The sequence below is a fragment of the Akebia trifoliata genome, chromosome 6 (assembly GCF_017979445.1).
Source record: "Akebia trifoliata isolate Shusen 1 chromosome 6, ASM1797944v1, whole genome shotgun sequence".
Taxonomy (NCBI): domain Eukaryota; kingdom Viridiplantae; phylum Streptophyta; class Magnoliopsida; order Ranunculales; family Lardizabalaceae; genus Akebia; species Akebia trifoliata.
This window is the reverse complement of record NC_141380.1, coordinates 26,690,211-26,762,299: the sequence shown is the minus strand read 5'-3', so window position 1 is coordinate 26,762,299 and position 72,089 is coordinate 26,690,211. Positions and strand designations below refer to the sequence as shown.

Here is a 72,089-nt window from a genome sequence, read left to right as displayed (position 1 = left end):
TGGTACTAAAAAGCCGCACTCAAATCATTTGATCAAGTGTTAAGTACCAAATCAATTTTGGTATTGGTTTTGTTCTCATACGAAACTACCAGACTAGATCACAAAATGGTATGAAGCAAATCAGTTCGGGGTACAATTTGTTCCAAGTTGGTGGAATGTGGCGAACCATTTGATATTTACAAATAAAATCATTAGCGTTCGTTGAAACCATTTTCTTCTGGTTTGACAAACCAAAATGTGAAAGTAGAATGTAATTTGAAAAATTAGATATGTGATTGCAATTAGTGGAATGCACAATATACAACCAAAATGCACCAAGTTTCTTATTTAGGCTTGTTGAGTGTATATTTTCTTCTATTCTCAGATATGACATACCCCAGTTATGTCTTGTCAAAGAATAACATTGTGCATCACTAGATCACTTCAACTAGCAAAAGTTACCCAAACAGCCACAGGAAAAATTTTCCCATTCTGTCTTGGATATCACAACTAGCATAAAATCTTTCTCTACTAAGCTTACTTACTATTTGGCATTGGATAGCCCAACTGGCCTAGAATCCCTCTCATTTTGTATTACTTTCTATATTCATTATAATCTAGAGAATTCTCTATGTACTGTAATACTAATCAGCTCCTAAATATTAGCCATACATTAAGATGTATTTATACTATATATATTGGTGCTTCTCATGAAGAAACTGTAAGTGCTCTAGCTTGATAAAATACAATTCTTGAGTCACAACAGAATATTGTTTATCTTCTTTGTACCAGTTGTTTATACTAATTTTACATGGTATCAAATCACTACGATTCAATGGTTGGATCATCATCTTCCCCTGCAACCAACAATCAAACCTCACTCAGCCTTAACCTTTCTCATTTTCTTCCTATCAAACTCACTAAGTCTAACTACCTATTGTGGAGATCACAATTCATTCCTCTTCTCAAGAGCTATGATTGCTATGGACTTGTAACTAGCACGACTCCAACTCCACTTTAATTTGTCATTGAGAACTATATATTTATCATCAATCCTGAATTGTAACATGGCAGCGACAAGACCAGGTCTCAATGAGCTGGCTTATCTCCTTTTTGACTGAACATGTTCACGTTCAAATCATCGGCCTCTCAACTTCTCATGATGTTTGGACGGCTCTTGAATGATCCTTTGCGAGTTACTCCAAGGCGTGTATCATGCAACTGCGTATTCAACTTCAAAATATGAAGCGTGGCTCCTCTTCAAGTTTAAAATATTTTCTTAAAATCAAAGGGCTTTCCGATCAACTGGCTGTTGTTGGCAAACCAATCAGTGAAAATGATCTTATCCTCCATACTCTAAGTGGCATTTGTCTTGATTATGGGGCCTTTGTTACATTTATCACAACTCGTAGTGATCATGACTCGTTTATTGATCTTCATGGAATGTTTTTGAGTCAAGAAATTAGAAATAATGATGAGATTACAGTCTTTCTTAATCTCACTGCTACCACTGCCAACTTCGCTTCAAATGACACTTCAAGCAACAAACAACACTCTTCGGTTGAGGGCGTGGATCATACCGTAGATGAGGTCGTGGTTGTGGTAACTAACATGGTAATCGTAACCAACAACACCAACAACCAAGACACATGAATCCATCATAAGTTAGTTTATCTACACCTAAATCTATTTGCCAACTTTGCAATCGTGTTGGGCACTAAGTAGTCACATATCGGCATCGCTTCAACCATGTCTACCAAGGTGAAACTCCATCGCCATTTGCTGCTTATCAAGCCACGACTCCCAACATTGAAGAATGGTTTCCTGATATGGGTGCCACAAATCATCTCACTGTTGATTTGGCCAGTCTGTCATCTTCACATGAATATGTTGGATCATATCACGTAACTATTGGGAATGGTTCAAGTTTGCGCATAAATAACATTGGTGCTTTTTATATTTCTATACCTACATCCAATTTATTGCTTAAGGACATCTTACATGTATCAGTAATCATTCAAAATTTTCTTTCTGTTTCTCAATTAACTCGTAAGAATAATGTGATGTTTGAATTTCATCCGGATCATTTTTAAATTAAGGATCGCAACACGGGGAAACCTTTACTCTGAGGAACAACTAAGAATGGCTTGTACCAGTTGACTATCGATAGAAGTAGAAACAACAAAAGCTCTATTGCAGCTCTAGTTGGTGAACGAGTTTCTATCACTCAATGGCACAATCGTCTGGGTCATCCAGTTTTGCGCATAGTCAAACAAGTTCCCTCTAAATTTAGTCTTCCTGTTTTAAATAATGTTATAGATGGAATTTGTGATACATGTCAACAAGGAAAAAGTTACAAGCTTCCACTCAAATCAACAACTTCTAGAAGTTTTGGACCCTTAGATTTACTTTACTCAGATGTTTGGGGGCCCTCACTGATTTCCTCTTCCGATGGTCATCGATATTATGTTCATTTGTTGATGATTATAGCAAGTACATTTGAATTTTTCCAATGTATAACAAATCTAAAGTTCTTAAGATATTTAAGAAATTTAAATTGTTGGTAGAAAATTTGTTTGATCAACACATTAAACACTTTCATAGTGATTGGGTGGTGAGTTTCATAATGTTTCGACTTTTCTTTCACAGTGTGGAATTGAACATCGAGTTTCATGTCCCCACACACATGAACAAAATGGCTCCGCTGAGCGACGTCATCGTCATATTGTTGAAACGAGTCTTTCTCTTTCAGCCCATGCAATGGTACCTCAAGATTATTAGCATCATGCTTTTGCAACTGTGGTATTTCTAATCAACAGGTTGTCAACACCTTTGCTTCAAAATGATAAACCTTTTCACAAATTATTTTAGTTTAATCCAGATTACAGGCTCTTACATGTGTTTGGTTGTGCATCCTACGCATACTTAAGGCTATTCAATAAACATAAACTGGATTATCAATCTTCTCGACATGTATTCTTGAGATATAGTTCTCATCATCGGGATTACAACTGTTTAAATCCCTCTACGAGGAAATTAATTATTTCTTGTCATGTCGTCTTTGACGCACCTAATTTCCCATTCTCTGATCGTGGTACAACTCTCTCAATGCCAACATTGAAAAGTTCACCATGTATTGTGGATCCTCCAATTTTTGCTACAAGAACACAATTTCAAGTCAATCGGGTAGTACTCACACCTAATGTTGCACCATCACATCAACCACAAAACCCTATTATTTCACCCACACCACCAATTACTTCAGCTTTGCCTCCACATCCACTTCTTCTACCATCACAAAAACCTTCAACAAATCCTATCATCTTACCCACACCACCAACCACCTCTTTCACAAATACCCCTTGCATAACTATCAACAATTATGTCCCTATTGCACCATTCTCATTCAACCCAACTCCACAATATTCACCCTCAATAAATAATCAGACAGTTAAGTTTCCAAGGCTTACACAAGTCCACCCCATGGTCACACGTTCCAAAGTCGGCACTTATAAGAAGAAAATGTTTATTTCTACTAAACATCCATTGCCTCAAGCATTTATTATTGTTCGATCAACAAATGTTCTTGAACCTTCTTAATATACTCAAGCAAATCAATCACTTGAGTGACGAGAGGCCATGGCAGCGGAGTTCAATGCTTTTATTCAAAATGGCATGCCCTTGTACCATCAAAAGATTTCATGAACATTATGGATTGTAAGTGGATTTTCAAACTAAAAAGGAATATCGATGGATCTATCACTCGATATAAAGTCCACCTTGTTGCCAAGAGATTTAACCAACAAGAAGGTATAGATTATACTGAAACGTTCAATCCAATTGTGAAACATACGTCAATCTGTCTTGTACTGTCACTTGCGATTTCAAACGGGTGGACTATACAGCAACTCGATTTAAACAATGTTTTTCTTCACGGAAAGCTCAATGAAGAGGTCTATATGTCCTAACCACCATGGTTTGTTGATCCTAATCATCCGTCTTATGTTTGCCGACTTCACAAGTCCCTTTATGAACTCAAACAAACGCCATGAGCCTGGTTTGATTGGCTCAACTCTTTCTTTATTGAGCTTGGATTTATGGGATCTAAGACTGAGACATCTTTATTCATCTACAATAACAATGACAACACCTTGTATGTCCTTGTATATGTGGATGATATACTCATCACCAAAAACAACTAACATGTTATTTCTTTAGTTGATTCTGCAAGTGGCCAAGGAATTTGCTATTAAGTATCTTGGCTTTGCCCATTTCTTTCTTGAATTGAAGTGATTCATCATCCCGAAGGGCTATTCTTGTCACAACAACTATACATCTACAACCTTTTGGATCGTGTCAAGATGACTGATTGTAAATCCATTACCACACCAAAATCTCACTTACTTTATCTCGATTTGCTGGTGAACCATTAAAGGAGGCTTCTTCTTATCGTAGTATTGTTGGGGAATAACAATATGTTACATTAACTTTACTGGAAATCTCATTTACAGTCAACAAGGCTTGTCAATGTATGCATTGCCCAACCCCTTCTCATTGGTTCGCCATGAAGCGCTCCTTAGATATCTCAAAGTGACAATTACACATGGACTGAATATTTGCAAGTCACCATCTTGTCAATTGATTGCCTACTCCAATGCAGATTGGGTTGGCTGTTCGGATGATCAAAAGTCTATTGGGGGATATGCCATCTTCCTTGGCCCAAATCTAATTTTCTGGAGCTCTCACAAGCAAGCCACTATAGCTTAAGCACAGAGTTAGAATATTGGTCACTAGCAAATACTGTCGTAGAACTTACTTGGCTTCAATCATTACTCAATAAATTAAGTGTTTTCCTACCTAAGGCACATATCCTTTGGTGTGACAACATAGGTGCTACATACCTTATCGCCAACCCTATCTTTCATGAACGAACAAAACATGTTGAGATTGACTTCTACTTTGTTCATGACAAGGATGCTCGTCGTAACTTAGATGTTCGCTTTATATCAACTAAAGATCAAGTTGCAAATGTTTCACCAAGGGATTACCATCGTCACACTTTATGTTTCTCCGAGACAAGCTCTACTAAGCTTACTTCCTATTTGGCATTGGATAACCCAGTTGGCCTAGAATCCCTCTCATTTTGTATTACTTTCTATATTCATTATAATTTAGAGAATTCTCTATGTATTATAATACCAATCAACTCCTAAATATGAGAATACCAATCAACTCCTAAATATGAGCCATACATTAAGATGTATTTATACAATATATATTGTTGCCTCTCATGAAGAAGTTGTAAGTAAGAAAATTTGATAAAATACAATTATTAAGTCACAATAGAATATTATTTATCTTCTTTGTACCGATTGTTTATATTAATTTTACATGTCTCGTGACCCTTTTATTTTCTAGTTCTCCCCCTATCCAAAATATCGGTCTTTTGGAGTAATTGGTTGGTTAACATGGTATCAAAACAGTATGTTTGCTTAGATTATGGGTTTGATTCTTTCCACCCTTATGGGTGTGGGCAAGTGGTAAGTCATGAGTGTATATTTTCCTCCACTCTTAGGTGTGTCATACCCCAATTAAGCCCAGTGATCCTTTTATATTCATAATTCTCCCAACTCTTCAATAGATCGGTCTTTTGGAGTAGTTGGTTGGTTAACAATTTTCACTAGTGTCTTACCATAGACTACTCGATTATTGAGATGTTATACTTGTTGATTCATTGACACATATTATAACTCATTACAACCCGAGATGTTATATTTGTTGGTTCATTGACACATATTGTAACTCATTACAACCATTGATAGATCGAAAGCTCATGTTTGTGTTTAGGTTTTGGCATTTTTTGGGGGAAAATATTTTTGGTTCACTTGTGAGAAAATGAGTAACTATTGTGTTTTTATTAAAATTCTCAGTAATCTTGAATTTCCTTTGTAACACCATCAAGGGTAGACATTTCTTCTGCAAACCAAACTAAACTGCCATTTTCATCTTTAGGTATCACTAAAGCTCTATGTAAGGAAAGTTCAAGATCTTTAGAATCTCTGTTTTTCTTCCACACATGATAGAGAAATTATTGGTAGTCCCCCACACCTTGTTAGCAATCTCACGTCTAATTCTTGAAATTTTCATGAAATTTTCATTTTTTCAATGAAATAATTATTCTCGAAATTATTAAACTATTCTAAATAATTCATGGATTTTAAGTTTGAAAAGAATAAAACGTGGTTTCTACGAATTTTTATAAAATTTAGTGGGAAAAAAAATACTACCATAACTTGTTGCATGTTGCAAAGTGTAAACTTGTAAGTTGTGACATATAAAACAAGTCGACTTTGAAGCGGCCATACTTCAAAATTTTGGAGGAATCCACATTTTTACGTGACAAATTTCCCTTTTATCTTTAAAAAAATAATAACATGACCCTCTACATTTATTTGAGATTGCACCTTAATTTTTCAAATTGATAACTTGTCCCTTGACTTTGGTCTTTTAAAAATCAATAGAACAATAACCTCAATGTCCTCATTATCACCACCATCATTATTACCATCACCAGTTTCATCATCACCGTTACTATTAACATCATTCTCATATGGCCGAATTTTTTAAATGAAACAGATAATATACACATGAAGCATATGCCACATATTTTCCATTTATTGAATTTTTGGCCGAATTTTAACTTAGATTTTTGCAATCCAAAATCAAATAGAACTCAAATTTTCACCAATCATATTTTTACTGTATTCCAATTGTTAACAAGGGGCCCACACTACGCATGTGAGCATCTTTATCCCACTTGTTATTCTACAATTAATCATCCATTTTGATTTTCTATTACTATTCTAGAGACTGATGAACTAGGGTACTTCTCAAAGGATATATAGAAAATCAACCAAAATGAGATGCAAATTTTGATGAACACATCGGGCTTATTAGTCTCTATAAAATCTCTTTCACTCCTACCTAAGGATTCTAAGAATTGAGAGTGGATCCCAACTCGCCGATATCAAGTTATGAACCTATTAGACCTACTAGTTATTGAAGAAGACAACGATCTCTTCAAGTGTCATTTCCAAAGCAACTCAAGGATTTGGAGTGAATCGTAAGACGTTAAACAATGACATAAGGGTCAGCACTTTTTAATATTATTGACCTATGAATTCCCAAGGGAATTAGCTTGTATTATTAGGGAGGATGACAATGGCATAGTCTATGAAAGGATGTAATGTAATATCTTATCTTTTTCGTCGGTTGGGGGTCCACAATTACCCTCGATTACCTTAAAAAAATATTAATGGCTTTTTTGTAATCTAATTAATTTCTTTGATAAGGGGTACTTTAGTAATTTTGATATGTATAGGTTGAGTCGAATAATTTTACAAATTATTTGATGAAAATTCTTTAAGAATTTAGTAATCCATGCAAACTTTTAATAATGCAAATCATTTCCATTGTGTAACCAAGCACCCATAAAATTTTGAATTTTGAAAAAAAAAATTCAACTGATTTATAGCTACTAAGCAAGGCCTTATTATCAAATGGTTTCAATCTAAGCTACTAAATTTTTTTTTGCTATACCAAACCACAAACCCATATAAAGCAAACCAATTTGTGGTGATTCATATCGGATTAGTGAAATGGAACCACTTGACAGTACATTTGTGAATCAAATCATTGGGGTTATCTAAATTTTTTTGTTGGGTTTAGTGAGCTCAATATAATTCTTAAACTAATCAAAATGTAAAAAAAATACTATATATTTGTTCTAAAAATCCATTACGTCCTAGTGCAAAATTCATCATCGATGAAGATTTATTTGATATTTTTAGATGTGACCAAATGATTATTTAACATTTTCATATTTTTTGTGGGAATACTAGATGAAAAAAGTAAATAAAAACACTTTCCATTTCGTACTTATATTTTCTTTCTCAAAAATATCTTTAATCTCTCATAAACATTAATTAATTTTGTTTAGCACAAGAGCTGTCATTTTCTAATCACGAACAAATGAGCATCTACTTTTTCGCATGCTTTTTTAGAATATGAGTGTTTTGATAATTATATTTTGATAAATATAACTTTTAAACTCGATAAGACAATAAATTCTAGAATGGTGAATCACAAACCCAAATTCAAAAGAGTAAACCAAGTAATATAGGTTATGATTCTTATCAAATTATCATTTTAGTACTAAAAATATTGAGTGTGAGTGCGTAACCAAGTAGATAGTGGCATCAACACTCACAAGCTTTAACCAACTTAACAAGTTAGGTGCTTTTGAATATGTATTTAGAGAAAAACAGGGGCAGTTGAACCAAGAAATGAATCGAAATAAAACACAAATCACACACAAAAACGTATACTTTTACATGGTTCCATCAAGGTTGAAATACGTCCATGAATCATATTGATTCCACTATGAAGAGAAAACTCGTACTTACAAATGACAACCATTCACCCAAAAATGAGATATTTATCCCAAGAAACCTAATTAGGATTATACATAATATTAGTAAAATTACAAAAATACCTTTGGGTAGTAATACCTTTGTATTGACCAGTACTATCAGGCTCAATAAACCACAACAATGTACTGATTAAAGGGGGCCAAGCATTGGAAAGTGCACATAAGGCTAACATGAACTATCTCATATTACTTTAATTTTAGTTTTTACTATCTCAATTTGTCTAATCTCTTGAGTTGATCTTGTTTTTTTAATGAATGATCGTGTTGGACTGTCAAGTCTCATCTAAAGGATAGCTTTCGGTACTTAGTATAGCTTGTTACTAAATGGTAGTGAACTTAAAATTTTGGTTTTCATTTCTTTCTTATTTTTTTGTGCACATTACAGTCACTTGGAAATTATGGGTTTATATGCATTGACGACAAGATTGGTATCGTTGGTCAACATTTTGATTTGGAGCTTGAATAACATGTACACCTTGAAGTCATGAGTTAGTTTTTATCGTCTTGTTTGCTAGTTCTCAACAAGAAATGCTTACGAATAATTTTGGTTTTGGTTTTTTTGTTTTATTATTTTATTTTGACAATGCAATATGGATTCATGGTATCAAATGTGTTATTTTGAAGGGAAAATTACTAGAAGAGAGTTAAATATTTACAAAAAAATATTTATTTTTTCAAAAATTATCAAAAACAAATTAAGTTGTTGGACAATCCAACGTTTTATGGAGGCTAAGGGTCTGTTCTTTTCAAGTTCCAACTCTAGGAGTTATCTTTTAGAAGAAGTAGAAGCTCGAGCCTGGGAAGCTACTTCCAGCAGAAACTTGTTTGTTATAGAAGCTTAAAATTGATGTTCGTTTGACAGCTTTTTATTACTAAATTCTAACAAATTGATTAAATCTCCCTTACATATACAAAAACTATCAAATGACATTTTTTGACATATAAGGATCACAATATTCAAATAATATTAATTAATTATACAAATTTTAATAAAAAAAATTAATATAAAATAAATCATTACTTAACATAAATGTCTAAATATCATATTACCATCTACATTAACATTTAAACAAGCATATAATTCGTACATCAACTTGTTTAAAACAATTAGACTTATTCATCATCATTGAAAGAGAAATGCTACTACTAACACTGTAATCAAAACCAAAATGAACATGTTTAACATTCACCACATAACCTAATATGTCTCAATTCACACAAAACACAAAAAAATAAAATGCACATTGTCAATACTACCATATTGATGGCATATAGTCATAACCATCTATGAAAGATGGTAATAAACAAACATAGAGTAAGCACACACAACATTACATCGAATGAAGAACTCGAGCATCCTCCATCTCACCATCCAACCATCCAACACGACATTTATCTATACCCAACATACGTCAAATTTGCATGTTATACTAAATAATTTTAGTGCAAATTGATAACGATCACTATTAGGGATGATTTATGTTGTTGCATCCAACAAATCAATATATTCCTTAATGCTAGTGCATTACTAGCACTTGTCTTTGACAAAACTACTTCAATCGATTATCAAATTTGTCGTCTCAACATAATTGCATTCATCATTTTTGGTCATCTGGAATGGGGTTGGAAATCTGGGGTACCTCCAGATCTCTTGCGCTATGGTGCAATAAATGTAGGGATACCATCAATATCAAGATCAGGAGAAATATCGGCAGGTGGTTGGGAACCTAATTGTTGTGATTGGTGGTTGCGTTTTTGAACAAACTCAAGATTATCATCATCCTAAAACTCATACTCAATTGCTCTAGATAACTCAATAGATGGATGCGCGTTGGGCTTATAAGAACTAAAAATATACTCTCTAGTAGCATAGGTCTCTTCAAATAATGTGTCCAACTCATTAACATATTCTAGTCCTTTATAACGTCATTGTGTGTCAGTTTTATTTTTCTACAAAATAAATAATCTTGTTTTATAAGTTTGAATAGGTAAACATGACATTCCTATTTAGTAATCTAATAAAAAATTACCTCCAATCAAGAGTCACACTAGTTATTGCTCACCAATATCTTATTGTTAACGGCATCAAACCCACATCATTACTTGTTTTTAGCTTAATCCATCGAGTCCAAATACCTTTAGTTTTATCCTAGTGATTTTTGTATTGCTTTTTAGTTAACGAAACCTAGTTTTGTCTGGAATTGCTTTATTAGAAATGAATACACTGATACATTAAATGAAGTACCTGGTCTTTTTCCCTTCTTAACAAATTCCACGCATATATCAACCCAAATCTTATGAAGATGGAATGTCCATCTTGCAGAATTGATTTTTGACTCTGTTTCTTTTGGTCTGTTACTTTTTGTCTCGTCATCTGACAAAAAAAAATTCATAAACAAAATTTAGACATCAAACTTGTTTTATCCATCCAACTAATCTAACAACACCCTAATAACCTAATGGCAAATGTTATCCAATAAAAATTCCATTGTTTCTCAACTCTTTCCTTCATAGCAAACCATCTAATAAATTAACTTATAGTACTAATTTGATCATAAAGAATTCTTAGCTATATAAGAACAAAGGTACATCGTATCAAGAAATAGTTAAATAAATACATAGTTCTGTAATATACAAGATTAAAGCAAGAATAACCCACAAATATGTTTAAACAATCCACATAAACCCAATCAACAATGCAAACTAACCCCACTTTGGTGTCACTAGAGAGACACAATCAATGGTGAATCAATCTAGAACATGTGATTTTAGGGAGAAATTGTAATATAAACAGAAATTCAATTAATGTGCAAAGTTACATTTAAAAATGTGTTTTGTGATTTTATAAGCTAAACACGACTTCAAGTTTTTTGCTTTTATACATGACTTCAAAAGAGTTACTCTCTTTTGATTAGAAAAATATGACTTCAAATACAATTTTGATCTCTAAATATAGCTTTGGTGAGTGAGTGTGTTTCTGTTTGAGCAAGAAACGACAAGAAATCAAAGGAGAATCGATGAAAATAGGATCTTACCTCGGAAATCCTTTGCAGAATCCTAATGAACCAAAGTCATGATTCCCTAAATCGTTGAAAATTTGTCCACAACTATTGTGGAGTTGAGCTACAACAAAGACAATTTTTTCCCTTTTGCTTTAGATTAACTTTGGGTTGGAATACTCATTAAAGATGAAGAGTATTTTGGAAAATTCAATGGAGCCATTTTTCGGTCTTTTACTTTGCACAAAAGCTCTTTCAAGAAGCACCTCTTGGACAACTTCACTTGGGAGCTGTTTTAAATCTCAGGAGCAATAAAAGACCAAAGGAACAACAACCCATTGACTTTTTGGGTTTAAAAGCAAAAAAAACTCTCTGCATAAAGCCCAAATGAACATGCCCTAAATTGTTAGGGTGTTAAAGCAAGTTATTAAAACGTTGGACAATCCAACGTTTTAATCATTCGAAGGGCATTTTGGTAAAACAATGCATTTTAATACATTAAAATGCTGGACAATCCAACGAGTTACTAAAATGTTTGACAGTCCAACGGCTTAATGTTTTGTAATTTTTCGAATTTTTTTATTTGTAAACATTAAATATTTAACTCTCTTTTAGTAATTTCCCCTACGAATAATATTTAGGTGACCTCAGGATTGCACTCACATCACACACCCTGACATAAAAGTGTATGGGAACCATAGATACTTTCCTCGAGATATAAGTGAAAAATATCTATGATTCATATCCACTTTCACGTCAAGATGTGTGATATAAGGTACATTCTTGAAGTCACTCCAGCACAACTCTTTCCCTATTCTAAATAATTGTTGAAACTCTTAGACTCTTAAAGATCAGTGAGAGGAAAGTCTAAAAGGATGTGAATTAAGGTTACCAAAGATTCAAGTTGGAAAATAGCAAAAAAAATTTTTATTTATTTTACATCGGTTTGTATTGGGCAGTGGATGCGCCATTGTTGATCACCATAAGGTGGCCTAGCAGTAAGGAAGGCTTGATGTGAAGAGAGAATTCCCTTTAAATGATTTTTTTTAGCAATCAGAGAAATATCTGAAAATATTTCTCTGAAAACTATACCCTCTTTATTTTTTTTTTTTTTTTTTTTGAGAAGTCAAGGATCTTTATTTTAAAAAAACACTGTTGAGGTGACCATGCAACAAAACTACAAAAATGGGACAAAAGAAAAATATCAAACCCCTGACTACACATCAATACAACACACCCAAACTCATTTTGTTACAAAATTCACAAAGAAGATCCAATTCGATTCGAAAAACCTTGCTCCAAAGAAAAATAGAACCCAAAATTGAAAGAATGATTCCTTGAACCGAGGACTCTTTTCCATCGAAAGTCCTAAGGTTTATCTTTTTAAATGAAAATTCAATGTTGAGCATTGTATTACAAAGGCTAAAGAGTAGATGAATTTCATTCAAGCAACAAATATTTAGTAAATGTAACATTAGTTCACTGGTACATTCCAATAGAGCTCATAAGTATTCTAATAAAAAGATGGGGGCATTTATGACCACTCTTATTTAATTTGAATTTTTAGTAACTTGTAACATCAGTACTCTAAAACAACTATTGATCCAACATTCCAATGGGCAAAATATGAGTGGTCATAAATGCCCCCATCTTTTATATTTAAATTTTATATAATAAGGATCATTTTGGTATAAATTTTTTTTTTTTTTTGCAAACTACTACCATATAATCATGTTGCTTAGTTTTTAAAATTATTGAAGTAACCTTTTTACGGTGAAATCTTAAAAAAAAAAAACCCACAATCAATATTTTAAATTATAAATAAACCCTTTATATACATGTGCATTTGCACATGCCACCTTCTACAACAAATAAAAAAATCTGGATCTAAAGTAGAGCTCTGAAAGAAAGTTTGAAAACTCATGATAATTGTAAATATGTGAGATTCAATGGGTTTAGACCTCATCTACTTTGGTTTGGGAGTTGCCACCATTCAAAGAATTTAAGGTATGAATAGACACCATAAAACAAGTTCTAAAAACTGATTTTTTTTCAAGGAGTTGGTGACTCAAACTAGTCTTAACGTAAAGGTCAAGGATAAGGAAGTTAGATTGTAAGATAAGGAAGGTGTTAGGCACCTTGTCTCACTCACCAAGTTGGTGGTTACCATATTTGGCCAAGGGTAAAGTATAAAACTGATTTTTCTGAATTTTTTGAAGTAAAAATGTTAATAGATATGCATGGGTACATGAACGTATATGCATAACTCCTAATATACATGTGGGTGTAATGAGCAAGGTAAAAATGAAATGTTCTACTTGCTGACATTTTTTGTTTGTTTTGAATTTGAATGTAAATCTAAGTAGATTTCACTATGGAAAACTTAAAGCATTTTATAACATGGATTTGTACTCACATAGGAGCTTATTTTTGTGGGTAAAATTTTAAGAACGCATCCATGGGTTGGATACATCTTTTGGAACTTCTACCTTATGCATGGGTGAGTGTGTGCGCGAGTATTTAAGATATATCCTTAAGGGACTGTTATTTTGTTTGTCTAAAGTGTTAAGTGTAAATCTAGAGATATTTACCCTCTTTAACTCATAGACATTTTAGAATTAAAGATAAGAGTATAGTGTGTGCAAGAGTATATACATGCAATGTTCCATACGAAACTTATTTATGATCTTAGAAAAGGGCAAATCGCCTCACATTGTGAGGGATTACTCTCTTCCTCTGTAGGCCATAGAAATACTTAAACTACATGAATGCAAATAAATGAGGAAAGTAAATAACAAAGCAAAGGAAATCTAATGTTCCCTAACGAACTTATTATGGACTTAGAAAAGGGAAGATCACCTCACATTACAAGGGATTACTCTCTTCCTCCTTAAACTATTAAAAGAAAACTATATTACTTGCTTGGAAGTAAATAATTAAAAGATAATTGCTATTAAAATTAAATATTCCCTAAGGAATTTATTATGGACTTATAAAATGGAAAATTACCTCACAATTGAGGGATTACTCTCTTCCTCCTTAAGCCATTAAAAGTAAAAGAGAACTACATTACAATGCTTTGAAATTTAAAATGCTTGAAAATAAAGAAAAATGAGAGATAGAAGTGGGATTTGATGGATACAATTAATAAAAAAAATAGAATTTAAAGATTCCACCCCACCTTATTCTTCATATATTCTTCCTTCTTCTTCTTCTTGTTCTAGGCCTTCTAAAAGTGTGAGTGGGTATTTAAAAAGAATTTAAGAATGGTAGAAAGAGGCAAGAAGTGAATTGAGTTGAATTTTGGAAAGATAAACTTCTCCTCCCATTTGCCTTGGAAGGGTTTTTTATTTATAGGCCTTTGGGAGACCCTTGAGAATAAGGGTTCGAGTTCCATAAGTTCAAAATATTCCCAAGAAAACCTTTATAAATGACCTTGGTTACCCTCAATCAAATTGTCATTGATGATGATTATAACATCTTTAAGTCTTACCAATAATAATAATCAAAGGATAAAGAAGTAAAACTCACAAAGTTCTAAAAATTATCTTTGAAGTTTAAAAATGTTAAGGTCCTTTGAACTTGGTCAAATACTAGAAAACTTAAGAGCAATGACAATTGCATTTGATAAGTTATGACTTTTAAGTCAATTGCATTTGATAAGTTCCTGACAACTTGAGGGTAAAAGAGTAATTATTCTTGAGGCTCTAGAGAATTCTTGTGGATGAGAAAAAATGGTCAAGGTCCTTTAGACTTAATCAAATTGCATGGAACTTAAGAGGAACAACCTTGAATTAAAAGTAAGAGTGATGAACTTAATAGTTAATTACTTTAAAACAAATCTCAACTAACTAAGGGTATGAAAGTAATTGACACTTTATAGGGACTAAGGGTGGTCAAGGGTTAGGATTGAGAGAATTATTCAATTACTTAAAACCAAAGGAAAGTGCTTAGCATGCACTAATGGAAGATAAAGAGGTAAAATGACCTTGTGGTCCCAAGGAAAACGAGAGATTAGAGAGGGTTTAGAGGTAAATTCCTCTTAAGCACTCGAGTGCATAGGTCCCATACATAACTGTATGTCCTTAAGTGAGTTGGGGGCAAGGCAAAGCATTTTTGTCAGTAGGTGAGGCAGGGACAAGCCAAAACTGTGCATGTCTGTACAGGTTAGGGATTAAAAAAATTGAAAAACATCTAGGGCCTTAAACCTCTTCCTGATGGGCCTTTGAGCCCTCTTTGAAAACATTTTCAGATCGAGCCCTTTTTTGTAAGATTTTGGGAGCTCTTGGTCTCGATCCAGACAAAGTGGAGTGTACAATAACTGAACTGAAATATGCCTATATTATGACCAACAATCGATTGGAACATACTACAGCAGAGATAAAAATGTAGAACAACAATCATGAAAAACAACAAGATTTGTGGTAAACTTTGAGCCAATCAGCCTATAAATGGAGACCTTTATGAATCTTAGATTGCTTACTGCAAAGACTTCCTCTATCAATGCTTATAGTGGTTGCACAAGAAGTCAAACCAAGAATAATGCTAGAAGCCAACAAAAAAAAACAAAAAATTCCAAAAAAGGGTGGGATATCCAATGTTTTAGTTCACTCCAAATAGCTCTAACATATTGATTTCCTATCAGAAACCATGCTTAGTAGTTCCAGTTTTAATGTTGATGAGATTGACCAGCATGCTACATAACCTTTCTTGCATTATTATGGAATTAGAGTGTTGGCCACATCTTTTATTTTCTTGTCTACACCTGAACAGTAAGAACAGTTTTTATTGCTCATTAGCTCTGCTTGTGTCTATAAATAGCTTTTCAGAAATTGTTCATTTGTTAGTTGGAGATTAGTTTTTGTGTGGAGCGGAATTTGTCATCTGGTGCAACTCTCTCCATAATCTGGAAGCTAAACGTCACCCATGCGATTGCAGGACATTGAAAGTTCTTATGGCCACCTTGATTGATCAATCAGGTTTATAAGAAAATGCATGAATTCAAAGCAAGACCTCAAAATAATTGGAACCAACAAGGAATTAGTTCATCATTTAAAGCAATAAATAAGTATGATTGTAATACTGATAATAAACATTCAGAATATACCCATCTTTTTCTTGTCTTTTCTTTTGTGTGTGTGTGGGGGGGGGGGGGGGGGCCTCCATGACAACATTCCAAACTACACCTGTGGCATACAAATAAACCTACAATTGCTTTATTTATTTGGATGGCAAGCTAGGACAGCCCTTAGTAAATTTTAAGGAGAAGATATTATGGAGTTTGACCCCTTTTATGGTATGTTGGAATATTTGAAAAGAAAGGAATTGTCGAGCTTTTAAAGGATCGGATCATTCCATTCAGGAGATTATTGTTCCTATTTTGGGCTATATATAATTTGGGGCAAAGTCGTTCACGGAGTTCAGAGGTGTCTTCTTTGAGGACTTTTTGTTCAGATGGGAGTCCATCTGTAGTTGAGTTCTTATTCTTTGTCATTTTGCTTTTCGTTTATTTGCTTTGCTTGTTTGTTTTGTAGGCAGGTCTCTCGACCTCCTCCTTATATTTCTCATTTAATAAAATTTTATCTATCTGAATAAAAATAAAAAAAAAGGAATGCTCTACATGTAAATCTACATATTCATTAAACATTTAAGGTAACAATCATGGTCTTGTTAATCAAGAATCAATACAAAGATCAATGAATTTCACAAATTAAAATTACAGTTACAATTAGCATAACCAAGACAAGATAAGCGACTGAAGGTGATGAACAAAATTGGGTTTTTTTCTCGAAATTTAAAGATCATCTCCGTTCGGTCCTTATTAAAATCAGAAAATTACGATGGGATATTGCAAATAATGAAAATGATAATGGAAGAAGAAAAAAAATGATCCAATTCAACAGTAAAAGGTGAGAAAGTGAAAGTACACATACATCCAATACAAATAGCATACTTCTCTAGCTTTCTCAGTTGAAATCCTTTAGTCTTCTTTTCAACACGTCCAATGACTTCTTACGGGCATTTTGCTTTGGATTTCGGCTTGAAAGGCTTCCAAACAGCCTGTCCGGGGCATCCTTAAATTTCTCGCAAATACTAGCCACCTTTTTATGGTCCAAAGCACTATAGTTTTTCTGCCTTATTACAGGATTCAAGAAGTGCTCAGGTTGGCTACTCAATAGAAGATTGATTAATTGCCGGGCCTCTATCAAACAGTCTCTTAGGCTACCTTCCTTGTGAATCTCGCTCAAACCAGTACCATGGAACTTCTCATCTGCAAAGGACTCTAATGTCTTAAGATCATTATCAAGGCTCATGACTGCATTAACACTGAACCTCTTCATATTGTCATTGAGAAAAGCCGAAACGATCAAGTTAGAGATGTGTTCAAGAGCCCCACTCCCAACCTTGTACAACGCATCTAAAGGTAAGATTTGTTGAGCCGTAGACATCAAAGTGTCTAGATAGATAACCACCACATTTACATACTCATTCCCGTTCTGTGGGATCTCTTCTGCTGTCCAATTGACATTATCTGTAAGATCCATGTACTCATCCACCTTCGAGTTTACCAACCTCAGTAGGGTATGATAAGCAGCTTCTCTTGATGTCTTTAAAACAGCCTTAGCAGTTAAACTAGCATGAGATTTCTCAACCATTCGTACAGGGATTCCACAACGTTGGGCTGCTTGAAGAAGAAACATATCGCTAGCTTGTTCAAGAACGGTTATGTTGGCGGCAACCTGCATAGCTTGGGACACACCCGTGGCGGAACTATTGATTGCTTTCAATAGAGCCTCATTCAACACATCAATCAAGAGCTTGTCGAGATACTTCTTCACAACGTCATAGAAGTTCATGCGCCCACCATAAGATAAGTAACTTACAGAGTCCTCAATGAATGACCGAACAATACGGCAAGCATCAGGTACGGTGGAGGAGAAGGGTGCAACATACGGGAATGCTGGCATTATATCCGAAGTTTGAAGACTAAACGACAAAACGTTCATGTTGTACTCGTACTCTTTCTTCATCACCATTTGCTCGTAAGTGTCGTTGGCAAGGACATCAAGCATCTGTTGACGGCACTCTTCTAGAAGGAGTTCATGGTATTTGTCCCTACTATTATCAAGAACCTCAAGTAGGGGTCCCACTTGGTACCCATATCGTCTAAGAGTCGCACCAACAAGAGTGACATAGTCCTTGATCAAGAGTAGATGACTCGCAGTATCCATACGGGAAAATTGTTCCTCCAACACTGATGTCATCTTTGTAACGGCTGTTTCCCATACTGTCTCCACCTTGTTAGTTGACAATAACCCCCCGGCGGTCCGTAAAACCCGATCCTCCACTATGAAGTACCCAGCTATTTGAGCAAAAAAGGTTTGATGGGATTCGAGAAACGGTTGTACCGAAATTATTTGCAAGTCTGAATTAAGCTGCATCAACCGATTCTTATAGTAGTACTCGCTAAGCTGATCTTGGATCCCGAGACAAGTGTGGATGTGGTACGCCCGATAGACAGGTGTCAAGTCAAACTTCAAAACCGAGTCTTCATCAATCTCCTCGACATCTAAACTATACACACAATCACCTAACCCCGAGCGTATCTGTTCCTCAGCTTCCCTCTGTCGTGCATGCATTTCTTCATCCCTCTGACGGGCCGACGCAGCTTGTCCTATAGCCATCTGTCCAATCTCCCTAGCTTTGCTCCTTATGTGAACCAACCAATCATTAAACTCACTACATACTTTCTTCTCGATATGCAACTTTATTGCCGGTATTCGAAGCTCGATCACCTTTCTTAAGGCCTTAACAGGAACGTTGTGCAAGTAATTTTTCTCAATCAGGTCCAAAGTTTTCAAAGCAGGGTAAAACCGACCTTCTGAAGTGTGTTGGTTACACTTAACGCAAAGATCCAAAACTTGTACGCAAACCTTAGACATCTTTATAGCGTCAGTGACATTCTTCTTGATTGAATATGACTCAAGGAGCTCCTCAAGTTTCAATAGAAGAGAACTCCCAACTTCTTGGAGTCTAAAATTGTCGCTTGAGAGTTCACTCTTGAGATCCTCCGCATCAACCAAGACGCCACGTAGTTCATCGACGGCAAGAATGAATTCCTCGTAGTGGAGCTTACAAAGCTCCTCAATTTCAACTTCTTTCTTTTTTACAACATTCTTGAGTTGTATCAAGAGAGGCTCGGGCCTCCCCATTTCGAACGCGTGCCTGACAATGGGACCCAAATCCTCACCATTTCCAATACAAGTAACGAGGACCAAGTCTTCTCCCCCATCGCCGTTCTCTGTAATAGTTCTCCGCTTGGGTTTTGCATGCATGGTTCTGATCAAAGTGAAACCTAATCAATCAAAAAACATATGAATATGAATGTAATTTTAACCCAAACCAAACATGAAAAAAAAGGGGAAATTGTTACAGAAACTATCATCAAACATCATATGGGTTTCCTAAAATAAGACTGCCTATCACTAAATATCTAAGAATTATTAAGGAAGAATCAAGATTGGGCATTTATTTATAAACCGATAAAAGAAACATAAAAGACTCATCTCCATAAGAATTATGATTTGTGAACATGGTTGGATGACTTTTTTTCTTCTCAAATAAGAATCAAATCAACAACTATCATACCAATAACAACATTTAAAAAAAAAAAAAGGTTAAAAGAGAAAGAAATCAGTTTGATTTTAGATCCACTAATAGAGCAGATAAAACTAGTTTGGACGAAGAAGAAGAAAAAAAGGGTGATATTTCCTTTTAAAATACTGGAATTTTGATGAGATTTGGGCTCATAATCAAATGGGTTTTGCTCTATTAAACTACCCGTAAATTTAAATAATCAGAAACCCAAATATATTTCATTTAACAACACAAACCCATGTTTGATGTAGCTCAAGCAAGAAAACCAATGAATCAAAAACAGAAAAAGGATTGGAAATGAGATCAATCTCATATCCATGAAACCCATCAATCATTCAGAAAAAAAAAAAAAAAAAACCTTTGGATTTAAATAGGCCATTTAGCAAAAAAAAAAAAAAGCAAAAAAGAACAAGAACAACAATCAACAAAGACCAACCAAACCGTGGAGCCAAAAAAAAAAGAAACCCAAAAGGGACTCACAGGTGAACAAAGATGGGACCTTTCTTCCTCGTTAGCAATAGAACGCCGAGAAACCCAATGAACAAAACTATGTAAAAAGATCCCACCTGGGATGAATTACTTCTCTTTATCCATCAGAGAGAAAGTGTGAGTTTTTGTTTTTTTCCTCTAATTTTTGCTGTTTTTTTAATTTTATTTTTCACTTCTTAATATTATTTATGTGATCCCCTGGGTTGTCGAATCAGACTTCCTTTCCTGCAAACACAGGCATTTTTCACACGTGGCATTGAAAAAGACGATATATGGACACTCGTGGATCACTTGACCTCGTCAGTCTTACGAAGAAGGTTTCTAATTCCTATTTTCCAGATTAGAAGTGGAGAAATTTGAGGACTTTTGATGGGTAATATTGAGATACCATTCTAGTTTTTGTTTTTGTTGAAAATTAGAGATACTCGAATTGTGACAATACATGATATGTCCCTTGACTTTGGTCTTTCATGAGAGTAATAGAAAATGATTGACATACCCCTAAAATATTTGATTTTTCTTCAAAATGTGATGATTAAAGATTCTATCTCCTTTTATTTTCAAATCCCAAGAAAGAGATAGGATTCTTGGAGAGATTGACAACAATGAATTTTCGCAAAGAAAAGTAAAGTAATTTTAAACAAGTTGTTTGATACAACATCTAAGAGATAAGAGCTTAACTTTCCACATCACAAGCGCTAAAGTGAGGTTAGTGTATTGGTCAACTTCGTTACTGCTATTAGAGTTAACATCAAGTCCAAGTTCAAATATTAAAAATAAAGTCCTACGTAACTAAGCCGCTTCAAAATTTTGGAAGAACTCTCCTCATAACATGACATACGGATTTTTGTGTTTATTTCACGTCCCTACTTTTTTGTTAATGTTTGGCACACCTCCTTGGAGAGATCATGTGTAATCCAAAGAAGAGGGTTTTATCGAAATTTTGAAGCGAGATGGGCATTTCAAAGTTTTATCTTCAGAAATAAAGACATGGAAATGGTTATCTAGATATTAAAAACATAAAATTGCTATTGACATCCTTAACTTTTACTTATTACACACCAATTATTTATATTGTTTTAAAATTAATGGTTGAGAATAAATAAAAATTGGGGTGCCAATAGAAACTCTCTCTCTCTCTCTCTTTTAAGATTTCTGTTTGTTAGATTTAGGATTTTTTGTGGACCTAATCCTATGTGTAAACAACTATTGAAGTTGTTTGAATGCGTTGGCTCAATGGCAATTTCGGTCTGATAAACGATTAATGCCCGTAGGTCGTAAGTTTGATATCCAATATGAACTTTAATTACTTAGGAGACACCCGCGAGGGCGCGCCCTTATTTACCTGGTGCTTGTGATGTGTGGACATTGCATGTGTCCTAGGACTAGTCCTTAGACAAGACCATGTCTATGGACTGGGCAAAGCCCAAACGAGCCCAGTCTGTTGTCTATAGAGATACCTGGTTATCAAAAATTAAAATATTGAAGTGATACCTTGAACCAAACTTTTGTATTGTTTGAACGGCTTGTTTTAATCTACAATTATGATGTGGTAAATAGCTTATGAAATTTGAGTGTAATATGTAAAAGTAGGGGTGTCAATAGCAACTCTCTAAAAATTATCACAGAAAGGGCACAATTGTGAAGGTCCTCGCATAGCTCATCATTGTGAAGATCAACTTCAAAGCATGATAGTATACTAAAGAAATATGAGGATTAACTTTCTACTTCATTAACAATTGGGTGTTTTTCATGTTTAGGTTGGTCTATATCAAAGTTGAAGATTTCATTGAATGGATAAGAGGAAAAAAAAAAATAGGGCACTCTATCTTGCACCCACTTTTGTACTTGATCACCTACTTAAATGTTATTTTCTAATAAATAATGAAATTACTCATCACACTCACTTAAAAAAACACATTTTTTTTATTTGGTAGGAAGATTTTGTTCGGTAGGAAGTTATTGAAAATTTACGTTGAAAGGACTCAATAGGAACCTACCGATCAGAACACTATAGAAACATATTGAATCCTTTTAGGTAGAATCAATGGATTCCTATCGAATCTATGTTGGTGAATTCAATTTTGACCTACAAAAAAAGCTTCTTTTGAATTATTATTTTTTCAATACCGAGATTTTCTAATAATAACTAAATTAAGAGTTGAGGTTTCCACCATCATTGTTAATATATTTTACAAGTTTCAAAGGTATTGCTTCTTGTAACATGAAACCCTAACTGAAACTTATATTGGTTCAAAAAAAAATGAGAAAGAAGAAAATGCGAATGAGAGAAAAGGAGGAGGAGACCAAATAATTCAATATGGATGGTGGGTGAAAGTAGTAAAGTGGATGAGGCGAGCAATAAAGTGGGAGTAGATATCGTGCTCCAAAAATAAATCAATCTTATGACAAAAGGTTTTGGGGGCGAGGGGGCGGGAATGCTTGATTTTTTTAAGGAGTTGAAGACAAGGGCATTTTGATCATTTTCACTAGTCTCTCATGGAAGACCAACCCGGTTAGGGAGTTCGACATCAATTTTGAAAAGCTGAGGGACATCTCTTATGTTCATCAAAACTTGGAGGGTACCTCAAAAAATTACCCTTAAATTATTGGATTTGAGTTGACATCAGCAAAAGCACTAACCAAGGCAAATTGAGTCTAAAGAGGATTGAAGTTTGGACTGACAAACCATAGGAAATTTGTCTTTTAATAATATTAAATATTATTAAAATATATTTTAATTATTTAATTATTAAAACGACTTGAACGATGTTCTCGGTTTTGTTGGTTATCTGGTGCCACCTAAGTTAGACTATTTTAGGCCCAAACCCAAACATTCTCTAATCCTCTTTAATGCAATCACCATCTAATATATGTTTTTTAAAAGTGGGAAAAAAAACCCTTACATGTTGCTCACAAATACCTGCCTTCGATGCAGGTCATCTAAAATATTGCCACATGATTCTTTTGGCTGTCAGCTTTGATGCATAGCATAGTTTTTAAACTCGTCCAAGACCGAGACGTATCGCGAAGTCAACTCGGCATCGGAGCTGAACGAGACCAACTCACAAAGTCATTTTTTAACCGAGATGTATGACTCACGTTCATTTTTCTTATTTGACTCATGTCTCAAACATATTGAAAAACTCGTCCGAGACGACTAGATATCAGGCCTAGACGAGACAAAATACCGAGTTTAAAAACCATGATGCAGAGTGACCAAGTCGGGTTTCAAGCATAATTTGGCAAAGTCGGGTAAAAAGAGGGAAAAGAAAGTACTGTGGACCATGGGGTGCAACTTGGTCCCATTCAAATCGATAATCAAATTAAATCGGTAGCTTTGGGATGGTTTGGTTCGGTTTGAAATAAGTTACAGTTCGGTTCTCAAACCAAACATGTATATAACTAAGCCCTTATACAATAAAAATGTATATATATATATATATATATATAATAATAATTATTATGAATATTTTAGAAGTTAGGACATAGTTTAATGATCTTTTTATGGGTTAGCAAGACTGGAACCCATGACCTCAAACTTAGATGAATAGTAGAATAATGTTTTTTTTGGAGACCATTGTTTTGGAGATCGCAAGAGACCTCCCATTCTTATAAGTCCAAGTGTATTGCGGGCATCTTAAATTTACACACACAAACAATAAAAAAACATTAGGACATCTTCAATTTAAAAAATAGTACCGTTGACTCATTGAGGATAAAAGATCCATGCATCCTTGGGGGATCTTTTATTCCCCATTCTTAATGAATTTCAATGAAAAATAAATTATATCTTCTTTTGTCGTTTTAAATAAAAATGAAATATAACAAAGAGATTTTTGACCAACCATCGCTTATAGTGACGAAAGAAATCAAGATTACGGATCAATCATTGTTAGAACTTAGCTCCCACTGATTGAAAATTTTGGCTTCACCCTACTAAAGAGTAGCAAAAATCTTGTGAGCCAAAAATCACTCATTAAACTATGACCATATGTCAAACTTAGAATAGAAATAACCACACATCATATATTTCGTGAAAAAAAAAAAAGAAAGTAAATTTGGTGACCCTTTCAAACTCTATGTGAAAAAAGGAGTAACGCAGTGATACATATATAAAATCACGCTGTTGTGAGATGTCTAGTATTCTTATTGGACTTGGACTTCACGAGGTAAGGTAGTATCAAAAGGGACCTTTCCCGATGTATAGGATTTTATCTGTGAGATTCCTTGCAACTGTGGATGGAGAGTCCGTAATCCTTAATCCTCATCGTTTTCCTCCATGGAGGTAGGCAATTTGCCAAATCACGTAAATCTTGTGTGTTCGTTTTTATTCTTGTTACACTTCTGCACAACACACCATTACTAAATTTATTTTGAAAGGTTATACCAACAAACTGTTTACTAAAGTTTTGGTAAATTTGAAGAAATCCTCCAAGATTTGACAAATATTAGAGGAGTTTTGTTTTTCATTAAACATTAATGTTAAAATGACTGAAATACACAAAATCTGTCACCTTCGACCTTTTGGATGAGGATAATATCAATGAAGATAAACGAACGATGGTTTTACACAAATTTTTACTGAAATCTGAATAAAAATTCCTCCAAATAATTGATCGGAGATGGCCTTATATATAACTTCCCTAACTGACTGTTCACTTTGTTTATCTTGAGAATCTATTTAAAGGAAGAGAAACAAGAATGCTTGGAAAAACAAAGGATAGATTCACGGATTATCAACGCTACGTTAAATCATGAACCAATTTAACAAATGACAAAACTAAATTTAGCTATTACTAAAAATCAGAAAGCAAAATTTTCGCATCCAATTGATCCAGATTTCTAACACCCTGGATTGATTCAATAAGTGAGCCAAGTGGGGCACAAATTTTATGTCCATCATGATCGCGAAGCACCTTCAACCATATATCACAAAAAGATCAGACTACTTTAAGTCAGTAAAGGCTTCAAACACACATGTATTCTCTTCTGAGACAAACGAGGCGTACCTACATTCATATTCAGAAACTATAACATAACAGTCTTCAGCTTATCAGACTCGTTATATTTTTATTAAAACAAAGTTCAAGTATAATGTTTTTTTTTTAACTTACCGAATAGGTGAAAATAATAAATATATATCATGTCTACCTACTATAAACATCGAGTATGTTGAGAAAAAAATGCCTACCTACTACTACTATCAAACAATATGATTACATCTCCATCTACTCTGTAATTAGCATGGACATTTCCCTAGTAGAAGTTGGAACCTGCAAAAAATCCATGAAGCCAAGTTAAAAACATAAGGACACTGTGTCTCTAGCAGCATCTCTCTCTGTAATAAACATAGATGATGAAACTGACTTGAGTGCAGATAGGGATGTGTAAAGGAGGGCATGTTGAAAACCCAATAATGTAAATGAGTGTACGTGGAACTATAGCACAAGACATGGTTCAGGAATAATTCGGCAAGAGAAAGCTTCGGAAAATGTCGGTAAAGTCGGGAAAATGTTGGATAAATTAAAAAGTAAAAATAATTGTGTTCAAGTACAAAAAATTGTGAAAAAAAATGTATTGTGTATCAAAATGAAAAAAAAATACTAAAAACAAAAAAACAATCTGTGATTTAAAAAATATTCGTTGATTAAATCTCAATGAATCCTGATTTTTTCAATAACTTTGTGATTTTTTTCACTATGTGTGGAACTAGCAGGGAAAGTAACACAGGCAAATCTACGCCATCACCACAGGTTCTACTAATCTCTTCCTTTGAATATTGGACAGATATGGGCAAACCAACCAGTCTAGTGTAAGCAAAATATATATATATATATATATATATATATATATATATATATATATATATATATATATATATATATATGAACAGTATAAAAATTAGAAAATAATAAATACATAAAATGACTTTCTAACTTGTATTGCATCATCAATCATTCCTCAACAGTCTCATAAAGTCATTACTGCATGAATAAGCAGACTTATACATTGCTATTACAGAACGAGGACAGATTTATGTGTAACTATTATGGGACAAAATAAATATAGTTATATAGATAAGAGTCCTGCCTAGCCAACTGCTTTATTTGGAGGTGATCAAACAAAGGCTACTTCTTGGGGAAGTACACAACTGCTTTCAAAACTCAGACCTGGTCTTTCAAGAGAGCCATTAACAATGAGGCCAGAGCTTGCACCCGAATCTCTCAGTACAAACCAACACAGAAGGTATCAAACCCCTTAGAATCAGAAAGGGGGTGCCATTATGGTAGCAACATTCAATAGTGGCATAAATAGTCAAATGAATGGTGGGGGGGAGAGACTTTATGGGTGGAGTTCCATACATAGAGGGCTTTCACAATGAGACTCGCTTTATAATTATTAAAAGAAGGCTTTAATGTAATTGAGAACGAGATCAACAAATCCTGACTCGCGCCTAAGATCAATAAGACCACAACAAATAGCTACACTTGGAAACCCATAGCGAAACCTCGGCATACATAGCTACAACACAAATAAAACCCTATCTCTAAACTCTCAGCGGGATTTCCTTCTCAAACTAAGGTCAAGTTTTCCAATCAGGAGTATCCATCCTCAACAGATCACGTAAACCAAGTGAGGTCATGGACCACAATACTCTATGTGACCAAGAAAGTTATGAACGAGAAACTAAAACAGTTAAAAAGTGTGTAATTTTTTTAATTTTTTTTGGATAGGTATAGATGCTTTATTCAAGAAAAAGACTATAGACACTGTGCCAATATCGTTACAGATACCCCACTGTAAGTCAGAGGTGAAAATAGTCTCAGCAAGTATGGGCATGATATTGGATAGTTTAGGTGAAGAGTTGATACATCAATGGTGCTAAAATGCATAAAACATTAGGTGTTAATCTAAGAGAATGTCGATTGAGATAATTTGGTAATGTGTAACATAGATGTAGTAGTCTGAGTTAGAAGGAATGTGCAAGTTAAAGATTCTAAAAGATCAATAGGAAGACCAAAAAGGACATGAATTGAGTAATGAGATCCAATGTAAACACACTTGAAATAACAAAAAATGCACATCAATTGTGTGGCAAGTCTTGTCTATTACCAATTTAGACAAGTAGGCATGTGCATAAAACAATATTTACATTACATAGTATGTCTAGTACACAGAACTACTATTGACTGATCTTGATCAATGGTTCAGTCATCTAAAGAACTTGGCCTATGGATCCATCTTTGCATTTCAGATATATATGTGCTATGGCTGTATAAATGCTGTCAACAATTTAATATAGCGGAAAGTTACCCAAAAACATTTTCATATAGTTCAAATTTAGACACCCACTTGTGCAAAAGAATTTCACAAGCATTATTTACATATATGTCAGGGAGTCCTTGTCATTTTCCAACTGCAGCTTGGTGGGAAAACGAAAGAAAAAAAAAAGAGTCTATTCATGGATGACAATATCAAGCTGACATTAGGACAGAGTTTCCCTTCTCTTAGCTGGAAGAAAAAAATGAACCATCCAAGTATTTTGTTTGACGGAGTTTTGAGTGATTTTACTCAATTTTTAGAGTTAATATGGATTAGAAAATATTGAAGAAGTTGTAATTTTGATTATTTCATTTGTTTCAATTGTATAGGGGTTTTAGGTTGGTCAGTTGATTGTTTAGTTCAAATTAGTAAATCTACTAGGACACAGAGACAGCTGTGAGTTTCCAACACACCATGTAATGAAGCGTCTGACATTGTGTCATTTCAATTTTTAGGTATAATTAAATCAGAATTTTTTAAAGCAAAAGAAATATATGAAAATTAAAAGGAAACATTTCTATCGTAAATTACTAAAAATATTTCTGATAGCAAACCATGGTTGATGTTAACAACTTAATAAATTGGTGTATGGAGGATGAACTACATCACTTATCTTTCAGAAGTAATTTTGTTAGACAATAGTTAAAAATAAAGGGTGACACTATTTTGCATGTTCAATCTGTATGTCAATTCGTGTTCAAAAAGGCAAAAATCCTAAATGTGTCACGTCCTAGTTACACAAAGACCAATCAATGGTTGAAAACACTACAGGCAAGAGAGGAGGATGATGGCTTTGTTAGTAAAGCTATCCACTTTCATATCAAATAGAAGGTTATGGGGGCCTTCTTATGTTACCCGTTTTTACTAGTTATCGATATTATGTTATATTTATCGATGATTATTCCCGTTGTACTTGGGTCTATTTGATGCACTCTCGATCTGAAGTGCTTCCTATTTTTATTAACTTTCTTAAAATGATTCAGACCCAGTATAATATCATTGTTAAATCTCTTCGGTTTAATAATGGAAGTGAATATATCTCTGATGAGATTTGCTCTCACCTTCACGAGCATGGTATGCTCCCCAGTTGACTTGTCCCTACACTCCTGAACAGAATGGGGTGGCGGAACGCAAAAACCGCCACTCTTATAAACATTGTCCGATGTCTTCTCCGAAGCATGTATGTTCTTAAGTTATATTGGAACATGGCGGTCCTCACTACGGCTTTTCTTCTTACCGTGTTCCAAGTCGTACCTTAGGGGGACAGATGTCTCTCCATGTTTTTCGTCCTGATAGCACTCTCCTTACAATTACACCTAAAGTTTTTGGGTGCACCTGTTTTGTTTAAAACCGTACCCCTCATTACACGAAGTTAAATGACAAAGCCATTCAGTGTGTCTTCTTGGGCTGCTCATCTATGTTAAAGGAGTATCGGTGTTATGATCCTGTTTCTAATCGTGTCATACATTCTATGGATGTCACCTTTTTTTTTAAATGTTCCCTACTTTCATGTTATATCTTCTTTGGCTCTAACTTACCTATTGCATTTCGCAAAGGTAAACGGGGGTGTTTTACTAATCATCCTACTACCAAGTTTGTTTCCTATCAGGACTCTCTCCTTCTTATCAGGCCTACCTTGCCGCCATTACTTCTATTAGAGTTTCTCGGTCTATTTCAGAGGTCTTATGAGATTCTCAGTGGACTGCAACCATGATTATTGAGATGAATGCTTTGCAGAGCTTATTCTTTTTCTCTCTGGGGAGCGGATTGTTGGTTGCAAATGGGTTTTCACTGTTAAGTACCTTACAGATGGCACTATTGATCGATACAAAACACATCTTGTTGCTAAGGGATTTAAGTAGACTCTTAAAAGGATTTTGACGCTACATTTTCCCTTGTAGCTAAACTTACCACCGTTTGTCTCCTTATCTCTCTAACTGAATGCATTTTTGAATAATGATCTAATTAAAGTTATATATATGAACCCCCTCCTGAATTTCGTCTTTAAGGGAAGTATTATGGGAAGGTATGTCGCCTTCGTAAATCTCTGTATGGCCTGAAGCAGTCTCCGATTTCAACGTTTTTTTGAGGTCATTTTATCTATGGAGTTTTCTAGATGCCACTCAGATCATACTTGTTTTACACATCGAGGATTGGATGGCCGTTGCGCCATTATTCTGGTTTATGTGAATGATATTATCTTGATTGAATATGATACCTAGTGGATTGGCAGGGTAAATATACTGTTGGGTTGTGCCTTTGAAGTTAAGGACTTGGGTCCTCTCAAGTACTTCTTGAGGATAGAAGTGGCCCGCTCTCATCGTGGTATTTCGTTATCTCAATGCAAATCCACATTGGATTGTCTTCAAGACACTGGTATGATTGATTGTCGTCCTGCTTCCTCTCCTATGGATCAGAATCATCGCCTTCATGCAAAATCTGGTGATTTATTATTTGATCATTCTTCTAATCAAAGACTCGTAGGCTGTTTGATTTATTTGACTAACACTAGACCGGATTTGACCTTTGTAGTTAGTGTAGTCAGTTAGTTCATGCATATTCCGCGCACTTCTCATCTTGACGTTGTTTATCACATTCTTCTCTATTTAACTCTCGTCCTGGTCTTGGACTTTTCTACTCGTCCACTACTCAGTCTCATTTGTCCTGCTTCACTGATGCTGATTATACTAATTTTCTTACAGATAGGAGATCTACCTCTGATTTATGCAATTTTCATGATGGTAACCTAATCTCGTGGAAAAGTAAGATTAGGGTGTGGTTTCTCGTTTTTCTGCTGAAGTTAAGCATTTATCTATGGCCCTTGGCACATATGAGCTTATTTGGCTTCAGTCGTTGTTGACAGAGTTGGGATTTCCTATCTCTAGTTCTTTCATATTGTTCTGCAACAAGAAGTCTGCTATCATGCTTGCTTTTGACTCTATTCTTCATGAGAAAACTAAGCATATAGAGGTTGATGTCCACTTTCTCAGGGAGAAAATCCGATCTGGTGTTTTTCAGATAGTATTTGTGTCTTCTTCAAATCAACTTAACAGCATGCTTATGAAGTCTGTTGGTCCATCTATCACTAACTCTCACCTTGCCAAACTGGGTTTGATTGATATATTTGCCCTAGCTTGAGGGGGAGTATTAGAATAATGTTGTTTATTATTAGTTTTCTATTTATTTCTATGTAAGAGCATTTATGTCTATTCACACATTAATTAATATAAATATCTGCCAAGATCTCATTATGAGACTTGACAATTATCTTTTTACAATTCTTCTAAAATTAGCATGTCATAAGCGAGCATATTACAAATCTAAAACTGAAAAGAAAAAATATGACTCCTAAGAGAGGATAGCACAGAGGTTAGAGCAGCAATATGCGAAAATCCAAATAGGTACAGCCCATCCCTCTTATACCCCTTGCCAAGAATCTTCCTCGAAGTCCTGAAAAGTACAGTGATTAGAAAAAAAAGGTGACTGAGCAATTTAAAGATTGGTAAGACTACTCACAGACAAAAGATTAAGAGATAGGTGAGGAACATTGAGCACAGAGTCCAGAGAAATATCAGATGATAAGAGGATAGTACCCCTATTGTGAATATGTGTAAGGGACCCATCAGCAAAGCGAACCTCCCTATGAGTATCAGGAAAAATAGATGAAGTGAACTAGCTAGACTCATTAGTCATGTGATCAGAAGCACCAGAATCAATAACTCATGTTAGGGGAGTAAGACCATATTGGGTCACATGAAATGCAGAAGATATATCTGAAGCCACGGTCGAAAATTAGCGAGTACGGATCTGATCACGAACAGGAGTGGCAATTTGGGTCTGAAGCTACTATAAATCAATAGTGCTAGGAGAGACAATGGTGGGAAAAGTGAGGAATCCACAGTGGCAGCACGGGAAGTAGAATGCCCCAATAAAGGAGTAGCAATACAACTCAACAAATGAGAATAGAGCGAAAAGCATTGGATCTTCTCATCGATTGTCTACCCACAAAGACTGCAAATAAAACTACTCCCTCGACCATGACTATGGCCCCCTCAACCACAACGAGTAGTAACAGTACCCAAGAACCATCCATATTTGTCTCTACTTCCCAAATAGAGTCTCACAAATCGAGACCAAGACTGATGCGATATCATAACTTTTAATGACAAATGGATAAAAAGAAGACCAATAATCAAGTGTAGAAAGATTACAATTTGATGAGGAAGAATGTATGATCAAATTAACATACACTTACGGTGTGCGAACCCAAACTTGAGACTTTGGCTTGAAGGGAGATATCTCATAATCTCAACCCAATACCTAAAGAAGTGGCACCATAGCCTTATCGCAACACCCAGCAGCACCCCAATTGTTGTCGCAAGACTCTACAATGCCCCACAGTTGTTGTCACAGACCTGCACACAACTCACACAACATTGTTGCTGTTGTCGCAAGCCTCCATAGGGCTGTTTGTTGTTGTCGCAAACCTTCACACAACCGAAACAGCACAACTCTTAGTCCAAAACACACAGCAAGCCACTATTGTTTTGTTGTTGTAGGCCCCCAAGAAGCTCCCAATCTGGAGTCGAAGACCACCAAACAAGGCTGTAATGCTGTCGCAGGTCACCAATGATGCATCCCTTGCTGTTGCAGGTCACCCATCAGCAGTTCATTGCGGTCACAAGCCACCGCAGACCTGCCAACAGGTCTATGGTGCTGTCGCAGTACCCAAGCAACCGCCAGCACTGTCGCAGACCACCAAACAAGGCTGTGGTGCTGCACAGACCTGTTTATTGCTGTCAAACAGCAGTTTATTGCTGTCAAAAACGATCCTGCTGCTGTCACAGGTCACCAAGAAGGCCTCCCTTACTGTCGTAGGTCACCCGACAGCAGTTTATTGCTGTTACAAGCCACCACAGGCCTCCCAACAAGTCTGTGGTGCTGTTGCAGGTCCCCAAGCAGCCACCAACACTATCGTAGACCACCAAACTGCTGTTGCAGGCCACTGTAGGCACAAAACAAATCAGTGAACCCTAGAAAAGACACTAAATTGTTGTCGCAGGCCAGGGATAGACCAAAAAAGTCTATCAAAAGGCAGAAAATCCTATTATAGGGTATAAACACAGTGCAGAAAATCGCAACATGTGAAAACGGGAACAATCTTTATCGCAACATGCAATTAAGGGATCATGAATCACCAAAAAAACAAAAAAACCCGAAGGGGAGACCTCCTAACGAAGCTCTTATTAGGTTATTAGGTCTTCAAGATCTGAAGTGTTGATAAGGGAAGAAGAGGAAAAATGAGAGAAGAAAAGATTCAAGGTCCTAAGAATCGAAGAAGAACAAAAAACACCCCAAGGAGAGGTCAATGGGTCCTCTAAGAAGCTCTGATACCAAGAAGAATTGTGAAGAGTATTGTCAAGTCTCATAATGAGAGCTTGGTAGATATTTATAATAACTAACGTGTGAATGGACATAAATTCCCTTACATAGAAATAAATAAAACTCATAATAAACTACATTATTTCCAATAGAGGGAGTTTATTGGTTTTTCACCATCCATGCATCCTAATTCAAAGAATATCCAGAATTTTTCCAAATCAACATCTTGGATTTTGTTTGGAATCTCTTTGTTTCTCGTTTCCTTAAGATCCATCTTTGAATCTTGGCTAGAATTGGGTAACTCTTTTTCAGGGATTAAAAGGATGCCATGGAGCATCACCCCCTTTGCAATATGTTGGGGTCTATGGAAGGGGCACAATTGCAGAATTTTCAAGAGAAGATTATGGAAACCCAAGACCTTATCATTTCAATCCCTGGGTTGCTATTCTTGTGGTCCAAAACTTGTAAGGAGCTTAGAGGTATTTTTCTTTGAGGATTTTGTAGGGAGGTGGGATGTGGTGTGTCATATTGTGTGAGAGAGAGTAATGCCTTTGTACTGGTTCTTCGCTGGTGAGCCACCTCATCCAGCCGTGCTTCCTTTCTTATTAATATGTTATGCTTTTTTGCTTATAAAAAAAATAAACCAAAGTACACAAACAAATCAAATTTCAGTGATACTAATATCGAGCGTGGAAAGCTAGGTACATTGGTAGCTCATGAAACATAAGTTGTTAGTAGACACCATCTAAACCAGGTTTTGAAAGTTAACAGAGATTTTTTGAATTTTGCTCACTAAGGAAAATAAAAATTAAGGGTTTGTTTGATTGTGCATGGGAAACGGACCAGAAGATGAATCCACTTGGAAAATCAGAATTTTAGGCATAAGATTACATGTTTTCTATAGAAATCAATTTCCCGCCCAAAGTGATTTCCTAACCTAGGAGTGAAAATGTATTCCCTTCCACCCCATGGGAAAATGATTTTCCCTAATTTATTCTCTCACGATTATTACCACTCCAAAAACTAAAAACCATAGTTCTAAAACTCGACTCATATGTCTATCAAATCGACAACTTGAAAGTCAACTCAAATGAACCAAATAAAATCATATTAAATTTACAAATACTTTAAAAATAAACTTTAATATTTAAAAAAAAAAAAAAAAAATGGTACCCACAAAAACAAAAACAAAAATTATATAGCCAAATAACTTAGTCAAGTTTCTTACCTGACTTGAGCATTTTCAAGCTGACTCGGCCAAATAGACGAGTTGACTTGATTGTTTGCCAAGTAGGTTCCTTCAAGTTTTGGGCTTTGTCACCTCTAAATCCAATCAACTAACTCGACTCAACAAAACGAGTTTTAAAACTATGCTATAAAGTATAAACCAACTCTCTTTTTGATATTTTCCTGGGTGCAAAAACGAATGGAATTAATTTTCCTATGACCCATTTTACCAAGGACTGAGTATTCCCTTAAAAACAAATTCCCTGCAATCATAATCATACAAAACCCTCATTTTCAAAGATAATACAAGAATCAAGGTATGCTTGTCCTTGATATCCCTTCAAGCTAAACAATCTACAATTCGTATCCTGATTTAATTTATTTAGGACAGTCTAAACCCTCAACCCAAACAATTTCTCTATATTTTGAGTAATTCCTGAAAAGGAGTTTCAAAAGCATGTTTTCAAATCTTGTCACCGAGATGACCCGTCGGAGTCAACTCGGGAATTGTACCACGGTGAATTGTCTCACATGTTGTCTCATTTGATAACCGAGACGACTTGGACAATATTTTTGAAAATCTCACCTAAACCAGTAAAACTTGGCCGAGTCAACTGGGATTTTGTTCTTTTTAATAATCAATTATTTATAATTTAGATATCTATATCTAAATAAAAACATGATAGTGTGACTATTCATATTCTAATCTACCTTATTTTACAACAAGAAAAAAATGGAATAATTTAAAATAAATCTATGTTAATAAATAATTGTGCAAATAAACCGATCAAAAATATAACAAAATTGTGCAAATAGCTAAATGGTTTATCTCGTCCGAGATAACTCGGTCTTGTCCATGATTAGATGTCAGAAGTGGGTTCTCTCTACTTAACCTAATTGTAAAAGAACAATAGACAACTCCAATTCAGGTTTAGTCTATTCAGGGCCAACCAATTCCTATAACCAACCACTTCTCTAATTTCCACAATTGGGTTTCTAGGTTTTCATTTATAAACTTTAAACCTTAAATCTAAAACCCAAAACAATAAAACAATAAAACAAAAAATTATACCTTTACGAGATCAGACCAAGAAGCTGGACATGAAAACCCAATCTCATTGTCGTTGCAAGAACGTACAGTCTCAAACTGCTTAAAATCAAGCTTCTTGTTAATCAATCCAACCTGAAAGTAGATATAATCCGACGGTGGAGAATCCACCTTGATTTTATCGACATTAAGCCATAAGAAGAACTTCTTCACCTCAATCCCCTTGAGATTAGTAATCGATCCATGTTTGAGAGTGCCTGTGATTTTGCGATCATAGTAAACCAAATAATCGAAATGTAAGTAGCAAGGGTTCTCTAATTCGACAATGAATCGTCCGTCCTCGGCGAGTGAGAAATCTTTGACTGAACCAGGTAAGAGTCCACTCGGGAGTCCGAACTCGGAGAGGACTTGGTAGACTGTGAAACCGCCATTGTTGTGGGTTGTGGAAAGCGAACAAGCAGAGATTGAGATGATGAGAGAGAATAAGAAGATCGTTGGATACAGAAACTGACGACTACGATGCATCGTAGTATTGTTTGTTACGGAGAAGAAGAGAGAGATTTTACAGAGAGGGTTTAATCTGAGAATTGTTGAATTAAGAAGAGGAGAGTCGGGTAGAGTGGAAATACTAAATGTCCAATGAGCCAATGAGATAGTGACATGTGGAAGGTTAAGTTGGAAACTGGTTTCCTTCTTCGATCTTTACGAAGTTAAGGGGCTGTTCGTTTCAACTTTAGAAGCTAGCTCTTGTTGCTTTTTTGGCTTAAAAGCCAAATAAGCCATATAAGACGCATTCGTTTTGGTTTTTTCGGCTCAAATGAAAATAAAAAAAAGCTCAAAACGAGCTCTTTTCAATAGTCGTCTAAACAAGGCTTCGTTGTTTTGCTTCTGCACGAAGTCGATCACCGAAAACAGTTTACATTGAATGATCGAAATACCCTAAACCCCTTTTGTTCTCAACCTTCAACGATGCATCTCGTCTCTGTCTAAACCTTTTTTGTTCTCTTCAACGAACTGTTGCAGCTCATCTCAATCTAAACCCTCTTTCGTTCTCAACCTTCAACCTATTTCGTTCTCAACCTTCAACGCTCCCAGTCGAATCCCTTCCTCGTCTTTGTCCTCACAGCAGATCTGTGATTTTTTTTCTACCTATTTCTTTTCACCAACGCAGAGATCGATTAAGGAAAAATAAAAAGAGGGGAAAAAAAATAAATCAAAAAAAAAAAAGAGTAGCAGATCTAGGGTTTCTAGATCAGTTTTTTCGAAACGATTCTCAGTCGCTACTGTCGCAGAAACATGTTGAAGGTTGGGAAAGGTAATTGTTTTTGAAACCCTAGTTTATTTCTTGATTTTTTTTGCTTGTAATTGCTTCATTTTTTTTGCTTCTATAATTGTTTGGATCTTATTATAATTTTTTTTTTTAATTTTGTTTACTAGTATCTTTGATTCTTGGATCATGTAAATTTTTCTTTTGAAATCAGAATTTGATTGCTAGGAAGAGTAGAAATATTTTTTACGTTATTTTTGTTCGAATTTTTTGGCTAAAGTTTCGAGTGAAATACATGTATAGGTAGGATTCTTATGACATTGGTGTTATGAGATTCTCCAAAATAATTTTTCAATAAGAGAGAACAAGAACATACATGAAAAACACTAACACCAACATGATTTTGGGTAAATGGGTATCATTGACACCCCTAATGAAGCTCAAAAGAAATTGTTTATTGAAATACAATCTTGAATCTGAATTTTTCGGTGAAACTAAATAGGACTATAGTATTAGATTGCTGCTTAGATAATTCATTTGAGAAAATTGACTCATAGTAAGACAATTTGAGTTGTTTTTTTATTTATTATTTTAACTTGATTTTAATTGGGTTTCCTTAGAATATTTTCTCCGCCTCCAATAATACCCCTATACCGTACTGCGGGGGATTAATTGTTCCTAGCAATAAAACCTCTCCAAGTATACATTGGTGGGCATTATCATCATATGAGCTAATGTTCTAGATTTTTTTAAAGAAAAATATTTTGATTTAAAAAAATCTAGAACATTAGCTCATATGATGATAATGCCCACCAATGTATACTTGGAGAGGTTTTATTGCCGCACCAACTTTCTAATGAAATAACCCAATCAACAGAAATGCATAGAGTGTTGTATGCAAATAGCAATTATACATTTCTAATCCCTACATAACCATGTGGTTTGTTGATAAGGATGAGCTCTTATAGTAGTTATATGAGAGATAATTTGGGTTCTTGGGCAATTAAGGCATTGATGATTCTTCTTTGTAATTTTGAATTATTTTGACTTCTTTTTAAAAAAAAATGAATTTAAAAATAACAATAAAGATTGAAGTAAACAAATTTTTGTTGCCTAATTAAATTCTCATAAATTTTGTTTGCTTCAAAGCAATAAATGTTGTGATTAAGGATAGCTCAATAAGATCTGAGTAGTGTTCTCGCTCCTTGATATTATTTTTAGTGATAGCATATAAAGATGAACTATTTATTTTTAGCAATTATGCAACTTTCTTTTAAGAACTTTTGAATTTTAATTGATCTTGGAGATGTAAGTTGAAATGAAATGCATCTCGATTCATTTGATTTGTTTAAATTGTCAGATGCCGAGACAAAAAGTAACAGAACCAAAAGAAACAGAGTCAAAAATTGATTCCGCAAGATGGACACCCTATCTTCATAAGATTTGGGTTGATATCTGCGTGGAATTGGTTAAAAAGGGAAAAAGACCTGGTACTTCATTGAATGTATCAGGATATTCATCTCTAATGAAGCAATTCCAAATAACGACGAGGCTCAGTTACACTAAGAAGCAACATAAGAATCATTGGGATAAAAGTAAAGCTATGTGGGCTAGATGGATTAAGCTAAAAACATGTAGTGGTGTGGGTTACGACGCTGTTAACAATAAGGTATTAGCGAGCAATGACTGGTGGAACTCTTGGTTGGAGGTAATTTTCGATTAGTTTATCAAAAAGAAAAGTCACATTTACCTATTCAAATCCATTAAAGAAATTTATTTATTTTGTAGAAAAATAAAATTGATACACAATGGCGTTATGAGGGACTGGAACATGTTGAAGAGTTGAACATACTATTCGGAGGGACTTATACTACTGGAGAGTATGTCGTAAGCTCTTCTAATCCTAGTATACGTCCATCCATTGGGTCATCTAGAGTTGGAGAGCATGAGCTTCATGATAATGATGATGATAGTGGTGGTGATGATGATGATCTTGCATTTGTTCAAGAAACGCAACCACCAGAGTCCCAACCATTAGGTCATCATCCACCTGTTGATATTTCTCCTAATACTGATGTTGATGGTGATGGTGTCCCTACATTTACTGTAATATCACACAAGAAATCTGGAGATTTTCAATCTCATTCCAAACGATAAAAGATGACGAATGCAACTATGTTGGGACAACAGATTGATCCTTTGATTAAAGTAGTTTCGTCAAAGACAAGCGCGAGTAGTGCACCACCACCTACACAACCTGGTAGCATTAGGGAGTGTATTGATCTGTTGGATGCAACAATAGAGATCATCCCTAATAGTGATCGTTATCGATTTGCACTGAAATTATTTAGTATGAAGAAGGAGTACAGACAAATTTGGTGCATGTTGCGAACCGATGAACTCCGCATTGGGTGGTTGGATGGTGAAATGGAGGATGATCGAATTAATCGTTCTAAATAGTATTTGTGTAATTTTTGATATGTATGTTTATTACCATCTTTCATTGATGGTTATGACTATAAATATAAGGACTGTGTTAGGGCGATTGATGGGACACACATTAGTGCACATATTTCGTTCGTGCATCAGAATAGATTTCGAGGACACAAAGGCATAACACAAAATGTTATGGCTACTTGTGCTTTTGATATGACATTTACACATGTCGTAGCTGGATGGGAGGGATCAACTAATGATTCTCGCGTGTTCCTCGACACTATTACGAAGTCATCGTTACAATTTTCACATCCTCCTCCAGGTTAGTTATTTTAAAGTTAAGTTAAAATGCAATATTAAAATGCAATTTCCACATCTTCGTTCTCAATATATTATTTTCTTTTTTTAAGACAAATATTATTTGGTCGACTCTGGATATCCATTGATGGAATGCTACCTTGCACCTTATCGGGGTGTAACATATCATTTACAAGATTTTAAAAGAGAGTCGAGGTTAAGAACAGATAAAGAATTCTTTAATTATATGCATTCTTCACTTAGAAATGTCATAAAGTGATGTTTTTGAGTTTTAAAGGTAAAATGACCAATTTTGAAACAAATGCCACGTTACAAATTCGAAACACGATAAGATATTACATTGGCTTATATGACACTCCATAATTTCATAAGGAAGCATGCAATTGCAGATGAAGAATTCTTACGTTTCGAAGAAGAACAAATTGTGAAAGATAAAGGAGGTACAGTTGAACATAATAATAATGGTGAGCCTGTAGATCATCAATCTCGTGTTATCATGGATAGGACAATGACTAGAATAACTAATGCATTATATGTTGTTTATAATAGAACTTAAGAGCTTTGATCTATTTTAGATTTGTTCTTAATGAAAATTATATTTATCTTTTTGTATGACATTGTAATACTTTTTATTTGATAAAATGTGATTTGTGTATGAGATGTTATGCGGAGTTTGGATTGTGTATGTGATGTTATGTAGATATTGGATTATGTATTATGCAGGTATTTTCTTTTTCAGGAAAATCTCTTATGTTCATTTTTAAGAGGAGATGATGTCGAAATTTCGATAAAATTATAAAATTATAAAATAATTAATTTTATAATTTTATAATATAAATTTATTATACATATATAGTGTAATTATATATTTATTAACAGATTCTGGTTAATTTTTGTTATAATGTTAATAATAACATTTCTTTTAAAACAATGATGAACTATAATGACTTAAAACATATTGATGTACATATTATGTATTTTTTTTAATGTTAATATGTATTAGATATTGTGTGGATTATGTATTATGCAGTGCATTATGCATGTATTTTTTTTTATCAGAAAAATTTCATATGTTCATTTTTAAGAGGAGATGCTGTCGAAATTCGATAGAATTATAAACTTTATAAATATATTTAAATTAAAAATAATTATTTTTATAATTTTTTAATATAAATTTATTATATTTATATATGTATTTAGTATAATTATATATTTATTAAGGTATTCTGATAATTTTTTATGTATTCTAGGTGTATTATCAACATTAAGGGTATTTTGATCATTTTATCAGAATCCAGTAATAAAAAGCTGTCAAACGAACATGATTTTCTGACTTCTGTGCTTATGTAACGAACAAGCTTCTGCTAGATATGACTTTTCAGGCTCCAGGCTTCTGGAGCTGAAGCTAGCTTCTGTAAAAAACAGACCCTAAGACTCTGTTTAACAAATAATAGGGCTCGTCAGGTGGCATACTCAATCGACTCCCTAATGTGGAAAAGCTTGGGAACCTATAACTATATACCTCGAGATACACTACTTTTCGGGATATATTTTTTTATGAGAAAATGTAATCGTGTGTCTCAAGGCGTATTATTTTTACAACTCTTGCAAAATAGGTTAAAAAAATGAATTGTGATAATCTAACTACCCCACGTGGCAAACTCAATCGACTCTCTTGATATGACAAGTTCAGGAATTGTAGATCTATATGCCTAGGAATACAAAATTACATTTCCCTATAAAAAAGGGGTATTCTGAGGGAGTCATGTATACCAAACACATTTATAATTCCCAAACTTGTCACGTCGGGAGAGTCGATTGAGTGTGCCATGTGGGGTAGTTAGATTATCACAACTTAAAAAAAAATAGTTTTTCGTATAAATTAATTACTTGGTGATAGACAGATTTTTTGGGAGAATAATCAATGAGTTTTCACTGGTGATTGAAAAAAGGTATTTAAGTCATTTAACGATGGTCTTTCCTACAAAACTAAAGCATGTCATAAAATTGAAAATAAATGGTATCTCTAATATCATATATGAAAAATTATTTAGAAATAATTATTTAATTATTATTTATTAAAAATTAATATTTTTTTTTAATTTAAAAAAAAAAAAATACTAACTAGGTCATTTGATCGTCTTTGTTAGAGTTTTCGTGTTTACCCTTGATAGACAATGTCTTTTGACCGCCTTTGTTAGAGATCTCGAATTCACTCTTATCAAAGGAAGTCATTTGATCACCTGATTTTAATTTTTTTTTTATATAAAAATTTAAAATAGGACGGTCAAACAATGTAGTTTCATTTTTAAAAATAAAAATTGAAGCAAAGTGATCAAAAGACCTAATTTCATTTTTTTTTTTTTTTTTTTTAAGGATAAGTTACACTTTCACCCCTTGTAGCATGGCATAATTCTATGTCGACTCCTTAACATTTTGACAATTACACTTCTTATAGTTATCTAAGGGGTTCACTTACCCTCGATCAGTCTAATTGAGGTCAACTAAATGGTTAAATTACTTTTATAGAGACCATTTTACCTTTTTTTTTTTAAAACAAAAATATACTTGTGAAAAATGGATTCAGTGAATACTAGACGGGCATTTTAATTATTGTTTAAAATTTTATTTTTTAATAAAAAATAATATAAAATTAGAAAGTAAAATAAAGGGAAGGTAAGTGTAATTATCAAAATGTTAGGGGGTCAAAATGGCATTGTTCCAATTTATATGGGTCAAAGTGTAATTGATTTATTTTTAAATAAAAAATTGCACAAGTTTGTCAAACGACTTAGTTTTGTGTTTTTCTTATAAAAAATTGAAACAAGACGGTTAACACAACCTAGTTTGAAAAAATCTAAATGCAAACAAGTCATTAAATCGCTTCTTTTCAATTTTAAATTCAAATTCCAATAACAAATAGAAATTTGAATGAAAACAAATAATTCAATGTCCAATTTTCATTTAAAAGGCCTATTTTTGACTTATAAATACTAGTGGGCCTTGCACGTGCGATGTATGTGTGGGCTACATGAGTCATAACATATTTTGAATCATAATATTTGAACGCAAGATATGTACTAAATATTTTAATGGAGTTAGAATTGTATATCTAAATAGTTAAAAAAAAACATAACTCTTGGTATTGTAACTGAAATACTCCTATTCATTATACTCTTGGCATAGCATTAGTTCTATAGGTGTCGTTTGTTAAAACTGAACAAATAAGTGCTGAATGATTATAATTGCTGAAATTGTTGTTTGTTTACCGATCTAAATTGCACTGAACTAATTCAAATTAAGCGCTGTGATCACATAAAACTGTTTGTTACTTAATGCTGAAAATTGATAAATTGACTATATTGCCCTTTCAACCGTTGTAATTACATAATACTGTCTGTTTGACTATTTTAACTGCTACTTTATATCACACATAATAAAAATCATATATATAAAAGATAATCTAATAAGTTATTTTAAATTAAAAACACATTCATTGTACCCAAATTTTAAATTACATACAATTCTATTCATCTTTTTTTAGATCTAATTTTTTTTTCAAATTCTTGTATAATTGTATAATATTTGTCCAAATTTCCTCAATCTCTCTATTTTTGCATTCAGTTTTTGTTTCATCTTCCTTCACGTTTGTTGATAAAATAATATTCGATTCCTCGTTCCACGTGAATAAGCCACAACCATTGTGCACTACCTATAGTAAAAATAACATAAAAATTAAATATATTAATTCATTATATGACATTGAATTATATTATTTTTGTGTTATACTACATTAACTAATATCTTACCATTGATTTAGGATAACAATAAAATCTTCGTCCTTTGTTACCATTTTTGTTAGATGTAGTTGTTAATAGTTTGCATGATCCACGTCTACATTTGCACCATCTCACTTCATCCAACCAAATCCAAAAGCTACATCCCTTGTTATTTTCAATCTAAAATAGACAAACAAATAAATATTATATTTTAGATAATGACATGTGATTTCAAATCAAATGTCATATAAAAAAATTATAAAATTATCGCATTTGGACATTTTATATACAAACGATCTGAATTTCTTGAAGTTCCTGATATACAAACTTGGCAATGGCCTTCACCACATGTACATGAGATTTTTACATCCATCTAAATAGATAATACAATATTATAAATAAAACAAGTAATAAGCATAGAAACAAACACGAAAATAAACATACATTGACATAAATTCAAATGTTTGCAAAGACTTGTATTCTAATAACAAACAAACGAGAAAATAAAGATACATTCACATCATATAAAATGTCTAAACATAAATTCAAATAACATAATTCACTTAAAATACAAATTCACATAACATCACATAAGTTGATTTGTAATTTGGTCGCGTAAACCAATCATGAACGCCCGTTTATTTTGTTCATATAAATGATTGATCTCGTGAAGCTCATCTCCATCGTTAGTCATATTTAGAGGAACGTCATCATTTTCAAATTGTCTGAATAGTTCATCCGTCATTGAAATCCTACAAAAAAAATTGTGAATTGCCATGGATGCAATCACTATATTCTTTTTGTGTTGGAAAAGTATATGGCGCCATCCTTTTTAAAATTAGAAAACACGTTTTTAGAACTCTGAAAGACTTCTCTATTACATTCCTCAACTTGGCATGTGAATGATTGAATATCTCTTCTTTACCTATAGCTCTCCCACGATGAAAATCAGGCAACCAATATCAAACGTTACGATATGGTACCATGAACCCACGTGTGTGCGTATAGGCAGCATCAACAAGATAATATTTATCTACATCAAAACAAAAATAATATCACATTAAGCTTATAAAATGTAATGATTAATTCCTAATATATAAAAAAATAAAGATTATTTTTACCAGGTGGAGGTATTGGAAATCTATTTACAGGGTCAGAAATAGTCTCCATTAAGATCCGTGAATCATGTGCCACTCCTTCCCAGTCGACTTAGATGTACGTGAAAATCATATCAAAATTATAAATAGCCATAATATTTTGATAGCATTCGAATTTTCCTCTTCCTATATAAGGTGTTTGTTTATCTGCTGGAATACACACGTGGATGAGTGTTCCATCTAACGCACCAATTGCCCCCTTCACAATTTAATTACACCAATGTTAGTTATTTAATGATATATATATATATATATATATATAATTATTATGTAATCCCTTATGTAAAATATACCTTGAATAATTGTCTAAGATGTCTGTGACTTCTAATTTCCTATGTGGATCCGTCAAGAGATGGAACAATAATCATTTCTTTTAAAAAGTGTAACATTGCAATTAACATTTTATGAAAGTATTTGTGGATGGTTTGCAATGAATGCTATAATCAATTTTTAACCAATCAATACCTACAATTATGACCTATTACAATAAGAAACATTGCAATATCTCTGATACTCTAACATGTCGACTATCTTGAAGCAATCCTCGATTTTCAAATAAATGACAAAGACTAATGAATGCACTCTTTTCCATCCTCAATAATTCATAACAATTTGAAGAAGGTCCATCTACAAGTTCCTTCATAAATTCTGCATCGGATAGTGATGATACATTCACAGGTTCACGTGTGATAGATAATCGTTTCAGACTTTTCAATAATAATATAATTATTACTAATAATACTTTACTTCCTTGTAGTGTTATAAGCATTGAATGCATAGCTGTTTCCAAATAAAAATACAAACTATAATAAGAACACAACCATTAACAAAATTTTATGATAAAAATATATCCATCTACCAACAAAATATTTTCATCAATCAACAAAATATTATATAAGTAAAAGCATCCATCACAAAGTTTAGTACATAACTCATACTCATAAAAAATATTGTACCACATAATAATATTCATACAGAGTTCATTCATAATAGTAACATAGTTCACTTAAACAAAACCCTTTAACCAAGACAACCGCTCATCTTCATCATCTAACACCATCCATGTTTCACGATGTTTTTCGATTTGACAAACATATTGAGCGCAAGATTATAAAGATGACTCCCCTTCTCCAAATTAGTCATTTGTTTCAATATCTTAATACAATCAAGAACAAACGGGCTATTGTCAAGTTCTTTTTCAAGTACAGTGATAAGGGACTATACAGTACTTTGAAGTTCAGAAAAATCATTATTTTTGCGACGCTTAATAGTTGAAGAACCACGAACAAGTTTTTGACGATCTTGACTTGCATCTTGGGTATTTGGAGCGGTGGATATAGTGATTTCCTCGTCCTCGTTAAATACATCCAAATTTGGTGTACTATCATCATCTAAATTTGTGGATGCAACAGAATCTATAGGTAATCATGTTCAATGTGGACCCCATCCGTTGTTTCCTTCTACCAAGGTGGACTCAAATAAAATAACCAATTTCTTTACATCCTTCAATGAATTCGTACAGAATTATTTCGCAATAGGGTATTTCTGTGACATGAAATGTATTTTGCCTAATTAGAATGTTTCATCAACATTTTGAAAGAATAGTAGAAAAAAAATAGTTTTGAAATTTGCCTTAATGAAGTCGTCCTATTTATCATCCGACCAATCGAAGGTATCTGTCTCAGCGTTGTATCCATGACCAGTGGTGGTTGTAAGTTTCACCCAAACACCGTATAACTTTTTGAGATAATCCCATTTATTCTTTAGTTGTCGTTGAGTCAATTCTTCTTTAGTAATATTTTTTATCTCAGTAATTATCCTTGTAGACACATCAATTTGAACGGGCCACTTCTCGAAAGAGCCTAAAAATATCGATTTTCCAAATAAATGGGATAACGGGCCTTAAGGGCCCAAGTCATTGAAAAGTGACATTTTTACCAAACCGATGCCCCTAAGACCTCTCAATGGTTTAGGAGGCCCACCAAAAGGACTCGGTCTACCAAAGAGAGTTTTCAATTTCCTTTGCGATGAGAACTTTAGAAGTAAGTAGGACATTATTTTTAATGGCGGTGCTGTTCAAGAAATAACACATATTGCTAAATGGTAGAGATCTTGGTAATTGTGTCTCTCTACTGCAAATTAATACTCCAAATACTAGTCAGAGCAACATGTTGATATTACAAGAGAGTAGCACCGATACAACGGGTTCTTTTGTAATCTATGCTCCTGTTGATATTGTTGCAATGAACGTGGTTCTAAATGGGGGAGACCCAGACTGTGTAGCACTCCTTCTCCTTGGTTTTGCTATACTCCCCGATAGGCTAACAGTAAATAGAGCTGTTAACAACCATATTGCGAGTGCTCCAACAGCAAAACTCTCTCTTGGATCAGTGACAGCTGTTAACAACCATATTGCGAGTGCTCCAACAGCAAAACTCTCTCTTGGATCAGTGACAGCTGTTAACAACCATATTACTTGTGCTCCAACTGCAAAACTCTCTCTTGGATTTGTGGCGACTGCTAACAACCTCAGTGCTTGCACCGTTGAAAGGATCAAAGGTATCAAGGGACAATGCATGAATTGAGAGGGTTAGCTTATGATAGAAACAAAGCAAGATCAACAAAAGAAGGCAATGAAGAGGAAATTAAAAAAAAAAAAACCAAAAAAATCAAAAGAATTTCAAAAATCTTTCGAGTTGCACTCAATTCTGATTTGTCAAAACATGATCGAAGAAATAGTCGGATTTCAAAACTCATCAAATTTTCATCAAATCCAAGATCTCACACGAGCTCCGCGCCATCGAGATCAAGGAATTAATAAGGCAAAACTCTGTCAGACCCCGTGCTTGAATAGTCATTTTCCACAAAAATCTTTAATACAATCGATAATTCGAGATCGTGTTTTTACAGAATTTTTCTGGTCCTTACAAATAGGGGTTTAGTCTATTATTTGCAGTTCTTTACATGCAATTCCTGCAAAGAATGACAGTTGTAGACACCTCGATTTGAACGGGCCACTTCTCGAAAGGGCCCAAAAATATCGATTTTCCAAATAGATGGGCCAACGGGCCTTAAGGGCCCAAGTCATTGAAAAGTGACATTTTTACCAAACCGAGGCCCCTAAGACCTCTCAATGGTTTAGGAGGCCCACCAAAAGGACTCGGCCTACCTTACGCTTTCCCAATATTCACCGCTCCACTTCCAAAATAAAAAACGCCAAATTTTCGATAAATTTCACCAACGCATGGCATTTTTGATCAAACTAATGATTGTAAAAATCTAAAAAAATTAAAAAATTAAAAAATTAAAAATGTGAGACTTGGGATGCCTACCCCTTCTCTACTACCACCGCTCCGCCTCCGAATCCGTAAAAATCATAGGCCCATCTAAGGCCCACAAGCCCTCAACACTTTTCTAAATCGATTTCTCACCTTACCCTTAGCCTAAAATCAATCCCACATCACCTAAAATCTAAAACCAACTTATACCCTCAACATCCATTCCAAAATAACCCTCAACTAATCCTTAAAACCCAAAATCATTTCTAAAACCCAAGCCCAACACTACAAAGCCCACAAATCATTAACCATATCCAATTCATTATCCAACCCACAACCCAAACCCATAAACCACAACCCACATCAACCAATCACTCTTTTATCATCAAAAGATGACACATGTCATCACCCCATCTCACCTCCCTCATCTAACCACCTACCCCATTAATTCTCTTTAAACCTCATCTACCCACACATCAACCCACACCCCTAACTTATACCTCCCATAATCTACCCTCATCATTCTCTACAAAACCCACATCTACAACCTAAACCTACACCATCCTCTCAAGTCAAACACTCAACCTTTCCCATCAACCTATCTCAACCCTTCATTTCCATCCACTTTGACACATGGCATCATCTCCCTCACCCTCCAAAAATATCATCAACCACCTCTTTAAATCTTCCATTCTCTTAAATCAAATACCATTTAATCACAACCACCATCTTAAACTCACCTCACCAAACACTCCACCCAAATGGGTTGGGTAGGATCCAAACCATTTGGGTCAAAACTCACCCATTTAACCCCTCTTCCCTAAATACCCTCCAATCTCCTCTAAATTACACCCACTTCTCTCTCAAACTAATAACAATTCTATCCTTTTTTCTTCACTTCACCCTATTATATCCCTAAAATAATTCTTCAGCATCTATAAATACCCTCCTCCTCTTCCCAAAAAGGGCCCCCCAACTTTCACTACAAAAATTCTCCCCTCCCACTCTTACAAAAAAAAAAATACTACCAATTCTCTCCCCCAAGTCTCACAAAAAAAATTATTATTATACTCCACTCATCTCTCTCATCATCTCTTCTCTACTCCTTCAACCATACAAGAATTGTATTTTCATAAAATACTAAGAACTCAAGAAGAAGAAAAGAAGAAGGAAAATACAAGGTGGGTTCAAGGCAATCTCCCCCTCTCTTTTACACCCTCTCCTCCTCCCTCTTCTATCACCCCTCTCCCTTTCATTTTATTTTTTAGGATGAATGGACCCCAAGGCTAAAGGTCTATAAGGGTCATTTCCATCAATGGAATGACCCTATGATCAAGCCGAAAATGAACCCCTATCTAGGGTACAAATGCACCCACGTGACACATTATTTTTCACATCTTTTTAAATAAAAAAGGACCGAGTTGAGTTGAGATTACCACTATTTAGTGGGGAGAAAAGGGTGCCTAACACCTTTCCTTTTCTCCAACCGAGTCGCTTACCTCGTATCTCAAAGATTTGATCCGTACCTTATCCATCGAGAGTCATTAAACGCCAAAATGTCACTTTTTCAAAAAATGTACATCAGGTGACCATTCACACCCACTTACAAAAATGAATGGTGGCGACTCCAAACCATCGTAGATGTGGCCGTCGTAATGACGAAATCACGTGTCCACAATCCTTATCCAGCAATGGGATTTCAAACTCCCTCCTGACCTCCTACCTTGATTGACTTCCTCAATACATAGGTTGATAAACAAATTTTTAAGCTTAGTTGTCCAATTTGCTCTTTTTTCTTTAGGAGGCATATCTAATCAATAACAAACATTTCAAATGTTTGATTAAAATTAAAATTATCACCCTAGTAACTAAGGCACAAATAATTACAGAACACTACATATCTAATCATTATTTCTTAACACTACATACCAGAAACAAATATAAAAAGCATAGAAGATATGAAACAAATATATCCTGATAAAGAATATTATATATCCAATATATGAGTTTTAAAACTGTGATTCTAATAATTTGAAACAACATGTAGAGTACAGATGTAAAGACAATCTCAGTTCACTTTATAATAGTCTTAAATGGTCATTATTAGAGAGGGAAGTAATTGAGATATGAAATCAAGACTATGAAAGAGAATGTGTTCACATATAGAAAATGATACAATTTCTCAGAATCTCAAGCATAACATTGGATTTTGAATCCTACAATTTTCATGATTGATTTTTCCCAAAGATCGGAAAGATTGATTTCCAAGATTGATTTTGCCCAAATATTGGATAGAGGCCATGCAAGTGTGTCATATTGTTCTAGTCAGAGTGTGAAGTGTAGATCAAACATAATTACATATAAAGCATGTAACAGCATCAATTGTTGTTTAGACTCAAAAACCTCACTACAAATTGTGCACGTGGCTAACAATTCAATCTAAAATACTATGAAAAACAATTATACTTTATAGATGAATTCTATTTAATTTGTACAAGTGCACCAAATTGAACTAGTAAACTCAAGGGCTGTTTGTTAAATTGTAAAAATATGGTAGTTTACAAGCATGTATTTCTTTTCTTAAGTAGCAAGCATTTCTTTTATGTCATTTCTTCTCTCTTTGATGCTGTTAAGTGCTACACTTTTGTATAATTTTAGCCACTGGTAGTTAAGGATGATGATATAATCATCATAATCTTCATAGTAAGCTTCACAACGTAATGGTTGATAGCATAATTGCCTTTGTGCACCGATAACATGTCTTATTTTAATTATTCATGTCTGGTGCTTCATGGTTCAATGGCTAGTACCAATAGAAAAAAATGCACCCAGGGATTTGTTGTATCACAACTAGATTTGATCTCTTGATCCTTACCTTACAAAGTCAATGTTCCTAGTCTAGCAGTCCAATGTGTGTTTAATGACATATGAGTTAAAAACCAAAAGTGAAGGTTTGAATCGAATGAGATGATAGATCTATAGTTACAGAAGGGATAGAATTGGGATGTAATTTGACTTAAATTAGACTGAAGTTGTGATTATTATTCAACAGAATTCAGATGTAACAAGACCGATGATAGGGAGTGAAATCTCTATTACCTAGAGGCATCAACTTTACACCAAAAAATGGCACAAATACAACGTTTACACTTACATTGAAGTATTCCACACTGATAGTACACCCATTTTAAAGTTTTTGTTTAACGTAAACTGAAGTTAGGGTTAAGGAAGATTATAGAACTGCTGAGTTTTAAGGTTTATTACAGTATTTGCAAAAAAAGGTTTAATTAAAGTTTATTGAATTTTTTGCCAGATTGGTTAGGGGAGTGCCCTAGGATTGTTAGTGAGCACAAAATTAGGTCAAACTTGGATTGCAAGGGGTGGAGAGTAGGATTGAAATGGAAGTATGAAAAAAGAGAGCACAAATCGAGTAGGGTAAGCTGAAAGTAGATTGGTGGGTTTTAAAGCAGGGCAAAAAAAAATAATAAATAAATAAAAAATAAAGTAGTAGTAGAACTCCTAGTGGTGTAGTTTCATATTTTCTTACAAGAGGCTACATATCCTCTGTATGAATATTTGAATATATTGGTTCATAGTCATCTCATCTGCGTTCTGGTGTTGGTGCATGAAGGCCCAAGAATATCTTATCCATTACTATATTGAATTTTTAATTTGAACTCTAAATTTAAGGTCTATTTGCTTTAATTGAAAGGGATTTTGTACCGCAGGTTCCTTCTTATGTCTTGATGGGTATACCATATGGTGCCACCTTCTCACCTTCTCACCTTCTCACCTTCATCCCCTCTTGTTGAAGCTTGCTCAAGAATGGATTTGAATGCCATACATGAGATATTGGAAAATATTGGGTACAAAGATGATGAAGGAACACCAAAAGAGATTTGTGTTGAATGTTTCTGTCCTTAATAGAATATTAGAGTTACTGGCTTTTACTAACAATAACATCCCATCTAACAAACTGTTCATTGGATGAGACACAAAAATACTATTTTTGGATAGTATTGAGCCCACCCTTCAATAACTAGATTATCTCATAAGCCAAATCTTGGGAAAACTCTGCTTACACAACACTTTGTTATGACACATACCACCAGCACACCACTCCACTAAGCTAACCATAACTATTTTCCACCAACTAGTACTTGTCACACATAATATCTAATAAACCCAGCTAATTTCATTTTAATCTCTTTCAAATTCGACACATGCACCACCCAACAAAACTAACCACCCCTTAATTAAAAGTACAAAATTACTAGCATTGGGTCCTCATCCCAACGGTGGTTTCCAGCATCTTGCAAGACCCATCTATCAGCACACCATACCCCATTATAAACAGTCCATCTGTAGGGACCAGGTCTCCTATAAAAAGATGAACCATTGGGCCAACGTTGTGAACAATACTACTGGAGTTAATACAGATGTAAACATCTATCATCTCTCCGTCTGGCCATCAAATTTAAGTCATGAGAAGAAGTAATGGGTGGTTCCAGCTCAAGTTTTTAATTCTTGATTAAGTTAAGATGGTTTTATTTCTTAATTATTTTGTCTTTTTATTACATTTCGCTTAACATGACTTTGACCATATATTGAGATCTTCTTGTTTTTACCCTTTTTCAGCTACTGAGAACATAAAGCAAACAAATTAAAGAAATAAATGCTCTAAGAAGCATTTTTACAAACACATGGTGAGCTTTCATTGTCGAAGGAGAGAGGATTTTAATGTTGAAGTCTTGAAGATGATGGGATCATCCTCCAGAGTTTGTGGAGGAGAAAATTAAGGATTCGAAGTTACGCTCAGCTCATGCATGCCCTCCATAAGGGTAACTTAAATATTTAGAAGTGTGGAAGGGTATGGAGAGAAATTTTAAAAATAAGAGAGACGATACGAAACTGTAAAAAATTTATAGTAGAGAGAGAAAGAAATGGAGGTAGAGAGAGAGAAAGAGAGAGAGAGAGATGGTGTTCAATGGTGTTCTTGTGGTGAATGTGGCGAACATATCAATGAATTTGTGGCAATATTTTGGTAAAAAATAACAGTAGAGAGAAGTTAAACCTGGATTCAGCAATGATTTTTGATGAAGCTCGTTCCACGATGAAGCTCTTTCAAGATGAAGCTCGTTTGACAATGAAGTTCATTCGAAGATAAAGCTCGTTCAGGTTGCTCTTCTTCGGAGATCTGTATTTCAGCGAAGAACTCTCACAGAATCGGAGATCTATATTTGAGGGTTTAGGTTAAAAGGATATTGGATGTAATATTTGTGATTTGAAAAGGCATACTTGTTCGCCCATAGTTTTAACGGTGCTGAACGCAAATCATGAATCAACAATAAGTGATAAAATATCGCTGAAAATTTTCGCACATTTTTTAGCAATTATCACTAAAATTTTGTTAAAAACAAATGCACTAATCACTGAAACTGAATTGCGTTTAGCGTTAAGTGCTGAATTAAGCGGTAAACAAACGGCACCTTTGTGTTTTTCTTATAAAAAATTGAAACAAGGCGGTTAACACAACCTAGTTTGAAAAAATCTGAATGCAAACAAGTCATTAAATCGCCTCTTTTCAATTTTAAATTCAAATTCCAATAACAAATAGAAATTTGAATGAAAACAAATAATTCAATGGCCAATTTTCATTTACAAGACCTATTTTTGACTTATAAATACTAGTGGGTCTTGCACATGCGATGCATGTGTGGGCTATATGAGTCATAACATATTTTGAATCATAATATTCGAACGCAAGATATGTACTAAATATTTTAATGGAGTTAGAATTGTATATCTAAATAGTTAAAAAAAACATAACTCTTGGCATTGTAGCTGAAATACTCCTATTCATTATACTCCTGGCATGGCATTAGTTCTATATAATTGACTCCAAGTTCTTGCACAGTGCATGAAATAACACTGAGGAAACACTAAGGAGAGAAATGAATGATGCAAATATAATTAATTGGTGAATCATCATCCTCTATGAGTGAGTTGATCCCTACTCAAGACGATATATAAGTCAAAAAATTCTGAAGACTTGATAAATCTAATATCTTCAGTTTAAAGATGTACAGGTGAACCATTCTAAAAATTTTGCTCTTAATAATAGACACATAATAATGGTTAGAGATACACAGTTAAAAGAAAACAAATAAAAGAATAATAGGTAACAAACAAGAAGAGGGCGAATACCCTAACTTAATATGAAGCCTCAGATGGTACTAAATTAGTAGATGTACCTAGGGGTACAACTTGGTTTGGGTTAGAGAAAAATCAGAACTGGACCGATCAAGATCAGTTCCATCATATGATAACCAGAATCGAACCGAATTGTTTTAAAATTGAACCAACCCAAATCGATCTTAATTCGATTTGGTTTGATTCGGTTCCCTGGGTTGCCAAGAGAATCCCTCATTTCTACCAAGCGATTTAGGGTTTGGTTGTAAATCACAGTCGTAAGGTGAGGAGATCATCCTCACCAAACATTTTGGCCAACATTTTAGCCAACCATTTTTGTCCTACATGGGTTAGAAGTTTTGGAATGGGCTGATTTTTGGTGATGATGATCTCCTCACCGTAGAGATCATCCTCACCAAAAATCAGCCCATTCCAAAACATCTAACCCATGTTTTGAAAAATGTTTTGCCAAAATGTTTGGTGCTGAACATTTCCCAATATATATGGGTCCCGTTCAGCAACAAACAATTTGACAAACATTTTGGCAAAACATTTTTCAAAACATGGGTTAGATGTTTTGGAATGGGCTGATTTTTGGTGAGGATGATCTCTACGGTGAGGAGATCATCCTCACCAAAAATCAGACCATTCCAAAACTTCTAGCCCCAGTTTACAAGTTGAAAAATTGTGGACCGTTCATTTTTTGTAAACCATTTTTGATAGGGTTAGAAGTTTTGGAATGGGCTGATTTTTGGTGATGAGGATCTCCTCACCGTAGAGATCATCCTCACAAAAAATCAGCCCATTCCAAAACCTCTAACCTGTGTTTTGAAAAATGTTTTGCCAAAATGTTTGTCAAAATGTTTGTTGCTGATATATATATAGGGTCCTGTTGAGTACTAAACATTTTAGCCAGCCATTTTTGTCCTACATGGGTTAGAAGTTTTGGAATGGGCTGATTTTTGGTGAGGATGATCTCTACGGTGAAGATATCATCATCACCAATAATCAACCCATTCCAAAACTTCTAGCCCCATGTTTACAAGTTGAAAAATCGTGGACCATCCATTTTTTGTAAACCATTTTTGATGGGGTTAGATATTTTGGAATTGGCTGATTTTTGGTGATGATGATCTCCTCACTGTAGAGATCATCCTCACCAAAAATCAGCCAATTCCAAAGCTTCTAACCCATGTTATGAAAAATGTTTTGCCAAAATGTTTGGTGCTGAACATTTCCAATATATATATATTTGGAAATGTTCGGCACTCTACTATTTACCCTACGTTTTGGAATAGGCTGATTTTTGGTGAGGATGATCTCTACGATTAGAAGATCATCATCACCAAAAATCAGCCCATTCCGAATTTTCTAATCCCTTGTTTACAAGTTGAAAAATCGTGGACCATCCAGTTTTTGTAAACCATTTTTGATGGGGATAGAAGTTTTGGAATGGGCTGATTTTTGATGAGGATGATCTCCTTATCATAGAGATCATCCTCACCAAAAATCAGCCCATTCCAAAACTTCTAACCCATGTAGGACAAAACACGTTGGGCAAAGCATAGGGTAAACAGTGAAGTGCCGAACGGGACCCATATATATACGTATATCCTTGGTCTTTGAAAAAACATGAAGAAAAGTCTAGGAATGTCTTGGTATTGTACAAGTTCATTTCCCAGTATGTAATGGTGATAGTCACATAGTTGATTAACATATAATCGAAAAGACATTCATGAAGACAAATAAATGACAAATAAGGGAATTGAAAATACATTGACAAAATGTTGAATTATAACCTACCACGTAACATACATTTAAAATTTTCTACCAGTAATATTTATGCTTCAAATTATATTAATATATTAATATAAATTAAATAAATTTATCATTTCATATATGATGTGTTTACCTATATATACTTAAAAGATCTAGAACAAATGAGAGCATAATCATTGACCACAAATATATAAGAGAATGACATATCCAAAAAGTATACATCAATAATGATATGTTATATTAATCAAGCCAAATAAAGAGGTCTTCAAAAGAACAATGTGATATTATCTCTATATCGAAATAAAATAATCATTTGTCAAGATTTTTTATTCTCATATAAGTATATGACAGGTTTAAACGACTATCGTTTTGATATTACTGAACTTTAATGTTAAAAAGATAATTTTTGAATAGACAATTATCTAAAATATTATTGAATTTTTTAAAATCTTCTTCCTTAAAATGTAGATGCATATATAAAATTTGTAAGTTAAAATCAATATTTAATAGTAATATTATTAATAATAATAATTTTAATAAATATTATCATATTAATAATGATATTAATAATAATAATTGATTTTTAAAATTGGCATTGTAGTTTAAATATTTATTACCTTCAATTTTCGAAGAACATCAACGTTACATTTGAATAATTTTTCTACCTTAGTATGAAATATTGTCACCTAAATTTTATTAGTATTATCTACAACATATAAACGTAACATATACTTGTTAAAATAATAAGATTAAAATTTTATTTTTGAATAATTAAAAATATAAATAATTATATTAAATAAGAATTTTATTATTGTCTTATTAAATTTTATAAAATTTATTATTATTGTACTTTTTCATTAAAAAATGTATCTCGAGGCGTATAGATCTACTATTTCCAAACTTGTTAACGTCATAGGGTCCTTTGAGTATGCCACCTGGCGAGTGGCCAAGGCTTTTTCTATTGTTTAGTTTAGTGGGCTCCGAAGCATTCAAACTTCGAAGCCCCTAACTCTCTAGAGGCCAGAGGTTAATCACAGAGGTTTTTACCTTCAAAGGTCAAACCCCAGCATACATACATGTATAGATGTCGACCGATTCCTTCAAAACCAGAATCACCAGCGATTCGTACACTGTTTTGCGAGTTGCGATTGCCTCAAGAATCATCCTTCTAGCCCTAATCATCTTCTGGAGATCTCTCCTCAGTCCTTACGATACCTCCGCCATCTTAAACCCTAATTGTCTCTCTTCAGATGCCAAAACCAGCTCACAACCTCCCCAATCTGTTCTCTTTCCTTCGATTGGATCCGCAATCGAAGGCAGCATTGTATGGGATGGAGTGTATTTCGTCAGGATCGCACAATGTGGATACGAATACGAGCAGACTTACGCCTTCTTGCCTCTCTTACCAATCTTAATTTACGTATTATCTCGAACAGGTATGTAGAAATTTATATTTAGTGAAGTTTGATTATTGTGTTTGTGAGAATTATGGGTCTTTTATCTGTTTTTGTTTCAGTTTTGGCGCCATTGATTCCGATTATTGGATATCGAGCGGTGTTGGGTTTATCGGGTTATGTGATTAATAACATTGCGTTCTTGTTTGCAGCTATATATTTTTACAGGCAAGTTGTTGAAATTTGATTCAATATTTGCTTAAAAATCAAAATTTTTTTAGTAGAAAACCTTGTCAGAATCAAAGTTACTTGAATATCAGATGCCACAAATGGAGAATGCACTCGTGAAAGTAAAGTGATCAAGCAATTACAAATCGTAATGCAATCCTTATACAATTCCTCCCAATTAGATACAAAATCCTGAAATGCAGCACCTTTAGATTCCTCACATCGAATATACACTTGTGTTTGTTCAATATTGGAAGATTTACATTTTTCACATATTTGGAACCTTTGAACAACCATAATAATCATGTTGTCTATTTTGCGATCTTTGTATAAATTCAGTATTTTTCCTAGAGTTACTTTGCTAGTTGCTTAATGTTATTTGCAGTTTTCAATGGTTTAGTTTTATAAAAGGATACTTTAGTATGATTTACCAAAACATTGCATTGTAAATTGAAAAATTGCCAAAATGATACATTGTTCATTTTAATTCTGAAATCGGCAATTTACCATTTTCGTAATTAAAATATTTTCGTTAAAAGTGGGGGAAAAATTCACCGTTTTATAGAACAGTTTATTTATTTATTTATTTTTAAACTGTTTTACTGAAACTAAAACAGGGAAAGTATCTACTATTTATAGAATAGGAATTTTTTTAATGTTCGTTTAAAAATTTACCTTTTTGGTAAAAATTTTAATCCTAAAAATGTTAATTTACCGGTTTTGGAATTAAAATGAATAGTGTACCATTTTGGTAATTTTCAATTTTACTGTGCTGTTTTGGTAATTCTCCCTTAGTATAATTCTGTCGGTGGATGGAGGATTGTTGCTTCTGATTTTGTTCATGTATTTATTTTCTCTTTTAACTTTCAATATGCAATTTCTTTATTTGGAATTCGATGGATTCAATTATTGAGTTATCGCTCTTTGAGTGCCTGTTTCATAATTGCATTCATTTCTACCTCAATTTAGAATTAATAATTTTTTGCTAGCCTTATTGCTTTTACAGGCTTTCACTTATTATTTTAAAGGATACAAGGGCTGCATTACGAGCATCTATATTGTTTTGCTTCAACCCAGCTTCCATATTCTATTCATCAGTGTAATCTCCCACTTCCCTTTCTTTTAAGCTGAACAATAAAGGATAGTTGCGAGGGCAGTAATAGTCAAACTGAGTTGCTAGCTCGTCCTCATGATTCCACAGATATGCAGAAAGTTTGTATTCCTTATTTTCACTTGGAGGTTTATACTACTTACTATCTGGTGGAGATACTATGGCCATGCTTCTGCTTTCTCTCTCCGGTTGTGCAAGGTCAAATGGGGTGCTTAATGCTGGCTATTTCTGTTTTCGAGCAATGCATCAGGCTTATGATGCTATCGTCCAAAAAAATCGTGGTTGGGTAAGTTTTTATTTATTTAGTACTTTGCTTGTAGTATTCAGAAATTAGTATATATGATACTTGTTTTATGGAAAATCAATAGGGATTCATGGCAGGAAAACATCAAGTATTTTTTTTAATGATTTCTATCTCGATGCATTTCTTCATTTGCATTTTTGCAATTTGTTGAAAATGCTTATATTTGGGTGGCACACTTTTCTTATGGAGTGAAGGAGCAAAAGCTGTCCCTGAATTCTATAGAACACCTACTGAGGAAGAGGGTTTGTCCTGCCCAAATCTTTGTGATAGGGCTTCATGGTGGCGACCTATGGACCTGGATGATGGTTGAGTGTCATTCGGTTAATGGTATGGGTACGAGACCTTTCTTGTTCGGGTCTTCAAGTATATCAACTTTCTTATAAAGAAATAGAAGCTCCCAAGAACTTAAAACTTTAAATTCTTGGAACTTACTAAATCAAGCAACTTCTCTCTAATATAGAAACTCACAATTACTAATTTGCTATTATTTTTTGCAATGTTTATAACTTTTATAAAAACATTCCTTTGAAAATAGTTTTTACCTGTTTGTATTGCTTTTTAGCAATGAAAGTTCGTTTGGTAATGTTTATTATAGAAGTACTTTACTAACCAAAAGTGCTTTAGATAAAATAAAAGGCATTTGGTAATGGTAAGAAAGTAACTTTTTAAAGATTAACTACTTGTAACTCACATTTCAGTGATGCGATATCTCATATAATTACAATGTGAGGTCCATAAATATATGTATTATGCTCCTTCCATGACATGATTGGAGTTATATACGATTAGTAAGTCCACTAGCTATAGCTCATCCACCACTTACACATGTGGGATAGTTTAAAAATCTTGCATGAATTACTCACATTTGAGGTATATTATTCGATTGACAAAAGCTTAAAATACATAAAAATGAAATGCAAGGATGTCCCAATTAAAAAAAGAATAAAATGTTTATAAGTTAATATCATTGAATGAATCCAACGAGGGAGATGTTGTCAAAATCAGATTTGAATGGTCAAAGTGGAGGTATGCTTCTGGAGTACTATGTGACATACGCATATTGATCAAACTAAAAGGAAAATTAAACGTTGATGCAGGATGGTGATGCCTAACCTAAAATGATGAATCTGAGACCAAGATTGAATTAAATAATCATTTCTATCACAAATCTTAGCTCATGCGACCACATTTGTTAAAGAAATCTAAAAGACAATCTCATGGACCTCACATCTTAGTTATGTGGGATGTCACATGTCTCATCTCACTAAAACGTGAGTTATGAGTAGTTAATCTCATAAAAAGTTACTTTCTTAATGAATGTTGTTAAACGCATATTATTTTGTCTAAAATAATTTTGGTTAGTTTACTTAGTTAAATACTCCTATAATCGACATTAGCAAACGAACTTTTGATGTTGAAAAGCTATACAACAAAAGCTATTCTTACCAAAGTGTTCTTCCAGAAGTTACTTAAAAGTTGTAGAAGTAAGACCAACTACAACTCAAAACTTCAATTTCTAGAAACTTATTGACCACTCAATTGAAAAATAGAAACTCATACTAATGGGACTATAATTGTTAAAATGTTTTTGATCAAGCATGGTTCTCAAATATGTATTACTTGTTCAATCAAGATGAAAACCTGCCAACTATGGCATTCGGCCAGCACAAGTAACCCCCATTTAGGGCTGTTACGAACAGCATATAGAAAATTCCATTATGGGTTTTCAATCAATCACAGAATCCTAGCTATTGGGCTGGGTTTATCAGGGCTTCAGTGCGTTAAGGTGGACTGCACTCTGGTCCTGTTGTAGTAGTTAATGGGCTTCCTAAATGTGCTGAATACGGACTTTCCAGCAGCATGTTTTTTATTTTCTTTTTTGACAAGTAAGAATTTTTATTGAAGCAATAAAGAAGAAACACTGGTGGTCGAAAAGACTGACCTAAAGACAACATACAAATTTTTCTTTCTGGGCTTCCACAGTGGATGTTTTACCTCTTCCCAATATATGCATTGTTCTTCATTGGTTGATCTTCACTGCCTTGGTGATCCATATTTTACCTGGCAGTTTCTGTTGTCCATCATAATGATTTGGGTTGAATACCTCTCTTTAAAATAAATTTTGGCCCCAGACCCGAGTTTTAATTTCTGTGATGTTCGACCAAATGTGAGTATGAAAACATTTTTTATATACTAATATTGCATCTTCAGTGTGTTTTACAACATATTTGAGTAACATTATAATTTTAATTTAAATTGCCATCCTTTTGTTCTAACTTGATCCTGGCATTGTACTGGACAAGATGCTCTCCTAATTAATCATTATGTGTACTTGAAGTTGGCAGTTAGGATACTTATTGCTGGAGCTGTGCGATCTCTATGTATTTTTGCTCCATTCATTGCTTTTCAAGCTTATGCATACTACAATATTTGTCTTGGACGTTTATCAGATGAAATGAGGCCTTGGTGCAAAGCAAGAGTACCTTTTCTATACGATTATCTTCAGGGTCACTATTGGTATGCTCATTTCTTGAACAGTCCTTTACATTTTAATTCCATTTATCTCTTTGTTGCTGTTTTCATTCTGTGATTTGCAAACGCTCATTAATATTTCTAAGATCGTGATCTAACTCCCAAAGCCATATTTTGAGGATCTATGGAAGAGGTTGGCTAACTACCTTTATGCAATACTGCTAATAATCCACAAAGGGATGTGTAACCTGAAAATGTTGGATAAACATTCAGTTCATGTTCTAAGGAATTTTATAAAACATGCTCAATCTGATATGTGTGCCACGTGCCTAGGGGTAGCTTAAGTAATTTATCTTGAAATGTATGGGATCATTACTTGTAATGGGATATGGGTTCAGTACGTGGGGGTAGTTCCTTAACTAGATAGGATTGTGGGAAGTTTTAGATAGATATTTGATTTAGGTCGGAAACTGTTGTAGGAGTGGGGCAATGAATTGGGTAGTTACCCTTTCGTGGGTTTAGGTGAAGTGTTTGTATTTAAATTGATGTCTTCTCTTAATGAAATTATCTGATCATCAACTTAACTAAAATTTCTCCAGAAATTAGGAGGTTTCGATTCCCCTCAAAGTGAACAAATTGTTCTTATTTTCTTGTTTATTAGTCAAGATAGGCAAGAGAAGGAGTGCCTGTATCACAATCACAATAGTACTTTTGAGGCTAGAGATGGCTTCACACAATATGGCTTGGCCAGATTGATATTTGGGGAGAATTGACTAGGCAGATAATAGACCTTGTCCAATCTTGTCCCATCGACCGTGTCCTTAATTGGTCAATTTCCCCTAATGCTGAGAGCGTGGTGGGGCTTTGGAGAAGGCAAGTGCATTTAAAAGGAAGATATCTATGTATGCCAATGGAAAGATATCCTTTGGTATGTGGTCAAGGACCTATAGTCAACATAGATGATCATACCTGCTCAGGTCATAAATCAGAAAAGTATGTCAAGACATGACCTCAAAGGATTTGTCCTTTATTGTGTCTTATCTATTATGGGTTATTTTCTTTAGTGTAAAATGTATGCAAATTTTCGGGGATGTTTTTTGAGGATATGTCAGGGAGATGGGATTGGGTGTGGAAAATTGTGAAATGGACGGTGGGATTGAGGGGTGTTTCCATTGCTTTGTTCTATCATGCTTTACTATGTTCGAAATTCTTGAGTACATTTTAGTGGTTCTAGTAGAAGTGGAGATTCTGTGGTAATATTTTTTTTGAGAGCTGCTGTTGGCACCCCAACTTTGACTTATTATACCCCAATCAAAAATAAAATAAAAATCAATGTTTGAAAATAAGTAAAAGCTGGGGTCCGTACAGAAACTCTCTCTCGTGATTAGATTTCTATTTGCTAGATTTAGGATTTTATACGGGCCTAATCCTAATTGTAAACAAGTGGTGAAGTTGTTTTAATGTGTTATAATGCTGTGGGGTGTAATAATTTAATAAATTTGAGTGTAATAAGTAAAAGTTGGGGTGCCAATAGCAGTTCGTTAATTTTTTTTTTGAAAATTCCATGGTATGTTTTTTTCTCCATCAGGGGCGTAGGTTTCTTGAGATATTTTCATCTGAAGCAGTTTCCAAACTTCCTTCTCGCTTCTCCAGTATTGTTTCTGTCACTTTGCGCAATTGTACGCTATGCGAAATTACGGCCTGAGATTGTTTTTTCACTGGGTTTCCGAGCTTCCTGTGAGGAAAAGAACTCTGCTGCTGTCCTCTATTTATTGGGAATATCAACTAGAAGATCAGAGGTTGCTCAGTTTTCGGAGGACGTCTCTTCTAAAACCCTGCGAGGTGTCACTTCTGAACACACTTTTCTTTGCCTAATTTAATTTCGCTTACTTGGAATGTCTTCTGAATTTGGGGTTACAGTGTCCCTAGTTTAGAGAAGTCGTACATGATTTCAATGTTAATCTACTGAAACAAAATATTTTGGATATTTATATATTCTGAAACTATCGGTATTACGAGATTGAGAAATCTGTTTTTAACACTGATCAAGAAGTATCATCGTTGTTGTTTTGCAAGATACATAATTTTATTCATATGAGGGATAAAACATTCTCCGTTTCCCTTTTTATTGTAATACATGATCAAGCTTGAAGTGCATTTGTTGTAACAGAAGATTCCACACTTAGATGGAGGAAACGGAAGAGTAACGAAGACACTTCAGATTCTTTTCAGAATCCAATCCCATCAGACTATGAAATAAATGATCCGGCAAAGCCAGGATACTCTTCAATCTTAGTTCTTCCTTTTGTTCTACACATGGGATTCATGGCCGCCACAGCCTTTCTTGTGATGCATGTGCAGGTCAGAGTTGTTGCCTTTCTACTTCATTAGCTAGAAATTATCCTCAACATGCTAATGCCTTGAAAATATTTCTAAGTTGGGAAAGTGTAAATTATCGTAACTGTTAACTATCAGGAAAAAGAGATTTAAAAAAAAAAAATAAAATAATCTCCTTTGTTCCGGCAATAGTTCATAGGAGTTTTAGCTAGCATAACAGTTTCATTAGCTATGCTTATTGGAAACAACTTGTTCTTGGAGAAATAATTGGCGTTCCTTGTAAATGGTTTAAGAAAAAAAATGGGTTTCCAAACCTCTAAAATCTGTTTCGAGGTCCGCTTCCAGATTTCATTTTTGAATATGCTAGCTTGGTAAGTTGGTATAATCTGAGTGTTAATTCCACTGACCTGGGTTCAAAAACTACCTTGCCTATTTAAAAAACAAAAGAAAATCAAGATAGAATATTTTTTCTTTCAAATTTATAAATAATTTTTAACAAGCAAAAAAGAAAAAACAAATAAATTAGAGAGAGGTTACATTATGAACTAGAAATAATCCAGTTGTGAGAATTTGAAGAGGGGTGTGTGCCCTTTATCTTCTTCCTGACTCGTACAATGAGGTGTTGGATCCATCTTGCCCTCTACGCAATTAAAAGCCTTATCTGCATCACCACCCTTAAACATATATAATTCATACTGATCCTTATAGTTGGGATACTTCGATAATGATTGTTAAAGCCTTGTCCTGACTATTTTTTCATGGCTGCATGAATCCTGCTCTGCCATTTTTCTGCACCGCTTGTCTATCTGATGTGACCCTCCTGGTTTTGAGTCCGTCAATGCGGCACTAAAAGGCTCATTAGTGGCGCATTATGATGTTGATCTTCTATCTGATTAGGGAGAATGTCCCAACCACCAAGGCATATAAAATTTCTTCCAACATACTGAATGGATTAATTATACCAGAAATCATACAAGTGCACTGATTAATTATTCATGGTTACAAATGGATTAAATGTCAGATACCAATAATGAGGTTTTTATCACATTTTCTGACACATAATTTTGACAGGTATCAACTCGTTTCTTGTCTGCCAGTCCCCCACTTTACTGGTTTTCCTCATATTTATTGATCTCTGCTGGCACCGGTAGGCGATGGGGTTACTTGATTTGTACATATTGTGTGGCTTATATCCTTCTTGGAAGTTTGCTCTTCTCAAACTTCTATCCTTTCACCTGAGAAGCTTTGGCATTGTTTCTGTCCAAGTATTTCAGAGGGCTGAGGATGATTTTCTTTTGATGGTCTCTCAACTTTTTGCAGAGTTTTTGTATAGCCACTGATCATATTTGATGAACACATGGACAGCTACCCATGACTCTGCACAGGTTACTTGGTTAGTTTTATTCATCTACTTTTGGCTGACAGTTTTGATCTTTACTTGTTTAAACATTGTATGATATCTTTATTATTAGTCATTTTAAAAAAGAGGAAAACTTGTCTAGCAATCTCAATACTATATTGAGAAACATTTTCCTTACTAAGTAAGATTTTAAGCCTTTCTAAGGGTCGTTTTGATGAAATGGATTACCACATCAGCAATCCAACGCCACAGCCCCCTAAGTTTCTTCGAAAAACTCAGATCCAAAAGAAAAAATAAAAATTCATTTGAGTTTGATCCAAGGTTTTGAAAATGGATGGCTACTGAACTTTCACATAACTCCCAAACTTAAAATTGAATTTCATCGGATAAAACTAATTTTTTTTTTTGGAATGTTTTTTCTCTTCTTCAAAGTTCATATAATTTTTCCCTCTACAACCCTGAGGCATCGGATCATGTTTTTTTAATGCCACAAGGTGAGCCCAAGGACTCTTAGTGAGGGTGAATCCTTACTAATTTAGTAAGGCTAGTCAGACTATTATATTTGTGGGATTCACCAGGAAATATCAATCAATCATATAGTGAATCTTATTGTTGCACATATATTCTTACAAGCTTTCCTGTGCACATGTTATGACTCCCGCAAATCTGAAATTATGGAATCAAGTTGACTCGACTGAAAATGCATCTAGTCAGGCCAGGCTTGATATACTATTTTGTGGAGAACAATATTTTTGATTTGACTCATCCAAGTCAACTTGTGAGTTGTCGAATTGCCTTGATGGGCACCCAAGACATATTTTTATGAATAGTTGCGATACTGGCACCCACTTTTTGAAACAACTACACCCACTTAGCATTTGCACCTTCGGAATTTAAAACAAATTAGTTGGTATACCCACTTAGCATATGCACCAACCAAAAAAGTTTTCGTCAGTTACGCGCCAACTTCATCTTGCAAATGTTGTACTCCCACAAACATGCTACTCGAGTTTTTGGCTGAAACGTACTCATCTTCGTCTTCCTCATCAGAGGACTCAAAGGTAGGTTCCTTTTTTTGTTATTTATCCTTGTAATGTGTTTTTTTTTTTTAATGAAAAAATTGTAGGAAAATCAGGATTTTATTTGATTGTAGAACATTGGAATCTTGAACAACCATTTTAGGTTTTTGTATGTTTATCATTTTCAACGTGGTGTTTAGATAGTTTCTTTTTAATTTTTTATCATTGTAATTCGTTAAATCAAGAAATAAGAATCACTGTGATGAATATGTCAATCCTGTAAGGTTGATTATTGAGGAAACATGTCGCCCGATCGTGAGTGATCTGTTTTGGTGATTGTCTACCAATATAGGTTGACAATTAACAAAATATTTGGCCCTATATACGTCAACAATTAACGAAATATGTCACCCGTTTTAGGGTGACTTAAGTTCCAGTTAGTCATATTTTTATTCTTAATACTATTTGTTTTGAATTTTTTGTAAGATTTAAAAAACGAAGAAATTTGCCCAAAATAGGGTGACAATTTCAAAAAGATGTCGCCCAAACTAAGGCGATATGGTTTGGACATTGTCGCCATGATTGGTTGACAATATTATAAAAATGTTACAATTACAGGGTCGACATTACGTTTTACGATGGACATGAAAAAAATGAGTTGGAAACTAACAAATTTGATTTAAAACTTTTAAACTATAAAATTTCATACTCATTGTGATTATTTGATTGATTTATAATCCTCATTGGTGCATCTCTTGACATCATTCATTTGCTTCAAATAAATGAAATAAATCAAATAGAAACACTAAAAATAGATAAAATCAAGAGAAAAGAAAAGATTAACCAAACTTAATTGTGGAAATTGTTCAAAATAATAATTTGTATAAGTTTTTTCAATCCTAGATGGAAGAACTCATGAGTTCCCATTGTCTCTTCGAATAGGCGAATGTTATGATTTTGTTTAAGTGGGTGCAAATATCTCAAAAGGTGGGTGTCACTCTTTTAGAATTGGACATTTTTATCTGGTGAACATCTGAGATACCCTTTCCTCACTGTTTTCAAACTGATGACACAAGTTCCTTGACCTTGTTATGCTACTGAAGACTGGTAGGAAATGACTTAAATGTCCTTGTCTTCAAACTTGAGCGAAGGTGATGACGGCGACGGAGGTAAGTGAGGAAGATGGGGGGAGAATGTGGTGGTGGTGGTGACGGAAGAGGTGAGGGATGGAAAAGAAGAGAGAGAGAGAGAGAGAAGGTGGTTGGAGACGAAGTCGACGGCGACGGCGATGACGACGACGACGAGGTTAGTGTATTGGTGGTGGTGGTAGGGAAGAATTGATGATGGAAAATACGGGTGGATTTTATTTTCCCACCCATATGGGTGGGAAAGTGAAATCCATGATTTAGTGGACTTTTTGAATGGGGTGGAAAATGAATTTCCATTTTTATGTGCAATCAAACACTTGAAAAATGTCATTTTCCATGGAAATTGATTTTCCATCCTATTTTCCATGTGTAATCAAACAAACCCTTAGGGTAATTATGTTTCCCCTCATCTTCAACGTTAAGATTCTACCTCTTTCAATGCTTAAATGTATAGAACAATATAGAAGTTTTGGAAAGTAGATTATGATAGAGTTCTAGGTGTAAAAATCAAGGGTTTTTCAACCAGAGAGTTGATGACAAGCGCACTTACATAGTTTTCCATAAACCTTCCAGTGTTGACCACGGTGAAGGGATGCATATAATCAGTTTGAAAATACAAGGGTATCTCAAACAATGTATATATTAAATCGTGGTTGAATTTCTCTCTTTATTAAAATTTTCTTTTTCTGCTACAGAAATTAAAACAATATATTACTGTAGGGGTGCAACTTGGTTCGATTTGAGGTCAAGTTGGAATCGAACTGATATAGGTTAGTTCCACTAAATAAGAACTAGAACCAAACCAAATTCGATTGGAACCAAACCAACTCAAACCAAATTGAAGTCGATTTGGTTCGGTTCGGTTCTATGAATTGTCAATATTCTATAAATTGTAAGTAATATTTTTTAATGAAAAAACAAACATAAATTTCATACATACATAAAATCTGTTTATAAAAAGTCATTAGTTTATTCATAACAGATGTCTAATCTATGTCTAAAATCCTAAAATAATTTATAATATAATAATTATATATATATATATGGGATGGTTCAGCAGTCCTAAAGTTTGCCAAGTTTGGTGCCAAACATTTTTCAAAATATGGGTTAGAAGCTTTAGAATGAACTGATTTTTTGTGAGGATGATCTCTACAATGAGGAGATCATCCACACCAAAAATCAGCCTATTCCAAAACTTCTAACCCCATCAAAAGTGATTTACAAAAATTGGACGGTCCACGATTCTTCAACTTGTAAACTAGGCTTAGAAGTTTCAAAATGAGCTGATTTTTTGTGAGGATGATCTCTTCACTGTAGAGATCATCCTCACAAAAAATCAGCCTATTCCAAAACTTCTAACCCCATCAAAGTGATTTACAAAAAATGTTTGGCACAAAACTTGACAAACTTTAGGGCTGCCGACCTGCTCCCATATATATATGGGTCCCGCTCAGCAACAAACATTTTGGCAAAACATTTTTCAAAACATGGGTTTGAGGTTTGGAATGGGCTGATTTTTTGTGAGGATGATCTCTACGGTGAGGAGATCATCCTCACCAAAAATCAGCTCATTCCAAAACTTTTAGCCCCATGTTTACAAGTTGAAAAATCGTGGACCGTCCATTTTTTGTAAACCATTTTTGATGGGGTTAGAAGTTTTGGAATGGGCTGATTTTTGGTGATGATGATCTCCTCACCGTAGAGATCATCCTCACGAAAAATTAGCCCATTCCAAAACTTCTAACCTATGTTTTGAAAAATGTTTGGCAAAATGTTTGCTGTTTGTTGCTGAACATTTCCCTATATATATATATATATATATAGGGTAGCGTTCAATGGCAAACTTTTTGGCAAAACATTTTTCAAACCATGAGTTAGAGGTTTTGGAATGGGCTGATTTTTGGTGAGAATGATCTCTACGGTGAGGAGATCATCCTCACTAAAAATCAGCCCATTCCAAAACTTCTAACCCATGTTTACAAGCTAAAAAATTGTGGACCGTCCATTTTTTGTAAACTGTTTTTGATGGGGTTAGAAGTTTTGGAATGGGCTGATTTTTGGTGATGATGATCTCCTCACCATAGAGATCATCCTCACCAAAAATCAGCCCATTCCAAAACCTTTAACTCATGTTTTGAAAAATGTTTTACCAAAAAGTTGGCCATTGAACGCCCCCCATATATATATTTATTACATAGGGGTTCGGTTCTCGGTTTGGTTTGGTTCTATACAGGCTTGATTTGAGAACCAAACCAAATTGATCAGTTATCCATTTTCATAACCTGGAACCGAACTGCAACTTGTTCCAAGCCGCCTTAAAGTTATTGGTTTGGTTCGGTTGTGGGTTGAACCGGACCAAGTTGCACCCCTAGTTACTACTACCATCATCGTCATCGCATTTCTCCATGCACTTTTGGGATATGATTATGATACTTGCCTACTTAGATCGGATCACAAAAATAATGAAAAGATAAAAAAGTTTAAAATTGATCTTGTTCGAGAGAGATCGAAACCTCTAAGATTAACTAATTCGAGATGATCAGTCTCCAAATCCAAATGAATTCTAATAATAATTCTCTGTATATTTTCATTAATCTCACAATAAATTTAAAAACAAGAGAAACACTACCTTAACTACCAACTTCTCTAAACTACCTACTATTCTATTCATTCAAGGAATTAGCTCTTGAAAGCGCCCTTGATCTGCGGGGTATGCGGATCTGCTTTTGACTTTTGAGGTTCTTAGTTATTACGGTCTAGGAATTGAACATTGACTCTAAAAGGTAAATAACACTAATTTACGAAAGAAAATACGGGTCCGGGGATCACGTTACGACGTTAGAAGGTGTTAGGCACCAACCTGTCGGGCAAACGTCGGTATCTACTTTTCCCAAATAAAACTACATTGCTAAAAGACCTAAAAATAAAAATAAAATAAGAATGAAAAATACCTAGATGATCACAATGATACTTCCCTCAGAGTTGGCGGAGAGATTCCTTGCTTCATTTTCCGTTACTGGATTCGCTTTGGATCTCCAAGATGAAGTATCTTCTCCTTAGATCTAAGTGTTTCCTAATTGTTGATGGATTTCTAGGTGTTTTTGAAGGGTTTCTAGGTGTTTTTTGGAGTAAAAGTTGGGATTTGATGTTAGGTAAGGAGTTAGGGCTTTAAAATTAGGATTTGGGGAAGGCTAGGGAGACTTTTTGACTTACTTTTTTTAGGGTTTATTTTTTCATACGAGATTAGGGTGTGGAGACCTCTATTTATAGATTTTTTTAAGAACTTTTTAGATATAGTTAGAGTTAGATTTTGTTTCTTTTAGATAGATTTAGAGTTTAATTAGAATTCTATTAGGGTTAGGGTTTGACTTTGGTCTTATTAGATTGATTAGGGTTTTGACTTAAGTTTCACTTGATTGACTAGAATTTAGGGTTTTGACTTAAGTTTCACTTGATTGACTAGATTTTTGACTTAAGTCTCACTTGATTGACTAGATTTTAGGATTTTGACTTAAGTCTTACTTGATTGACTTGACTTAAAAAAAATTTAATTTTAATTAGGATTTCATTTTACATTAATTAATGTTTTATTATTAATTTCAAAATTTTTAATTATTAAAATTGTAAAATTATCGTTTTGCCTTCAGAGATGATTTTTTGCGTTTTAAGTCGTTTTTCAATGTTCCAAGATGTTTTGGAATCGATTTTTCGTAAGGAATTCAATGAGAATATTGATTTGTGTCATTTATGAAATTTTTTATGCGAAATGGTCGTGAACTTTATGAAGGGCATTTTCGTAATTTTATCGAATTATATGAAAATTGGCGAAATGATTTATTTGGTTTCGATTTTTTGTTTTATGTGTTTGAAAGGGTTTTCCTAAGCGTAATGTAGGCTCTAGGGATGTTTTGATGTTAGGAGTATTTTGGTAATTTAGTCATTTTTTAGTAATTCTTATCGTGAAGCTTCTTTTTGTTTGCAAAATGATGATTTCTATGTTTTTGCGGCACATTTTCCTAGTGTAGTGTAGTTTCTACAGTTTTGTTTGATTGAGATACCTCATTCGAATTTTTGAAACATATTTGGTAACAAACAGAGCATTTGAATAACCATCTATCATTGGGAACTATCGCAATCGGGTTGACGAGTTGATTAATCAGACGAGTGTAAAAATGGGGTGTCTACACCCCCATAATCCATAGAACTCAACTTCTCCCTCAATGTAAGGTTATGATCTCTTACACCCAACCTATTTTAACTATTCTAATATTTATGAGGAATTTATTTCATATATTATAAGTACACTAAACTACTCTACTCACATCCCTACAATTAGGCACATAACATATTAGTCCCCATGGTTGCACGTCTGGATCCCTCGGAAGTTTTCCAATGTGCAACAAAATAATTAAGTGAGCACCCAATAGCATAAAAACGATTAGAGGAGGCAAACTCATGTCGATAGTTTTACTGTTGAGCCAATCCCTTGTGGGCTAGCTATATAATGGACAAATAAGATTGAACATTTTTCTATAAATATAAATAAATAACTTATTAAGAAAAGTATTTTTTATTTCCCAAACTAAAGCTTAATCATTTATTAATTTAAAAATATCTTAAAACACCCTCTATATTTTATATAATTCGATAAAAAAACTGTATAATGAAAAAGTTCTAGGAAATTCTAAAAAAAATGAGTAATCTAAAAATATTTTTAAATAATTTTTGATATATTTAAAATTACACGTTAATGACAGAATAACTAAATGTGTCTAAATGGGTCATGCGGGTTGACGCTCAAAATTCAAACCTAACCCATTTTAATAATCATGTTAGATGGGTTGACACTATTATGACCCAAACCCAATTATTTCGTGTCGTTTTCGAGTCGTGTTGAGGTTTCCACTCTTA

The 72,089-nt window shown here is 34.2% G+C and overlaps 4 protein-coding genes across 8 annotated transcripts; 2 read left to right on the top strand and 2 right to left on the bottom strand.

Moving 5' to 3' along the window:
* Positions 1–17,317: 17,317 nt before the first annotated feature.
* On the bottom strand, positions 17,318–20,764 carry SEC15A (exocyst complex component sec15A). 2 transcript variants are annotated; one of them, XM_086446252.1, is made up of 2 exons: positions 20,608–20,764; positions 17,318–19,825 (listed from the first exon to the last, which is right to left on the bottom strand). In XM_086446252.1, the coding sequence occupies exon 2, from the start codon at positions 19,803–19,805 to the stop codon at positions 17,436–17,438; it is 2,370 nt and encodes a 789-aa protein (XP_086302378.1). In that variant the 5' UTR covers positions 19,806–19,825; positions 20,608–20,764; the 3' UTR covers positions 17,318–17,435. The 2 variants fall into 2 exon arrangements, with proteins under 2 accessions (XP_086302378.1, XP_086302379.1); XM_086446253.1 differs by having other exon boundaries at positions 17,318–19,809; positions 20,608–20,760.
* Positions 20,765–25,336: 4,572 nt separating this feature from the next.
* On the bottom strand, positions 25,337–36,216 carry LOC147400565 (uncharacterized). 3 transcript variants are annotated; one of them, XM_086446250.1, is made up of 3 exons: positions 35,624–36,215; positions 25,811–25,892; positions 25,337–25,535 (listed from the first exon to the last, which is right to left on the bottom strand). In XM_086446250.1, exons 1-2 carry the CDS (start codon positions 36,122–36,124, stop codon positions 25,848–25,850), a joined length of 546 nt encoding a protein of 181 aa, XP_086302376.1. In that variant the 5' UTR covers positions 36,125–36,215; the 3' UTR covers positions 25,337–25,535; positions 25,811–25,847. The 3 variants fall into 3 exon arrangements, 2 of the variants coding, with proteins under 2 accessions (XP_086302376.1, XP_086302377.1); XR_015179409.1 differs by lacking the exons at positions 25,337–25,535; positions 25,811–25,892 and adding exons at positions 25,914–31,392; positions 32,192–32,931 and having other exon boundaries at positions 35,624–36,216; XM_086446251.1 differs by lacking the exons at positions 25,337–25,535; positions 25,811–25,892 and adding an exon at positions 31,405–32,931 and having other exon boundaries at positions 35,624–36,216.
* A 2,010-nt stretch (positions 36,217–38,226) lies between these two features.
* On the top strand, positions 38,227–39,917 carry LOC147400564 (L10-interacting MYB domain-containing protein-like). Its single transcript, XM_086444608.1, has 3 exons — positions 38,227–38,574; positions 38,655–39,624; positions 39,713–39,917. The coding sequence occupies exons 1-2, from the start codon at positions 38,227–38,229 to the stop codon at positions 39,021–39,023; spliced, it is 717 nt and encodes a 238-aa protein (XP_086300734.1). The 3' UTR covers positions 39,024–39,624; positions 39,713–39,917.
* Positions 39,918–56,794: 16,877 nt separating this feature from the next.
* Positions 56,795–65,075, top strand: LOC147400563 (transferases, transferring hexosyl groups). 2 transcript variants are annotated; one of them, XM_086446249.1, is made up of 8 exons: positions 56,795–57,241; positions 57,322–57,427; positions 58,434–58,526; positions 58,629–58,824; positions 61,181–61,359; positions 62,903–63,156; positions 63,488–63,675; positions 64,723–65,075. In XM_086446249.1, exons 1-8 carry the CDS (start codon positions 56,890–56,892, stop codon positions 64,888–64,890), a joined length of 1,536 nt encoding a protein of 511 aa, XP_086302375.1. In that variant the 5' UTR covers positions 56,795–56,889; the 3' UTR covers positions 64,891–65,075. The 2 variants fall into 2 exon arrangements, with proteins under 2 accessions (XP_086302375.1, XP_086302374.1); XM_086446248.1 differs by having other exon boundaries at positions 63,485–63,675.
* The last annotated feature ends 7,014 nt before the right edge of the window (positions 65,076–72,089 follow it).

Excerpts from the sequence above, each read along its gene's own strand:
- SEC15A (XM_086446252.1), bottom strand. The coding sequence starts at position 19,805 with ATGCATGCAAAACCCAAGCGGAGAACTATTACAGAGAACGGCGATGGG.
- LOC147400565 (XM_086446250.1), bottom strand. The coding sequence starts at position 36,124 with ATGCATCGTAGTCGTCAGTTTCTGTATCCAACGATCTTCTTATTCTCT. Across the intron at positions 25,893-35,623 it reads CTTGGTCTGATCTCGTAAAG|GTTCCAACTTCTACTAGGGA; the intron begins GTATAATTTTTT and ends GATTTTTTGCAG.
- LOC147400564 (XM_086444608.1), top strand. The coding sequence starts at position 38,227 with ATGCCGAGACAAAAAGTAACAGAACCAAAAGAAACAGAGTCAAAAATT. Across the intron at positions 38,575-38,654 it reads GGTGGAACTCTTGGTTGGAG|AAAAATAAAATTGATACACA; the intron begins GTAATTTTCGAT and ends TTTATTTTGTAG.
- LOC147400563 (XM_086446248.1), top strand. The coding sequence starts at position 56,890 with ATGTCGACCGATTCCTTCAAAACCAGAATCACCAGCGATTCGTACACT. Across the intron at positions 57,242-57,321 it reads TTACGTATTATCTCGAACAG|TTTTGGCGCCATTGATTCCG; the intron begins GTATGTAGAAAT and ends TTTTTGTTTCAG. Across the intron at positions 61,360-62,902 it reads TATCTTCAGGGTCACTATTG|GGGCGTAGGTTTCTTGAGAT; the intron begins GTATGCTCATTT and ends TTTCTCCATCAG.